The following is a 68372-nucleotide window of genomic DNA, read 5'->3' on the forward strand; positions in this document are numbered from 1 at the left end:
AATGGTTTAGTCGGATATCCAATCGAAATTTGGTATATTGATATCCCTAAATTACATATTTTGATATAATGAGTCGGCATGCTTTGAGGGAGCAGGGGCAGGAGATTACTAGTATTGGATCCTCTCACACAGAAACTAATAAATCTTTTGATCTTTTGCAAATGTGAGATCACAGTTAAATTTTTTGATCTTATTTTTCATGGCCGAATCCAAGTTTGGCTCCAAGTCAAATCAAGAAATATCTGAATATATAGAAGGACATGATTGTCGGATTAATTTGCACTTTTCAAATTTAGAAATAAATTTTGTCTTCAAGTCGAACAAAAAGGTATTCGAATACTAAAATGCTTCCTCGATCGACAGCAATGGGTGCTTCTCCTCCAGCGAACCAAAGTTAACGACTTTTACTGACATTTTGATTTCTTGGCATCAGTAAATGCCTTGTTCTTTGCTCCAGGCAAGAAAAACTGTTGGCGTTTAGGAGACACCTAAAACAAAGGGGGGCTGGGGGGCCTCAAAAAAAAAATTAAAAATGTAATTTTTTTAAAAAAATTCATTTATTATGAAAAAAAGTTTTGAAAAATTATATTAATACTATAATTCGACTTCCTGGTGAAAAATTCTGAAGTCCAACGCTGGCAAGAGTTTAAAGAAAGAACGTCAAATCCACTCACGTTAGAATGTCACATGCACGAAAAAATTGGCAAAGGAGGCACGGTATTGTTTTGAACTCAAACAAACTTCAACCCTCAATCACCAAGACATACAACAAGAGACACAAGTTAGCCCAAGACCATAAAACTCACAACTCTTTAACTTCCATCATAGCAAATACAAGATGGCCACTGCATCCATGCATTATTATTAAAGCAAGACAACAACACAAACAGGAGACCACAAAAGACAGACCCGGTTACCCATGCACAACGGGTAGCCATTACACAACATTGACCGGAACATACATCTTGCCACAAGTTTCAACCATTGATGTTGAGATGGAGCGTTTGCATCACGGTTTACGAATTAGCTTCCTGATGGCGTCAGCTTTTTTCTTGTCAAAACTGTCCACCAGCTGCTCGATCCTCGCCCTGAGGTTATCCGACTCCCTCTCCAAGCTCCTTAAGCGGTTGCGAGTCTCCTGCAACACTGCCGGGGAAGCCTGCACCCATATGCTTCACATTAATATTAATATTGGAGATAAGCCCACAAAATTTACTTTGTTTATGCATAGATAATAACTACATAAAAAGAGGTCCTAACGTCACTAGTGATGTTACTGACGATAAAGTTTCGTCGAGGACGTCAGTAAAATTAGTGTCGTTGATACTTTCCTGATGTCTTCATGGTTTTTAATTATTTTTTTGACATATGATTACGTTTGAACTTTAAAGCATTAGTGCCACTTTGATAAAAATTTCAGGCTCAGCGAAATCAACCAACCTCATTATCAGGAAGCACGATGTTGTGCAGCTGGTTTTGCAAGTTCTGCAGCTCGGCTAGGAGTTCTTGGACCCTCTGGTCGGTCGAGCCTGCAGAACTTCCACTTTTTGATCCCGAGCTAGACATCTTCACTGGAGAGGGAGAAGAGCGAGTGTCTAGTTCTTGGCTTGCTATCAAGTCGCAGCCTGAGTCAAGGAGAAGAGAGAGGAGCAAGGAAGGGCGTGTTCGTGGGGAGGAGGAATGGCCTGAGGTTGGTATTAAATAAGGTTGCGAAGAGAGAATCATATTCAAGAGATGCACCATAAAAAATCCTGACTCCACCTTTTCATGCCAAAGCAGAAAGATTGAAATATTACTGCCATTGATTTTACAATCAACAAGTATCCAAAGGCTTCTGATAAATCTCAAGTCACAGGCTGTTAATTAAATTAAAGAAAAAAATTTAAGATTTTTCTTCCTTATTTATACTTAAGATTTTGCCAAAGCTGTGTTTGGATGGATGAAAATGAAAGGAACGGGAGGGATGGAAAGAACAGGAAAAGGAAGGGAATGAGGAGCCAAATGAGAGGAAAGGAAAAAGACATAAAATATATGATTATAAAGCTTGTTTGAACGAAATGGAAATGCACATCCCTTTTCATTTTAAGAAGGGCAAATTAATCCAATAACCATGTAGAGTCATTCATATATTTCTTGATTGGACTTGAAGCCAAACTTGGATCTGAGTGTGAAAAAAATCCAATTTTAACCATGTAAGACCATTCAAATCTTTCTTAATTTGTCTTGAAGCCAAACTTTGATTTCTATATGAAAGAGGCAAAATCATTTTTACCGTAATTATGCCTTAGTTGTTATAGTGAAAAAGAAACTAACATTACTATACAATCTACACCAAAATATTGGGACATCCTCAAGCCCAAACGATTAAAATGACAGTTCTCTGAGATATACATGAATTAGTAAAATACTTTTGCTTAAAATTGTCAATATTAAAATTTTTTCTATCTGCACAGGATACTGCATACTCCATGAGAACATTTTTAAATACCAGCTTTGCCCATCTACTTTTCTGTACTGAGAAAAAGGATGCTTCTTAGTAGGGCAAGGTTTGAACTAGTAGCAGAGCCACATGGAGGCTGGTGTGGGCAGTTCACAAAGTTTGATTAGGTTTTACATTAAATGCTTTGATATGTTTGATTGTTTATATGTATAGTTTCCCTAAAAGTATTAAAGTTATTGAATTTAACGTCCCTTCAGCCAAAATTTTTAGCTCTGCTAGTGCCTTGAACATTTAATCTCGTGCATATTTGATCTTCTCTAGCTCAGAAATGACTTTCACCAAAAATTATCATGTGCATAATATACTTCCAATTAACTTAACGTAAACACCAAAAGTTTAAAAGTTTTAAAATTTCTCATATCAAGAAAGTCCTGCGCCTAGGCATAAAAAATCTTGATCCGCAATTTTTTTCTTTCTATCCTGGGAAACTCATTTGCATGGTAAGTACCCACATATACCAAATGAAAAACGAGTACTACCGTCAGATATGAAGACTAACATGCATCTACATATTAGACCAAGAACGGATCAAAAGAAACTTTTCAATTTCAAAATGTCAATAGTACCATACAATTTTTAAGAAAATTACGTACAAATTGTTTAAATATGTAATATGAGTATTATTTGGAATCTAGGCAGGTTGTAATTTTTGTACTAATTGATCCAATTATGTCAAAGAAGAACTATTATAAAAAATCATTATAAAGGCATCTCTGGCGCTAAGGATTTCGGCAGAAACAGTCATTTCTGGCGCTCGACAAATGCAACAAATTTTCTTATCGGTGGCGCCATAACTGTGCCAGAATGAACCACAACTCTGGGCACTATACCTATGCCAACGAAAAGCACAGCTTCGGCTCTATGGCGGTTCGACCACTGGCGCTGCTTTGGGTGTTAGTTTAGCGTCAGAGCCGCAGCTTTTTGTTTTCATTGAGAATATAATTGAATGGAGACTCTTAACTTTTTCAGAATTACTTAACCATTTAACTAGAGCCGTCTAATTCAACCCGATGAACGGTTAAAAGAAAAACAAGGAGAAAAAGTTGATGGGTTTTTCTCACCTTGTTTTTTTCTCAATCATCCATTTCCTTCAAATGAACAACATTTGTTAGATGGCTGGGTGACTTTGGATGTACATATATATATATATATATTCATTGTGTATCTTTTTATCTAATAGCTAGATTGGTAAGTTAACAGGTATCTTTTGTATTTTCAGCCTTACCCATGACATATAGCACCAAATACAAATTTCTTATGTATTACCTGCTCCTTATTTATTTTATTTCACAGCAAGCTTATGGTGAAGCAAACCATAATAGTTTATACGAACAAAATGCAATATCCCGACAATTGAAGAACTCTTAGGTTTCTTTAACTTCGAAAGTTCTTGAATTGCAATCCCTTAGCTAGCCATGGGGAAACCTTTTATTCTCCTAGAGCAAGTTTATTTAATATTAAGTTCACTTAACTGATTTTGCTTATAATTGGCTTGAACCGAGTCGGTATACCCGATCCTATCAAATCCAGCTGTGGTCATTTTGGATCACTCACGCGAGTTCAGAACGTCAGTGAAAGCTTCCAGAGTACAACAAGGAGGACTTTGATGCCAGATGTGGGCATCAGTGACAGTGAACACTTATTTCTTACGTTTGCTGCATATTTAGTAAAGTTCATGATATTTCACAATTCAAAAAATGACAAACTGAGGATCCCAGATGTCTCGGCAAACCCTGACTCGTAACCTAAGAAACATACAATCTTAGCTGACACATGCAACTTGCGACTCGGATTGGCGAGTTTGCCAACTATGCTTGTATGGCTGCAATATTAGGAATGCATTTTAAAATTTTGACAAGAGGGACCACCCTTTCACTTCATTCTTCCTAATCTCTCCAATTCAAGGAAATTAAACACTTAAGCTGGAGGCATTTAAGAAGGTGTATAATGCATATTAAGTGCCACTAGAAGCGACAGGATGAAGACTTCAACATTGTTTGACCGAAGCCAGTCGAGGCCTAAGTCTTTGCCTGATTCATGAGCTGACTTGAGCCGCTTTCGATGTTAGTGGTCCTTGTGGGTCAGGTGAAAGTGAGCCAAGTCTGTTTGTGGTCATTGGGTCTGCCTCATTTAAGACTTGTGAGTTCCCCTCATACAGCTGTGATGGGCATATAAGCCATTTTATTAACAAAAGATCTTCACTGCCTTGACTTGGAGAAATGCCTCAATTTTAGGCCTCATTTGTTTCATCACTTGGGAAAGGAACCACCTCTAGTGGTTCGATTTGAACCAGTGGCTGCGATCCCTAGTTTGATTCTCATAGGTGTCAACTCTTTACTTAAGTCTAAATAGGCTTAGGCCTTAGATTCAGGGGTACTAGCTTTGAGGTTTTATATTGCATTAAAGTCTTTTGGCCGGGATGCAGTTTCTTTTGGACCTAAATTAAAGGTGAGCAGGAGGCTAATCCCACTGCCTGAGTGAAAGCCTCTTTCAGACATTAATTACTCGCTAAACATATTTAAGCAAATTAAACAGTTATACTGCAGGCATTTTAAGGTCTTCTTAGCCTGAATGCAGTTTTCCTTGGACCTAAATCAAGGGCGATGAAGTACAGTTGTTGTGTTGTTGTAATGTTCTAAAACTGTCTTTTGTATTTTCAGCCTTACCCACTTGACATAGGCCCAAATACAAGCTTCTTATGTATGACATGTTCGTTATTTATTTTATTTCATAGCGCTGGGAAGAAGCATACAGTATAGTTTATACGAACAAAGATGCATCCAGAGAATTGAACCCTTAGCTTCCTTTTAACTGTAAAAGTGTTCAAGTCAGCCCTTACCTTGGGGGCAAACATCTTATTCTCCTACAGCTATTTTTTTTATAAATACGTCACCACAGAAAAAAGGGGTTTTACTGCCTTGAGAAAAATGTCAATAATAGTGTGCAAACCACCATAGTTAGCAAACTTGTCGAGCTGACTCGGGAATCGCCCGAGGAGTCAGCTCAGATGGCCAACAAATTCAGCCATGAGTCAAGGTTGGCTCAGCTCGTCCCTGACTCGGCTTGACTGTCTGATTCAGTTGCAGTGATTTACATTATGGTTATTTGAATATTCAATCGAGTCGATGAATCAACTTGCTGACCCTGTGATCCGGTCATCTACTGATCTGGGTCCGAGTCATGGGTTTGCCAACTATGCAAACCACCACTTTAAGAATAACTTATTGATGTTTTCAAGGAAATGTCGATGAAGACCTTTAGCGATGTTTTTAGAAAAATGCCATTGAACACCTACAAAACGTAAGATCTTCACTTATGTTTTTATGTAAAAATCTCACTAAAAACCAGCAATAAGAGAAGGTAGTGATGTTCCGTTGGATACGATGACTGAACCTTCATTACGTTTTGAGTTGCACATTAGTAAAAGAAATCTCAGTCATTGAATGACTCACCACTATAGGTCTACAAAGGTGATTGTTTTCAGCGCTGTACCATTTTTCATGTATACAGACAAGTGGGAGGAACTTTGGAACGTTCCACGATATCAAGCTAGGCCCCACCGTTAGCAACGTCAATGAAACATCAGTAATAATTGAACTTTATCGACATTGAAAATGGAACTTCTATAAAGATATATATTTACTGACATGATATTTTCACACGTTAGTAAATACTTGTGGCCTTATAGTGTGTTAAGTTCTAAACCTCATTTTACAGATAATAGGACGACTTATAATTGGCTTGAATTTGAGATGAAGAACTGGCGAGATGCGTTATAGCGTTTGAAATAACGAAAGTGGTATGAAATAATAAAAGGAGATGACCAAACAACAACGGTATGAGATAACGAACTAGGTTGTATAGCATCAGAGATAACGACATAGGTATGAGATAACGAAATGAGACTTATAACATCTGAAATAACGACAAAAGTATGAGATAATGAAACATGTCTTATAGTACCTGAGATAACGACGTGAGTAGGAGATAAGAAAACATATGTTATAATGTATGAGATAACGATAAGAGTATGTAATAACAAAACATGTTATATAGTGTCGGAGATAACAAAAGGGGTGTAAGGTAATGACAAAGGTCTGCGATAAATAAAAGGTGGAGACAAAAACAAACAGAGAAGTATATTGGTCATAATGACATGTATATACAAACTTACACAATTATTCCCGCCTTACACAATTATTCCCGCCTTCGCATCAGGTTCAACAGATCTTCAAACAAATGGGAGATAGAATCTCCCTTGCCAACAAAGAAAGATTCAAGAAGATCCTTCAAATGGCTTTTACTGCAGTTGATAGTGAACTTCATGCAATGTCTGAGCTAACAAAGAAGAACATGTGATTCAGTTAACAATCCCAGTTGACTCTACAAACCCTGACTTGTGACCCAGCAAATACACTATCTTAGCTGACTTGGGCGACTTGGGACTCGGATTGGCGAGTTTGTTAACTATGCTTAGATGACTGCAACATTAGGGATCCCTTTTATAATTTGATAAAGGGACCATTTTTTTTCTTAATTCTTTGTAATCTCTCCAATTCAAGCAAATTAAACACTTAAACACTTAAACTTACTTCAATCAAACATTTCTGGCTCCACGACAGATTGTTGTATTGTGTTCCAACGTGATCAAACATCATAGCTAGAAATTTCTCGCTAATGAAAACTAATATTTTAAATTTTAAATTTGAAGGGCAATCATATATATATTATTAAAAAATAATCGAACATTTATATGGAAATAAGAGAATTTGTATCGACTTGTGTGGGTTGCCCACATCAAGCCACACGTGCCTCCCCCATTGATTCCAGCAAATAAAAAAGACATGGTTGCCTTCTTGGAAGGCAGGCTATCATGGATGCTTACCAACCACAGCTAATGTATTCAATTCCACTTGCCCCATCTTTAGGGTAAATTTCAATGCAAATGGCCCACATGGATTGTGTTGCGACCACTTAGGGTTAATGGGTTAGACCTTTTTAATATGAAAATGACGGTAACAGTCAACAAGAGAGCTTTTTGGAGAACAAATTAAAACAACCATCTATCTTCAATCAAGAATTCATTTTGACTCAAAATTCTCATGAATGCCAAAATAAGCGGAGACCACTCACATGCAAGTTGAAGCATGGCAGAGGCCGCACCTCAAAGCATCGAAAGTCGGTCATTTACTTTAAAAAAAAAAAGGGTTGAGAGAAAGTTTTGGCTTCTGATATACATCTATGTGCGGCTTGCCGATGGCAGACATCACTTTTTGCAGTGAGAGATATCAGCATAAGCCTGCATGTGTACCACATTAATAAGATCACCCAGTGGCCAGAAAACCTTTTCTGACGTAACACTTTATAAGTCATCGGCGAATTTTCGTGTGGACTAGTCATAAGCAAGTCACATAATCATTAAGTTCACTATAATGAATATTATATTAATGGCATACATATGTGTAAAAACTTAAGTTTATTTCTCCAAGATAAATTAAACTGGAGGATGAAAAAGATGTGATGATAAATGGAAAGCAGGAAGAGGCATGCCAAAGTCTCTCCACGAAACCAAAACATTTTGAGCGAAGGAGATGGACGAACTCCCATGATAAGAAACACAAGCTGGGCCTTATCATTTTTTCTATCAGTACGTTGGAATGCTTTCACAAATCGACAAACTTGAAATGTAATCGATTTTCAAGAGAGTTGGCACAATAAACTTGGTGACTTATGGTAGACACGGTTGATCTCCTATAATGTCAATTCTCTAGATTTTTAAGAGGATACTGATATGCAAGTTCAAGCATAACAAAACTATTTTCTAAGCATTGCACTCAAAGAAAGCAGACTTGATAAATCTTTTTTTCACAAATAACTAAATAACAATTTCATACTTTTTAAGAAAGTCTGATTTTCACATTGAATTTTATAAACTCTTTTGACCGGCAATTTCTACTATGTAGGCAGTCATCTATTATTAGTTTATATTTTTTTTCTTAGTTTTCCTTTCTACTATTGGTCTAATTGTTAAACATTTAGATGTTAAATGAATTAAGAACAATTTCAGCATTGATATTTTCTAAATAAACCATTAAGAGAAAAACAAGAAAAAAAAAGTATAATGAAATATTGTTGTCATCTAATATTAGTTCATATTTTTATATATATTGAATATTCTAACCACATTGGTACTGTCAGTTTTAGAAACACCAAGTGGAAACCACCACAGATTCTCTTTCTTGTGCGAGACGTACTTCATTCAATCACTACCAAAAATTAACAGCCGAAATGGACTTTCAAGCTTTCCTTCCGAATCATTCGCTTGTCATCCTTTGTATCCTCCCAACTTTGTTGACTTGTTTTCTGGAAGTCATTTTCATCTTCGTCAATCATAAACAGCATTATCTTGGACAGAAAACACACAAAAAAATCACATCAACAGAACTCTGTCATCTTCTTCATGCGCCTGAGGCGCCATGCACTTTCCTTCAACAATTAGAGAAAAACGAGAGCTCTTTCACTAATTTTGAGCAAAATTTTGCCTTCTGTTACAAAATTTTTGAGCTTACAGTCTGAGAATTTATTTCTTTGCACTTGGTATCAATTTGATAATTCTTTACAAAAGAATAAATATTGGAAAAAATGGCAACAAATAAAGTTAACCTGAAAAAAAAAAAAAAAGATCTGCTCTCTATGATCTTGGGTGTTCACGATCTTCATGTGAACCAGTATCATTGTCAGCACTTGCGGTCCCGAACTTGATCATCTCCGACGGGTAGGCCGGCTGGGCAGCAGGGCGGTGGCGCAGGCCGCCGGCGAAGTGCCTCTCTTGGAGCGCGCAAGGGCGGCTGCCGCCACCGGGAACGGTGGTGGTGCAAGAAGGACCGGAACCAGTGTCGGAGCCCTTGGGGAGGGATTCTAAGAGCAACCCACTTCTTTTCTCCATCATTTCATCGAGTGGCCTGCTTCCTTCGAGAGGCTGAATGCAGAATGTGCAGAAGAGAACACCCACCACGGCCATGGCTGCTGCTAATCTTCTTCTTTGTGAAGGCCCCATTGCAACTCTAACAAAGTGAAGATAAGCGCCCCGGATTTTCTGAAATTGGTGGCGCCTGAAGAGGATCTGCGGTAGAGGAAGGATTGGATTCTGTCTTGGTAGAAAGATAAAACAGAAAACGAACGGTGCTTTTGCCGGCGATCTCTCCCGGTATATATAGGCGAGCCGACGACAGAGGACGGGCAAAAACTTTCAATTCGATGCGAAACTTTTTCTATAATTACAAATGAGGATTACGCTTTTTAGACTTTTCTAGTATGGGGCAGTTTGGGGTTTTGCAATTTTTATTATATGGACCCAAGTCCTTGTATGGATTTGGACTTTCTGGCTTTGATCGATTTGCATTGAAGGGCCGCAGGACCTTGGCTGCATTTTCAATTTCAAGTGGGTTTGGGCACATCGAGTCCACCCATGACTCACTTGATCCAACTCAAGACCCCGAAAACAAAGAGAATGAATCGTGCCTCCTTTTCACTTGAAAGCAGTTCATTCCCTTTTAAGTGTGTTTTATAAGGTCCATAAAGGCATGGGGGAATTTGTAAGGATGCTCTCATAAGAGTCCAAGATCTGAATTCTATTTCCCAATAAAAGAAGACTCTATAGGTTTTGGATCAGACCCGATGTTTACCTAATCTTGAGCAAAATTTGAGATTTAAGGAAATCAAGAGCACGATATGGAATTATCGGGTAATAGATGAGTGAATTCAGGAAGTTCTTTTGCCTTGATTTAAAAAATCGGCGTGCGAGGTTTGACTGTGGACTTTTGTTTTGAATGGGACAGTGAAGAAACCGGGTCAAGAGGAGGCTTGACAGGAGCACGCGGCGTGCTTAGACCGGACCCGTCCCCGACCTTTGAAAATTCCACTGATGGAATGGTTGCTCCAACTAACATGAAATTAATTCTTTAATGGATCACCACTTTTGGATCCATAAAACTCTTATTCCACGTGCTTGAATGCATTGCTACTCAAGCCTCTGTATCGGATCCGGTATCTCCAATCAGGACAAAATCAAATTCGTGTTCAGCTATTTCGATAGATACTCTGTGTTTGGATCTAATAGATGATGACAATATATTCATATTCAGTCAAACTGTTCTGAAAAAAAAACGAACGAAAAGAAGATTTCTCGTCCAACTAAGAAATCGGATCAGATTTGGATTTTTAAAACGACATCTTATCTGATCGAATTCAGATTTGGTTTCAGATAGGCATAAATATCCTATTGGACTTGGATTCAGATTCAGATTCATATCTAATACCCTTACATTTTGAAAATCGGTCGGTTTTTATTTAAAATTCAGGTTTGGATTCGGATGTGAATTTAAAAATTGTACTAGGATTGCAAAATCAAATTTTTATATTTGAATTTGGATATTACTTTACCACGGATTTTAATCCGGTTCCATCACACAGTGGACAATAATTCAGACATTTTAATCCATGCCCATCATAAGTTAGACAAGAATCTTGTCTGCGGACAATTTTCTCTTGGTATTAAATCTATGGATTAAAATCTATGGAATTTTTATCCATGGACTTTTGTTTGTGGTAATTATATATACTTTCTCTTTCTATAAGGCAAGCACGCTTTTGGTGTTCAAATTATTTTACTGGATCCAACTAAACAGATTCAAAATTGAATAAGTAATCTGACATATCCGATAAGTTTACTTTCTTAGTCAAGAGTCAAGAAAAAAGAAGGAAGGAAATATCTGCTGCTACACAGAAGCTGGTTTTTTTCAATGATGATCAACTGCTCATAGATGGACCGTCGGCCGGAAAAATTGAAGGCCCTCTGCCCGCAAGAGATACGGTAGTCCCCAACTTCCACAAGCGTTAATGGAGATACCGCAAGTTTCAAAGGAAGGACCTCCAAAATAGTCTTCTATTCAAAATGTCAAAAACTTGGACTATGAAGAAGTCAATTGGGCAGCCATGGCTGCTCCTCAAGAAACAATTGCTTACTTTTCTCTCTCTCTCTCTCTCTCTCTCTCTATCTATATATATATATATATATATATATATATATATATATATATATATATATATCATCCATCAAACATGTCTGCAGTGTATGCTTTTTCTTAAAGTTGCACTGTTTTTATGAAACCTGTGTTCACTTTCTATCGAGGAATCGTTTGAGTATTCCTAATCTTGGATTCATGCGTACGATGTAGAATTTTTTTGGGGTTGATGTGACTAAAAATACATAAAAAAATTAACGGTTGTCGAACTAAATTCCACAATTGAGATTTTTGATTTGTCTCGAGGGGTCTAGCATGAATTGTCGAACGAAAAATGAGTAGATGGTACATCACCTATTCAAATCCCGTAGGTGTTACTCTTCTTACCCGCAAAGGGTTGATTGGGGAGAGAGGGGTGCACTATTGAGTTGAAAGCGGCGGTTGCGAACATATCTCAAATCTCAAGACCCAGAAGAGAACTGGAGGAAGTGGCTTCAAGTTTCTTCCTAACAATCCTTTGTTAACCTCCTACCCACGTTAAGATCTTCTATTTAGTTTCTTACACTTGCATTGACAAAAAGAATTGATTTAAGATGGGAGGGAGATAAATTGCACAAACCCTTGTCAGACATTGAGGTTGTTTCGGCGAGGTATCCGGGTGGATTGCCTCCTCTTTCAAGAGGGGATGGCTGAGCCGGTGCTGACGATTAACCTTTCGAGTAGCCATATGAAAAATTTAGGCATGGAGAAACTCAATAGTCTTTGAAGATTGTCCCATTTGCCGACAACAAAATATTGACATAATTAATCTTTCGATTGGCCATCAGATCAAAAAGAAAGGAGATTTTTTTTGGGTGAAAACAAACTTCCTTTTTTTGTTTAAATCTCTTTAAACTAAGTCTGGGCATTGGGCCGGGCTGCCGCCGGGTACCCGATACCGAGCCCAACTCGGCCCGGGAGCCTTGCAAATTTGATTTCGGGCCGTTAATTATCGGGCTCGGCCCGGCCGGGTAATTAATGGGTCGGGCTCCGGCCAGCAGCTTTGATCGTCGGTGGTCCGAGAAGTCCGACATTATTATTTTTTTTTTTGAAAAATGAACTTAGGGTTTAATGACGTTGATAATGAATTAATGATACTTCCTATTTCTCCCTGTTTCTGCCCGTCGAGACTGCCTCTTCGTCGACTCGCCCATCGGCTGCCTCTTCGTCGCCCATCGGTAGTGCCTCTTCGTTGTCGGCCTCTTCGTCGACTCGCCCATCGGTAGTGCCTCTTTGTTGCCAGCCTCTTCGTCGACTCGCCCATCGGCAGTGCCTCTTCGTTGCCGGCCTCTTCGTCGACTCGCCTATCGGCAGCCTCTTCATCGCCCATCGGCTGCCTCCTCCTGTCATCCCAGTCGGCCATCGCCCATCTGCTGTCTCCCCATCCGTCCTCTTGCATGTGCGCCACTTTTTCCCTTTCTTCCTGTCCTCTCATTCCCCTGTTTCGCATCATTTTTTTCTTCCTTATACTTCGAGCATACTGTGATTGTTGGGGGTCTTACACCGTTTCCAAGATGCTTCTCACATCCATTTGCATGTGCTTCACAATTATCTGCTGCTTCTCCCTTCCCTTACATGTTTCTGTGGAACGGACATGTGTTCATTATTTAAGCAAATGTCGACCCTCTCAAGGCTGCACCGTGTTCTTTCAACTTTTAGGATGCTAAGAAACAAGGTGTCCAACTCAATTATACTATCAAACACCCACTTAAAATGGCTGAGGGAGCAGCCTGATTCTCACAACACGTCCCTTGGTTTAAGCTTTTATATTGCATGCTTCTCTTATTATCTGATGCTTAATCTATTATTTGCATATGGGCATTGTTTGCCTCCGTAGGTTATGTCTCAACCTAGTCCCATTAAACTGAACCATTTCCATTACTCGAATTAAGCAAACAATTCATCTAGGCTCATAAATGTCCAAGAAATCATATACCCAAGATTGCCCTAGGCTGCTCCAAGTGAACTCCTCTCCTTGCAGAGCCCACCATCTTCCTCATCTAGGCAAGGCTTCGTTCAAAGAAAGAAAATTTATTAGCTAAGGCAATAAAAACTGTAATTTCGTGATGGAGCTAACAATGGAAAAGCATCGCAGCTATCATGCATTCACTTCAAACGTTTATTTGAAGTTATCAAATTGAAAGTGCCACAATTATTAAAAAATGCTGTTATCTATCTAAATATGAGGTTTTGTTATAACTTTTTTTTTTTTGCAATCATTTTTTTAAACATAGTTTATATGTTTTGATGACAACTTAAAACAACATTTTCTGTGAAAATTTTGAGGGGAAATTAGGGTATTCACTGGCTTTTGACAAAACCATTTTAGCAAAATTAGATTTTTCACAAACTTAATTTTGACTATCACGTAAACAGACCTCAAACAAGGTTTGAGAGGTAAATGGATGTTTTTGCCTCCACAACGCCATTTAAGGGTTTCAGCTAAACACAACGAAAACCTTTTTAAAAGACGTATATCACTTTCTGCTGTTCAAAAGATATTGGCATATTGCTGAGTGAACTCAGTGACAATTACTTTGCAATTATAGTGCAAAATGAGTATGACTGTTTGATGGCCAGCACACGTAAAAGTGAAATTGTGTCAGTGCTAGCAGAAGCCACCAAGGACAGATCTATTTTAGAAATTGATATTTGCTTTTTCAACAGGTAAAGAATACTTTGCAAGTTTGCAAGAATTATCAGGCGTAAGTGTTACTGCTTTTGCGCTACTGATGTTCTTTGCAGTTCTCCAGACATAAAAGTTATTTCTTTTGCACTACTAATATTCTGCACTACAAGTTCTCCAGACATAAGAATTATTGATTGATCCCAGCAGAATTGCAAGATGAATATTGATTGACATGTATCATGGGAGTAAGTAGGCAGACCCGCCCCAAGGCCCAGCCCAGCCCGCCTCAAAGCCTGTCCCAACCCGCCCGGCCCGTTAACAATTGGGCCGGGCCAGGCCTCGGGTATAAACTGAAACCCGAGGCCTGATATTACATAAGCCCGGCCCGGCCCATTTAGAAACAGGCCGGGCCTCGGGCCGGCCCGTTTCTAATGCCGGGCTTTGATGGTCGGCCCGGCCCGATGCCCAGCCTTACTTTAAACTAGATTATGAGCTTCTAACCCAAATAGGTACATTAAAATTGAATGACTCTGTTAAAGTTGGGGCATTGATCTCTACGAGAAGACAGATTTGACACAAAGAAGCACTTTGAGGCTTCCTTTTCACGTTCACTTCCCATCCTCTATTCCATGAAACTACTAGTTTGGAACAGCTACTATCCATGTTGCAGATTGAGGGGCAGCGTGTGTGCAGGTTCTTTCTAACAACATGCAATTGATTAAAGTATGTGGCAAGTGATTTGTGGTCAAACTCAACTTCAACCAGACAACATATGCAGGTTGAAGTCGCATCTCAATTTTTGTTATCGTAACCCTTCTAAGGAGCTGAGTATCATTTTGTTTTACTCCTTGCAATCTAATGTTATTTTTTATTGGGACCCCTCTTCTTGTGGATGAAATTTGAACTCGTTGCTTAGCTCTTTACCATAAGTGATACTTGTGTGTTCTTTCTGTGTACATTCCTTCCACTCTTTTGTATCTTTTGTTCATAGCTCTTCAATAATATAATATGGTAATATCCACAGCAGAATTTCCCCAGCAGGATTGCATTGGATTGGAGGGAGTGCATTGGATTGGAGGGAGAGGTGTAATCTTAACTTGATTTATCTCAATTTTTAAAGATCTAAGATAAAGCCAAACGGCCTTAAGTTCTAAGATCCACGCCCATTAAGAGGTTCGAGCACCAATCTGAACATATTCGCGTGCCGTACCTCCAAAGTATCCAGTTACCATGAATTGTTGAATAGATTGAACGTTTTTACAGTGGTTTTGCGAAAAAACAGGGCAAAAACGAACGATACGCCGAAATGCCGCCCATAAGATTTGTATTACAATAGACGGATATTAGAAATATACGATCTTTTAAAATATGTGAGATTAGCCTCTAACTCCAGTCGACCCGCCGCAAGAGCGTGCCAGGAAGGGAGGGAGAGAGGGACCATGGCCGCCACTGCTGCTGCAGCAGTCCAGGGGCTAACGAGGGTTAGGTTCTCTGAGCTTCGGCCCCAACTTTCTGATCAGGTTCTTGGAGTTCTGGAAGAGGAGGGGTTCGAATTTTGTACCCCCGTTCAGGTCGCTACTATCCCCTTGCTCTGCTCGTTCAAGGACGTTTGCGTCGATGCCGCTACCGGTTCCGGGAAGACCCTCGCTTTCGTCGTCCCACTCGTCGAGATCGTCCGCCGAGCCACTGCCCAGCAACCCCTGAAGCCCCACCAGGTTGGTGGTCCACCACCCGCTTGATTTCATCTTTGCTAGTTCTGTGAACAATGTTCTATGGGCATTCAATCTTTTCTCTGTAGTGGAGGTTTTAGTTAACGGCTCAATTTCTGTTATTATTGTTGGCTTTCTGCATTTGTGATTGAGTTCGGTGATTGGTCTCTCTCTCTCTCTCTCTCTCTCTCTCTCTCTCTCTCTAGGAGCCGTCGATAAGCACCTATGATTCAGAAAAATTGGGAAACACTGTGATACGCTGTAGAGTTCAGTTCTCAAGTTTATTAGTAGTTCTGCTTTAGTGAGTGCATCCTGATGCAGAGTTTGGTTGTCTCAGAGGACCATGGCGAAGTGATAAACTCTAGAGACTGATTACATATCATTCAGGACATTATTGAACTGCATTTCAATGTTATTCTCAGTAGTCAGTATTCATAGTTCTTATTTCATCACTGTGCTACTAAGATAGTTTCTGTTTCTTTCTACGCAATTCTATTGTTTTCGTTTAAAATGGAATTAGGTACTAATGATAACACACTCAGGTTTCAGGAATCATTATTTCACCAACAAGAGAATTGTCCACTCAGATATACCATGTCGCGCAGCCATTTACTTCGACTGTCCCTAATTTTAAAACCATGCTTCTTGTTGGAGGGTTGGATATAAAAGTTGATTTAAAGAAAATAGAGGAGGAAGGTGCGAATCTTCTCATAGGCACTCCTGGAAGGCTATACGACATAATGGAACGCGTGGAAAGCTTGGACTTTAGAAGCTTGGAGGTATGTTCATCTCCCCACGTTTCCTGCAGAACTTAATCATCTGAGCCATGAATCTTTACAGTTAAGTCTAGGATTCCTTCATCTGCACTGCATTGTACTTGATAAACATTACATAAATAAGTCATATGAGAATTTGCTAGCAAGTGATGGGTTTGTTCTTTGGGCACTATGTTGAGCTTTCAAGACGTTTCTATAAATAGAGTTATTCTACGACTTTCTGGTTCTTGTACATGAATACTTTTTCTGACTTTTATTCTATGCGAGAAAAAGAAAGGAAGTCTACCAGAACAGTTTGTATTGTCGGAATGAGAGACTTTCTTACAGTATTATGAAGAAAAGGTATTGAGCAGTTTGTATTGCACAATATGTCTCTTAATTTCCTTACACCATCGTGGGAAGCAGGTTTTGATTCTTGATGAGGCAGATAGACTTCTAGATATGGGTTTCCAAAAGCAAATCTCTTCCATAATAACTCGTTTACCAAAGCAACGAAGAACTGGTCTTTTCTCTGCCACTCAAACGGAGGCTGTTGAAGAGCTATCCAGAGCAGGATTGAGAAACCCTACGAAGGTTGAAGTTAGAACTGATGCCCAGTTACCAGCTGACTCTATGGCAGAAAGATCCTCTTCCAAGACACCATTGGGGCTCCATATTGAGGTACTAAAAATTGCATGTAATTAATCTAATCTGATAGATTTAGTACTTTGTTGTGGGTCTTCGTCCTCCAGAAAATGCATCTGGAGAAGAAAAGGGGTCATCACATTTTACTTGTACAGAAGAAAAAATCTCGTTTCAGTAAAATAAAGAATGACATACAAAGAAAAAAAGCTAGAAATGGATAAGCATGCGTTGACTTGTATATCCATTAAAAGCAGTGAGAGCGGTCTGGTGCCTTCTGTTCTGATAGGTGATTAGGTACCAGCTATAAGGTATTGAAAGTGTGCTTCTTAGAATAGAGTGATGATGACTATTTCTATGTATAGGCTTCCCCTATTTTTGCTTCTTGCTCCTGTTATATTATATTATATACTGTGTCATCTTGCAGCCAGAATGTGGAGATAGATTATGTTAGGTCTTGGATAAAAAAGGACATCTGAGTTCCTTTTCCATTTTACATATATCAAAGCAAACATATTCTTAAAAAACTGTTCCTCAATTTCTAATTTCCTTATTACCTCGATATGTAGTATCTCGAATGTGGAGCAGAGGTGAAGCCATCACATCTTGTTGATTTTCTGTACAATAATAAACAAAAGAAAGTCATAGTGTAAGTCTCTTTTTCAATATTTTTATTATATCAGGCATTTCATGGTTAGTACCTTAAAAGGTGACAAGCATTATTTCTTGATTTTCTTTTGGGCGCATTGGCCTGAATTTCCACTTATCCCATTTCTTGCTCTGTTGTTGGCAGCTATTTCATGACCTGTGCTTGTGTTGATTACTGGGGAGTTGTCTTACCTCAGCTTGGACTTCTTAAAGGTTGTTATATTGTTCCACTCCATGGAAAAATGAAGCAGGTAAAAATAAATAAATAAATGAATAGATAAGTATGCAGGACAAATGTGCATTGTGGGGTACACTGATCCTGGGATCATCATATTCCATCATTTTATTTGTCATAGACTCATACAGTTAATTTGAGTTGGTACCATCAGAGCCATTACTGGATGTTGCAACCTTAATTTACTAGTGGATGTCTTTTAGGTGCTAAAATAAAGTTGAAATTTCATGCAGACTGCTAGAGAGAAAGCTTTAGCTTCTTTCATGGAATTGTCAAGTGGTATCCTGTTATGTACTGATGTTGCAGCACGAGGGCTTGACATTCCAGGGGTTGATTGGATAATCCAGGTATGCTGCATTTAAACTTTTATCTTTCCTTTTGCTGTGTTGCATCATGTTTGCTTTCAGAAACTAATGTTCAGAAAGAACATACACATTTTATGAAATTCTCAAAGAGGTATAACCTGTTCAGACATATCATGTCATTTTTACCGTCATATAGTTATGTATGTGTATATATGAGATATGTAAATTGACTACAAACAACAAATTTATAATTAGCAAGCTATGACTCTATCAATGATTCAATGAAAAAGAAAGCAAATTGTTGTTGCCGCATCTGAGCTGCATCTATACCCACATCTGCACCCAGGTCCTGTCCACTTGGGTGTGCAGCTGTTTTCTGGAGTCCATGTAGCTTAGCATTTTACTTGCCCCATCAGAGACATTGCTGGTGTGCTTCATGAAGATAAAGGACCTTTTATTTGGCTACAGTGTGTAAAAGTAGCTAATTTAGGGGGGGAAAAATGCTTTGCGGATGTGCTTTAGCTTTTCCAATACTTCAAACCATGATAGTTGTATGCATATATGGGGCACATAGATCACAAACAGCTATTATTTAATCAAGTTTTCAAATGAACATGTGAAAGGAGGAGTGTTGAAGATTAGCTTCTGGGTAGAATGATCTTTCATACATTTTATGGAGTTCTGGTGCAGAAGTTATTTCTTGTTTTCTAATTGCTAGTTACATGTGATAAAAATCACCTGGAATTTGAGGTCGTTTGTTTTTACTAATTTTTTGTAATGCTAAACGCAATGGACTTGCTTGTGGCTGTTTTGTCTTTTTTTTTGGTGTGATGTGTACAAAGTTGGTTAGGAGTTAGTCCTTTGGATGACAATATGCATGAACTCTATTTAAAGTTGTCTTTTGGAGTTCTGGTGTACATGTAGTTTTGGTGTCTATGCCTGGTTTCATGATTATCTAATGATTCTAATCTGTTTATTATTGGCTTGCTGCTTGTCTCTGTACTTTGCAGTATGACCCGCCTCAAGATCCAAATATGTTTGTGCACCGTGTTGGTCGGACTGCACGCATGGGTAGACCAGGAAGTGCTATCGTATTCCTACTGCCCAAGGTAGTTTATTGGTAGAAAATTCAATAATTCGTATCAAGCAATGATTGTTGTCCAAAAAATTCTCTTGCAAACTCTACAGCTCCTGTGGCAATAGGATACAGAGATTATTACCAGGAGAAGATGTGCTCAATGGATGTATACTGTCTTTCTACTATTTATCCATCTAATTATCTTATTTCTGCATTTAAAGGAGGAAGCGTATGTTGATTTTCTACGTATAAGAAGAGTTCCTCTTGAAGAAAGGAAGTGTTCTGCTGCTGCTTTAGATGTAGTTCCTCAGGTAATTTATTAGTTACTTATTGAAAATTTTCTACGTGTCCAACAATTAGTTTGATTCTTGAAGCATTTATATGGTGAATATCTTCAAATCATTACGAGATGAGGTCTAATTCCAACTTTTCAAATCCATTCTTTGTCCGAGTTCGAGGAAGATTAAACCCTTTTCCATTTATTAGAAAAGATAAACTTCCTCATGCAACAGCCTTTCCATTTTTTTGGCTTCTGTTGCATATGCTGATTATGTTGTGAGATTTTATGTTATTTCCGATTGTCTTGGAAAGTAAAGATTTATTATGAGTATTCATTATTATTTGGAAGTCTGGAACATTAGGTGACATCCTGGAAGAATGTCCAATTACTAATGAATATTGTTTAGCTTCACAATAATCATTCTTAATTGCTAGTTTCCATTGGAATTTCTGCATTTTTTGCTGAGCTGCAAATTTATTCCACTGGTTCCTTCAGGGGGTTAGGATGTCTTTCAAAGGATATAAGAGAGTCAATTTGAATAGAATGCTAATTTCCCAAAGATATTTCTTTTTGCTGAAAAAATTACGTTTTAATCCTGATATGGTGCGGCATTCTTGGGATCTAGTGAAACTTTCTATACATAACAAGTAGTCCTAACTTGAGCTTGGCTCAGGTTCATTTGCTTATCAAGTAAGAACAGACGTGCAAGCTTATTTTATGCATAAACTGAGCTTGAATATCCCTATTAGGTTGATGATGCTTACATAGATTCCGAAGTGTCCTTATGTAGAATATTCATTACATTAGTAAAGCAAAGTTTCCTGGTGGTGAAGTATGTGCCTTTGGGAGAGGCGCACAATCTGAATCCAGCTCCTTTTTAATGGTGATTTTCTTCATTAAGTAATAACTGCCTAAAATCAAAACATGTTTTTTCATTACTGGACAACCTGAAAATGGCAATTGTAAGCAACATATTAAAGAAGTCGGAAGTAGGTTTTCAATTCATATGCTGTTGACATCAAATGGATTCAAATTCTGGTTGTTGGAAGAAGCGTCTTTTTGGTAAGGAACTGAGTTGGAAGATGTACATTTTTTGTGCAAAACAAGTGATGGATTTGACTTTGAGAAACTCCAACGCTATCTGATTCGCTTGAGCAAACTAATAGCCTTATTCATGCAGATACGTGAAGCTGCAAGAAAAGACCGTGATGTTATGGAAAAGGGACTGAAGGCATTTGTATCATATATTCGTGCGTATAAAGAACATCAGTGTTCATATATTTTCAGGTTAGTCATTTTACCCCCTTTCTGTTGTATTGGTTTGATTCTTTCTACTTATATTTCAAATAATTTAGGTGGAAAGAGCTGGAGATAGGGAAGCTAGGAATGGGTTATGGCTTATTGCAGCTTCCTTCAATGGCAGAGTTGAAGCATCATAACTTGTCAACCGATGGTTTTATCCCTGTGGAGAACATCAACTTGTCAGAGATAAAGTACAAGTAAGTTTCATATTTTCAACCATAACCCAAAAGGAACCCTACCAGGGTGTTCATTTTGTCTTCACAAATCTTATTCATGTATCTAATTCAGAGACAAAGCTCGTGAGAAGCAACGCAAGAAGAAAATGTTACGGAAACAAGAACTGGAACATTTGGAGCCAAAACCTGACAAACCAAAGACAAATGTTGACACAAGCAAGACAGTTACAAGGAAGAAAACAGGTAGGCAGCGGCGGGCTGTGCAGAGTATGCAAGACGAAGATGAATTGGAAAGAGAATATCGTTTACTAAAGAAGCTGAAGAAGGGAAAAATCAGTGAAAGTGAGTTTTCAAAACTGATGGGACTTGGTGATTGCTTAAGTGGGGAATCAGAGTTAGAGGAGTCTCAAATTAGCAACCCGGAGATGAGTGAGTCCACAAAAGCAGTGAGAAGGACGGGAAAAAATAGCAAGCAGCACAAAGGAGCTACTAAAATCTCAAGTATGGCATCTAGCAGAAAGGAAAGCCAAGATCTAAGGCGGAGCAAGTTGGGTGGTAGCCATAGGCATGGCAAAAAGGGCAAGGCTCAGAGGCAGAAAAAGTGAACACGACAGCAAGTCGGTAGACACAGTTGTGCACAAGTTCAGTACTGCTATCAAATGACACAACAGGAAATTATCTTCTCATGTTGTTCCAACAGCAACAAAGAAGTCTGGCGGAGCACTGAAATGAATTGGCAGTCCTGAAACGAATGTTCTGGTGCTGTTGTAACCATAGAACATTTAGTTTGGGCCTTGCTTGGTGGGCTACAATTTTGACTCTACTTCGAGAGCTTTATTTGTGGGAAAACCTATTGCCCGATCCCAACTATGCTCTTTTATTCAGTTACTGAGCCGTGTTTATTTGAGATGCTAACGGGCATATTTTCCAGGAAACCCACGTCCGTTTGTATAACTCGTTGCCCGCAACCATGCGTTTCAATATATGAAAAGATCGGGTTTTCTGCATCTGTCCCAAGGATATATATATATATATATATATATATATATATATATATTAGATAGAGAATGATCAACAACCCCATCTCAATGTCACTGAAATAACACTCCTCAGCCTCGCTCTCAATGCCATCAGGAAAAGAGCACAAGACTCAAGATGATGGTGCCCACGAAAATCAAATCGAACGTCTCGATACGTGCCTCCTTCCCAACCACCTACGCTATTCATTCTCATCTCCCCTATTGAGCATTAGAAGAATAGAAAAACGAGTTCAACTCTTGTCCATATCTTGGCAGAGATGACGTGGATTCTTTGACCTGTGTGAACAAATGGGAAAGGAACTGAAGGGTTCAACTCTCTCTATCCGTCTCTCCAAGATTCAAGCATGGAGGCGTACGCACGGTCAATATTCCAGCAAGGTGGGGTTACCTACCACCGCCTCAGCCCTCGATTCATAAATCTCCCAGCCCACCTCTCCATTGCATGCATACTGTATAGCTTCATATAGTTGAGTCCCCAACTCCATATTGCCCATATATAGTTGAATCAGCCCAGAGAGAGAGAGAGAGAGAGATAGAGCGAGAGAGACATGGCGACAACAATCCAAGGGAAGGTTAGAACATCATGTACCCAGGTCATGGTGGTTGCCCTACTCGTCTTCCTCCTTTCTGCCTCCTCCATGGCCGAAGGCTGCAAAGGTAGATACTCTCTCTCTCTCTCTCTCTCTCTCTCTCTCTCTCTTATTTCCTTCCGTTTGTGGCTACTCAAGAGAGAAAGGAAAATAACATTAACAATAACATTAACATAAGTCCAACAAAAAGTTGAACTTGAAAAAGATTACATCTACAAATCAGCTCTCAATTCGTGTATGAGGTTGAAGGTACCAGTAGTTCCCCATAGGTTACGGGAAATTAACCAAACGTCATACAAAATGGAGGAAGCCATCCGTTCAACTGAAACCGCCTCATTTCTATAAATAATGTCATTTCTAGAGTTCCAGATGACCCACCAAAACGTAAAGAGCCAAATTCTCCAAATGGTGCATCATTTCTTTTTGTTTCTCACTCTAGTTGGTCCATGGAGCAGGTCCCAAACCAACAGTTTGAGGCTTTTTAGCTCTAAATTTTAGCATGTCCTTAGGAAACCATATTGAGTTCTTTGCTCTTAAATCTGTCAGCACGTAACATATCACATCGCCACAGAGCCACAAAACAGCCAGTATATCAGACTGCAAGCCTTCTACGTTTATGAACTGAATATTAGAGTTGCATATTGCTACGTTGATCAGATTCTGTATCATGCGTGATCAAGATCCGGGTTTGTTTCTAAAGTTGCACTAAAGCGGAGACTATTGGCAACTATATGTACATAGACTGACAGTTCTTGCTATGACCAACTGCGTTCTTCTTTGAATTGATCGATTTTGTAGGGAAGAATTCATGGCCGGAGCTGGTGGGCAGGGATGGATCGACGGCCGAAGCCATCATCAAAGCCGAGAATCCATATGTGAAGATTGTCGACATAGTGCCGGAAGGCTCTTTCGTTATTCAAGACTTCCGCTGTGACCGGGTCTTCGTCTGGGTTAAGCCCAACAACACCATCTACCTTACCCCGAAAATCGGGTAAAGCACCATGCATTGACCTTCCTCCCAAAGTCTGCTTATTGCTAAATAAATCAGCCACGTGTAGTAGAAATAAGGCTTTTATAATGCAACAGTACAACAAGATGTTTATTAATGAAAAATAAGCCTACATATTGGCATGATTATAATCTTATTCTTGCTGGCAATCTTTTTATGAGTTCCTTTCTTCCTTTAATTTAATACGCGAAAGCATTGAAATTTTAACAAGACGAGCACTTAGGGAAGTTAAAACGAAGGAAGCCAACATGCTTAAGTGGATATGGGTTTGAGTACAGACTAAATCTAGTTTTTTGAATTTAAATCAAGAGTTCAATTGGCTTACTGTCCAATTTCATTTTCACGCATAATGTTAATGGATTGAATTCATATCAGATATATCGTTAATCATATCTTCTTTTTCAGATATTCACATATTCGGATTCAAATTTGAATAAAGAAAAGTCATATCCGAATCCAAATCTAAAATCCGATTTTACAATCAGAATCCGATCCGAATCCAATTTTTATATTTATATCCGAATCTGAATCCAAATTTTGAACCAGATTTTGCCCATTTTCAAAATTTAATAGCATTAGATACATGATATTTGTCTAAATCCGATCAGATATTTATGTATATCCAAATTTGAATCCAAATCCAAATCTGATCGGATGCCATTTATTAAATCCGAATCCGATCCAATTTCTTGATCGGATATTAAATTGTTCTTCATATCCAATCTTTTCAAATTGGTTCGATCGGATATCTGGTTCAAATCTGATATATTGACATCCCTAAACATATTGTGAGGTCTTTGTTGGGTTTAGGGTTCAGATCTGAACGTGCACATATGCAAGGATGCAACTTGATCCGAAGCTAGTTATGTGCACAAACACATAATGACCAAAATACTCTTATTGAACTAAAAAAAAAAGAAACTTTTGATGGAATAAAAAAATTGTGAAAAAGGTTGAAATGTTTAAAATGTTCATTATTTTATTAAAAAAATTCAAAAATACCCCCAACCCCTTTTGTGCATAATCGTTGCGTGTACCGAGGTGGTGTGCACGCAACTCCTCTTGGTGCTTATCTCTGGGTTGGATTTCACCTATATGGCCATCGTTTCTTAAGCCTTGATCTCAACTTGATCTGGGTTCAGCTATCAGTTTTAAGCTTTAATGGTGATCAAGATCATTGATTTTGTCTCTGGTCGGAAAACCAGATTGCCGAGACTGCAAAATTCAATTTACTCAAGATTGGACTTGAGTTCGGACTGAGATTAGATTTTGAAACTAAATTTGGGTCAAGCAGATCTGATTAACCGACATCCGCGTGCAAATGGTTCTGCCTTAGACACAGATTTGTACATGCAATCCGGATTCGATTACTATTAAGAATATGTTGGACCACTTGAGGCATGAACTGATCTTGCTTGTTCCGTTTCGTGGCACGCTATCTCGCTCGTCCTCCTCTTCACCATGCAGCAGCAGGTTGAGAACGGCATTGGCAAAGGGGGCTTGCAAGGGCTATGAGAATTAAGGATGTCAATATATCAGATTTGAATTGGATATCTGACAGAAGGAATTCGAAAAACTGTATGATTACTTCATCTATATATATATATATATATATATATATATATATATATATATATATATATATATATATATATATATATATATATATATATATATATGAAAATACATTAAAAATTGCCCTTTAGACACCTTACTTCATCTATATGATACAATAATACATTAAAAATAGAACATGTTTGGGTTGGTAACTTGAGAGCCAATGCCCTGGACAGTGTACCTGGCCGTTCCACCAGGCTCTGTATGGGCTGCAGACCAGGCTGCTGGTGGCACCAAAATGGTGATGTGGGTGTCGACGGCATGATCATCAACATTGCTAGCATGTTGGCTGACATCGTCACCAACCCCTACAAGAGTGGCCACTTCCAAGGGACACCTACTGTTCCTCTAGAGGCAATGCCGGCCTGTGTAGAAATATACGACAACCGCATAAGCTTGGATAAGCGTTCTTGCCGTGTATCCCTGCACAGGCCGATGCTGCCTCTAGCGAAGCACTAGTCATTCCTTGAAAGTAGGCGCTCTTGTAGGGATTGGTGTCCATACCAGGCAACATGCTAGCAATGTTGATGATCATTCCGTCGACACCCACATCACCATTTTGGCGCCACCAGCAGCCTGGTCTGCAGCCCATGCAGAGGCTAGTGGAATGGCCAGGCGCACTGTCCAGGGAATTGGTTCTCAGAGTTAGCAACCCAAACATGTGCTAACTTTTCACCGTTAGTCAACAGGAGGGCAGAGTCATGGAGGCTGCAACCGCTAATGCAGAATCCCTCCACTGCAACATCCTTGGATGCGAGTGATGTCGTTTTAATCAATAAATTAAAATAGTGTCCTTTCAGTAAAAAGATGACAATGTGGCATACCATGCCTATTTGGATGATGGACCTTGAGCGATGCAAAATATTGATGTCATATCATGATTTAGCTTGCAGATTTTGTTTAATTTGAATGCATGGTAGTAAGGCATTTGTCTGTGAGCATTGGAGTTAGTATTTTCATTGGGAGAACAGCTATTAGAGAAGCATTCGTCAAGCAAAGAAAACAAAGGAAAGAGTGGGACGAAGAGAAATACTTTAACTAGCATTCTAGCTAAATCACAAAAGCAAGGAGAGGAAACTTTGTTGGTTAAAGAAGGCCGATTCTGATCCAATTTATAGTAGAGAAATGGGGTCAGTCTAGAAACTAGAGATACCTTCACAAGGAAGGAAATTGAACCAAATGAAGCAATTGTGGATGTGAAACAATCAATCCATTTTCTTTTTGCAGGTTTATTGCCTTATTATACATTAATTTTGATTCATGCACCATATATAGGATTAGATTGGTAGCTAAGTTGAAGAGATCCTTCCATATATGTCCACGTCCAATATCTATAGAGGAAACAAATAAGATACTTATATGTTGATTTCTCATGGCATTTTCCTTGTAACTCAAACTCAAACTCATTTATAACTTGATTTTAACTCGATCTCGAGCTCAACTCCTGTATTAAACGAGTCGACCTCAGGTGAAGTTTTCACAAACAAGTTCGAGTAGAGCCTCAGTCATTTTACATCTCTAAAATCAGGGTTAAACTTAAAAGACTATCAGGTAGAAGAAGATCAGCGGGTCGATATTCAATGTGTAATGACTCCGAACGACTTAATGGAGGAAGAAGCTGGAAAGTTGATGAAAGAAAAAGAATGTTTGGCAGCTGCCAACAATGTGTAACTTTTATAGTTGTCTAGAACGGCTTGGTGGATCCGATTCCTAATAGCTCGGAAATATGTGAATTCAAATAAAAATAAGTGTTCAAGTAGACACTGGGATCCTATTTAAATTATTGCAACCGTATAAAATTTAGATGTGCATTTTGAGATGGGTATTAAAATAGCAAGTACTTCAGTTGAAATTTACTTATGTTGGATTGTAAACGGTGGTTTAAGTATGCTATGGTTCTAATTTGTAGTTGGTCAACTACACTGAACTCGTGGAGGTCATGGACTACTGCAATTATTTGTGGATGGTATGAAATCATGTTACTTGTTTTTGTATGTCCAGTACTTAGATGCAGTCGATGTTGATAAATGCATAAACTGTGTGTTGCAAGATCAAGTCACGACCATTCTCTTGTTTCTTCTTTTAGTTAACAGATATCTTAGATTGTTGTTTAACTGGATTGGATTGCATTTGGTTTCATGTTTTAATGGAAGAGGTGTTGTAGCTTCATTTTTTTACGTATTGGATGCTTCTTGCTTAGGTTTAAACCTCTGTAGTTTGTTGTTTTTAAAGATCATCTTTCAATTTGTATTCACGTGAAATGGAAGGAGAACGAAAAAAACAACTTCTAACGGTCAGGAAAAAAAGTCATTCATGTATTGTACCATGTGCACAAAAAACAGTTAATTTTACCTTGTAAAAAACTATCATGTGCATCAAACACAGTTAATTTTACCATGTAAAAAACTACTATGTCATTAAACAGGGCCTCAAATTGGAAGAGGGAAAATTTTCATCCTTTATTTTTTTCCAGCATTCTTTTTCATAGTAAATTTATCACGATAAACACTTTCCTATCATCAAACGGGGCTTAGATGACAAGTATTCAACGGACAACACACTCAAAAGGGCACAAACAGGGAAGCTGGCTGCCAAGGCCGCCACCATTAACGGCATCACACTTGTGCTCACTGGTAGCTCTGAGAACCAATGCCCTAAACAATGCGCCGGGCTGTTCCACCAGCCTCTGTATGGGCTGCAGACCAGGCTGCTGGTGGCGCCAAAATGGTGATGTGGGTGTCGACGGAATGATCATCAACATTGCTAGCATGTTGGCTGACATCGTCACAAACCCCTACAAAAGCGGCCACTTCCAAGGGACAACTATTGTTCCTCTAGAGGCAATGCCGGCCTGTGTAGAGATATACGACAACTACCCCGCATAAGCTTGGATAAGTGTTCTTTCCGTGTATCCCTGCACAGGCCGATGCTGCCTCTAGAGAAACACTAGTCATTCCTTGGATGTTGGCGCTCTTGTAGGGATTGGTGGCGATACCAGGCAACATGCTAGCAATGTTGATGATCATTCAGTCGACACCCACATCACCATTTTGGCGCCACCAGCAGCCTGGTCTGCAGCCCATACAGAGGCTGGTGGAATGGCCAGGCGCACTGTCCAGGGCATTGGTTCTCAGAGTTAGCAACCCAAACATGTGCTAACTTTTCACCATTAGTCAACAGGGGAGCAGAGTCATGGACGCTGCAACTGCTAATGCAGAATCCGTCCACTGCAACATTCTTGAATGTGAGCACAAAGAGTGATGGTCGTTCTAATCAATAAATTGAACAAGTGTCCTTTTAGTAAAAAGATGACAATGTGGCAAAATATGTGAATTTAGATGGTGGGTGTTGATGGATGAAAATATTGATGCCATAACATGATTTAGCTTGCAGATTTTGTTTGATTTAAATGCATAAGGTATATGGCTATGAGCGTTGGAGTTTAGAATTTTCATTGGGAGGTAAGGTGTCAGAGAAGCATTAGTCAAGCAAAGAAAACAAAAGAAAGAGTGGGACAAAGAGAAATACTTAACTAGCATTCTACCTAAATCACAAAAGCATGAAGAGGAAACTTTGTTGGGTAAAGAAGGCCGATTGTGATCCAATTTATAGTAGAGAAATGGGGTCAATCTAGAAACTAGAGGTACCTTCACAAAGAAGGAAATTGAACCAAATGAAGCAATTGTGGATGTGAAACAATCAATCCATTTTCTTTTTGCAGGTTTATTGCCTTATTATACATTAATTTTGATTCATGCACCATATATAGGATAAGATTGGTGGCTAAGTTGAAGAGATCCTTCCATATATGTCGACGTCCAATATCTACTGAGGAAACAAATAAGATACTTATATGTTGATTTCTCATGGCATCTTCCTTCTAAAGAAGATTTAAGTGCACAACCAAGGATTTATGAAGTTCAGAGAAGGCCTTAACATGCAGGCAGCTGGTCAATGGCTTCAAATCCAACTGTAACCCCTTTCAAAGTAGAGCCTCATCTTGCTTGCCTAGGTACTTCACACTTAGGTAGCGCTTGGCAGCACTTGGAATAAGCATAAATGCCTTCTCCAAAATGTGAGGGGGTACCATGGCCCCTGCTAGCCTCCCCTTCTGTCAGCCAATGTAGAGAGAGAGAGAGAGAGAGAGAGAGAGAGAGAGAGCATGATGCTGGGTTTGCACTTAATAAGGACAGAGAATCTAAGGTGGTCTTGCACCCGAATGTCTTCAGCTTTTTCATTGAATCCGGCGCTCATAAATTAGCTTGAAACTGGGTTTTATGTAATAATATAACGCTAATACTTAATGAATAAATGAGCCTTAGTGGCATGATTATGCTTTATTAGATCAGCAAAATCAGAAAATCAATAAAATTTAGCAGAAACAAATAATTAACAAAGGAGGACAATAATTGAAGCAAAGAAAAAGAATTATTGATTGAAGGTGCTGATCTTCTTAAGAAATGATATTATCTGAATTAAGATATAGTTGAGATCCCAGTTCAGGGAAAAAGGAAATTAAAAAAGAAAAAAAGAAAAAGAAGATTGAACATTGTCACATGTCCCATGATGAAAGGATGACAGCAACCTGCAAATTATTGTCAAGAAAAATAAAAGCATAAAGAAGAGGTGCTGAATTAGGAAAGGAAAACACCTAAGTCCAGTTGAGATACATGAGGGCTGATGTGGACTTGGGCGGAGTCAAGTTAGGGCCCGTATGGGCTGTGGTTTCACCTCAATTTTTTTTAAAAAAAATTACATATAAATTTTAAAAATATTCATTTGTTTTATATAAAAATTTTGAAGAACGATATTTCGGTTCTAGTCAAAATTTAAAAACTTTAATTCAGTTCGCCTCCTGAAAAATTTCTCACTCTGCCCCTGGATGTGGACGACTGCCCTCGCAGGCGACTCCAGTGCCCCTTAGCTAAAAAAATCTTTGCTCCACCATTGCCAAAGTCCTATCTAGCAAGTCCCTGTGAAGACTGAAAAAAAAGGAGGAGGTGGGAGGAAATACTAAATTAACCACTGTGAGTTTCTATCATGAAGAATAAGTGGATGCCTTCTAAAACAAGTTCCTGAATGGATCCGGCCACATGATGCCGTGCTGATACCCAACATTTTACTTTTAAATCTGAAACAAATTGAGCCCAATCCTAAATCAGTTAATGTTTAATTTAAGATTCAAGTTGTTATTGACTTCAATAATATTTCACCGTTACAAAAAAAAAAAAAAAATGTTAACGAAATATAGATATATGTGGATCTGTCTTTTCTGTTTCATTGACAAGATTAAATCTCGGTATTTTTTGTTCATAATGACACAAACTATCACAGAAAGTAAATGGTTGGCACAATAGATGTGGTTCATATTTTGGGTGAGCAAGAGGGAATCCCACTATCCCAGCGAGAGGCCAAAGTCCTCTCTCCATTCCCCTTTCTCCTGCTTTATCTAGAGTTGTTTCAAGACTTGGGTGGACTTACGATACACTCTTCCACTCGATTGTTGTGCATGTCATATAGTTTGATGTCTAAATGAGTCAAGCATCCATAAGCATCCATGAGAATCGAGTTGATGACACATTAACAGCACAACGCTCAAGCCAACCATTTATGCTATGCCCCTGTGGGTTCATATTTAACATGTCATGGTTCAAACAAAACATGAATGATCTGAGTTCCTTAGACATATATATATATAGAGAGAGAGAGAGAAAGAGAGAGAGAGATATGAAACGAACTGAATTAAATGAAACCAATGTACAAAAAGTGTATAAAGATACCACCAACTCAAGTGGAGACACTATAAGGCAGCAACACATTCATCAAATCATGATAAGTGGTTATCCCTTATGATGAAATAAACATCAGTGAAAACCATGTATTCAAGTATTGAATGATTGCATGCTGCATTCCAAAAAAAAAAATATCATTTCTAACAGTCCAAATCCACAACCAAAGTCCAAACAGCCAGACCTTCTAGAGACGTCTCCACCATTTAGATTTTAAGAATATGCTTTGGCGGAAATGTCTCCACCTTTTAGATTTACAAATATGCTTTGGACCAAATAATAAATTTCTAGCCAACGACCAAGTACATACTGTTGGTGGAGAGAGACAAAAAGAGAGAGAATAAATTTCTAGCGAAGGTCCAAGTACACAATGTCGGTGGAGAGAGAGAGAGAGTAGCATTGAGACATTAAATCCAACAAAATGTTGAAAAGAAGAACACTTACATCTAAGACTTAACTGTTGCAAAGACAGACTACCATTACTCCATAAGTTACTAGAAATCAACCAGACCATATAAAATGGGTGATGCAATATACAACCCCGTTCGTATAGCAACTAATCCACTTAAAAAGTAAAGTAAACAACTAAATTCTCCAAATGATACTGTCACATTTAGAACAACTAACAACTTTATAATGAAATGAAAGGGAAAAAACGAAAAAGGTTCATCACTTATCAATAAGTTTGGAGATAAGGTTGAGGGAAAAGTTCAGAGGCGGCCGACAAGACAGGGAGGTATGGAGGCAGAGTAGGGCGGCGGCCAACGTGACAGAGTGGTTAGTGCCTTCGCCGCTGTGAAGGGAGAGGAAATCTCAAGGTTCATCTCTCTCTCTCCCTCAGTAACATTCAAACACGGAGGCTGATGTACAGTCAATATTGCAGCAAGGCGGGGAGCTGCTTGCCAGGTACTCAGCTGCCCTCCATCTATAAATCAACCAACCCACCACTCCATTGCTGCATTGCCTGTAGTTGAATCGAAACCCCCAACTCCATTGTTGTAGCTCCGATCGCCCACAGAGACAGGGAAAGAGAAAGCGATGGCAGCCACAATCCAAACCCGAGTCATGGGGATTGCCCTGCTCTTCTTCTTCCTCCTTTCTGCCACTTCCATTGCCCAGGCCGCCACCTGCAAAGGTATTGTACTCTCTCTCTTGCAACCTTATTTTCTTCAGCCGGTCGGCCTACAGAAGAAAACCAACAGTTTGGGCCTTTTGGACTTGTCTAAAAAACTTAATCTGCACTTTAAGAAACCATCATGAATTCTTTGCTCTTTAAGTTTCTTAGGAGAGAACAGTGAGCATATTAGAATACCGCATCGCTTCGAATGTGACATTTATGAACTATTCATGAATTCATAGTTGCATCTTCGTCGTCTGCAAGATCATGTCCAAAGTTGCAGTAGAGAGAGAGACGTATTGGCAACTATGAATTATTTAAGTCACTATTATGATCAACTTCTTCTTTGAATTGAATTGATGGGTTTTGTAGGGAAGAGCGCATGGCCGGAGCTGGTGGGCAAGGATGGGTCGACTGCGGAAGCCATCATCAAAGCGGAGAACCCTCGTGTGAACTTTGTCTTCCCCGTCACAGAAGGCTCTACTGTAAGGAAGAATTTCGACTGTCGACGAGTGTTTGTCTGGATTAAGCCCAACGGCAAGATTTACCTTGTTCCGAGACTCGGATAGATCACCCGTTAGCCTTGCTCTCAGGATCTGCTTATTGTCAAATATGTCAGCCTCCTGTACTAGTAATTAAGGCTCTTGCAATGTAATATAATAAAGCTCGATGCTAATGAGAAATAAGCCTACATATTGCCAATATGATGAAGTACAATCTTGTTCTTGCTGGCAAAGTTTGTAGTTTTCCTTTTTCCTTTTTCATTCCTTACCTGAAGGCAATGGAATTTCATGATCAAGAGCAGCAACTTAAATGAAATGGGACGATAATGGAGTCCTGTGGGTTAACTTTCAATCCAGATACAGATTCAAGTTGCCCAACTACAGATTACAGTCCTCTAGAACGATCGGATTCACGGTGATCAATTAAGATGGTTGGTTTCGAATCTGATCTCAGGAAAACAAAATTGACAAGGCCGCAAATTACAAGTCAGGTTTCTGACTACCCATAAGTCGTGGCCCAATGTCCACTTTTACTTTTATGTCAAGTTCCTCCATGAATTCCTGGATGAATCCAGAACCTGCCATTATATACACGATATTTTGCTGATTTCATACAGAAATCAAGTTGAGTCAAATACCGATTCGGTTAACGTTCTAAGCTCAAGTTGTTATTTTCATCGTTATAAAACAAGGTCAGGCTATTTATTAAACAAATATATTACGTTTGGATCTATATGCTTTGTTTTCGCTCAAAAATGAACTCGTGCTGTTAATTTGTTGTTCATGTTTATACATTACATGGTTCACATGCAAGATGTTGGCATAATGCTACTCATATTTTACAAGAAAGCATGGACCCGATACCCAGCGCGAGTAGGGCTCGGGCCTGGAAAAAAGACACCAGGCTGACTCGGGTGGACTTCATAATTTTTTTAATATTTATGTAATTAATTTTTATATCTAATTACAATATTTTATTATAATTAATTATATTTATATAATATTTTATATTAAAAATATATTTTTTAATTTAAGTGGACCGAACCCCATCCCATGTTTCGAGTATCGGCCAGCCTGATGTCCAGGCGTAATTGTTTAATTGTGAGAATATGATGTTTTCTTTCTTCGTCAAATGTCACATTGCCAAAATGGTCTAAGGATTACGTTTCCTTTAGAAGTAATCTATTTGACCTTAATAAAGTTTCTGGTCCGGCGCTTCTGCAACAAGGTAAGGTGATTAAGCTTTCCCTTTCAATCCGGTGTTCAACGTCGTTGTAACTCAAGTGAGTTGATTCTGTTCAACGTCGTTGTAACTCTTATCTTGTAATAATTTGTATAGAAGGTAACCAAGACCATGACATTTACTCAGATTTATATATTTAAGCTCTATCCTTGATATATATATATATATAAGAGAGAAAAAGTTAAGCTCTTAAGAATGTGACATTTAAAACAAGTCATAACTTTAAGGACGGTCACATCCAGAACAAGTCAAGACTTTATAATGAAAGTCATAACATTTAAATGAAAAGAAAAAAAAAAGAAAGGTTCACCTCTGATCCATAGGTCTGGAGATAAAGTTAACGGACAAATTTGAGGGGATGCCAGGATGATGTGAGAGAGCCGATAAAATGGAAATATAAAACAAAATTTGGGGACAAGAGGTCTTTAATTACAAAAACAATCCGCAAAGAACAAAATTACGCAAAAAACACAAGCAGAGGAACAAATATACAATACAATGCACAGAAAAATAAGAGAAAAGAGGAAAGGCGAAACGGCACAGTCACCCAACCACAGTCAGGCGGCGGCGCTTTAACCGAATGGCGAACTGGATATCTCTTTGCACAAGACGAGCCACAAAATCTGGTGAAGAGAAGGTGCCCCTGAAGACCATGTTGTTGTGCTCCATCCAAATGCGCCACATTGAAAAAAACGGAATTGTGGGGGCGTCACATTGAGAGAGAGAGAGAGAGATTTATAATGAAAAAAACAAAAGCGTCACATTGAAGATAAAATTGTGGGGGCGGCGACAGGGAGGTGCGGGAGGCCAAGTATGGAGCGACCCACATGACAGAGAGGTTGGAGGCCTTCGCCGGTGTGAACGTAGAGGAAATCTCAAAATTCATATCTCTCTCTCTCAAAAGAGCATTCAAACATGGAGGATGAGGTACGGTCAATGTTGCAGCAAGGCGGTGGCTGGTTGCCAGGGACTCAGCTGCCCTCCATCTATAAATCAACCAACGCACCACTCCATTGCCACATTGCCTGTTGTTGAATCGAAACCCCTCAACTCCATTGCTGTAGTTCCGATCGCCCACAGAGACAGGGAGAGTGAAAGCGATGGCAACCACAATCCAAGCCCGAGTCATGGGGACTGCCCTGCTCTTCTTCTTCCTCCTTTCTGCCTCTTCCATTGCCCAAGCCGCCACCTGCAAAGGTATGTAGACTCTCTCTCTCTTGAAAACTTATTTCCTTCAGCCGGTCGGCCTACAGAAGAAAACCAACTGTTTGGGCCTTCTGGTCTTCTCCCAAAAAACTTAACATGCACACTAACAAACCATCATGAATTCGTTGCTCTTATGTTTCCTAAGATAGAAGAACAGTGAGCATATTAGAGTACTGCATCGCTTCGAACGTGACATTTACTTGCATCTTCCTCGTCTGCAATATCATGTCCAAAGTTGCGGCAGAGCGAAGACGTGTTGGCAACTATGAACTATTCTAGTTACTGTTATGACCAACCAACTGTGTTCTTCTTTGAATTGAATTGATGGGTTTTGTAGGGAAGAGTGCATGGCCGGAGCTGGTAGGCAAGGATGGATCGACTGCAGAAGCCATCATAAAAGCTGAGAACCACCGTGTGAACTTTGTCTTCACCGTCCAAGAAGGATCCTCTGTAATCCAGAATTTTGACTGCCGACGGGTGTTTGTCTGGGTTAACACACACGGCAAGATTTACCTTGTTCAGAGACTGGGGTAGATCACTCTTTACTCTTCCTCTCAAGATGTGCTTATAGTTAAAATAAGTGAGCCCGTTGTACTGGTAATTAAGTCTCTTGCAATGTAATAATAAAGCTTGATGCTAAATATGAGAAATAAGCCTACACACTGGCAATATTATTGATTATAATCTTAAGATTCTTGCTGGCAAAATTTATAGTTTTTCTTTTACTTTTTAATTTATTACCTCAAGGCAGTGGGATTTCATGATCAAGTGCCGCAACTTAATCGGACGAGGTTTCAGTCCTGTGAAATTAATCTGCGCCCTCATGATTTCATGGCTTAAGATCCAACATTTTCATGCAACGTTGCTCAGATATTTCTCGTCGGGTTCAGTTCTGGATTCAGATCTGAACGGATGCAGATGCAAAGCTGCAACTGCTATCAAATTGACAAGGCGCGCTCTTTCATCATTAATTAACCGTTCATGCATATTGATCAATTAAGCTTAGTAAACAGAGATTAATTCGTTTTGATTTTCAACAGAGATTAATAAATTAAGTGGGATTACTAATTGGCGGAGGGTGGTCTGAAAAAATCTTGAAATGAGGAGACACACTCTAGATGGTCGGAGCTGCATTCAGCAAATGTGCTCGGAAAAAAATGTAAAGTGAATTCGAGGGTGACGATTCAATGTGCATTTTTTTTTTTGGCGCAGAGGGAAACGCACATATAACCGGCTTCTGATCAACTACGGAATTCACTGTCCATGTAGAAATGGCTTGACTCAGACCGTGTTGTGCATTAATCCAGTTTTCAACTACTTCCTGAGCTCTCTTAGCTACCAGGAGAAGAGCCCTTCGGTGCCCTCTTAGAGGTAGAAGGTCGTATGCTTAGGCAAGGCCGGCCAGGATCCGCCATGGCGGTGCTGCGAAAGCATAACTAGATGACAAGTACTCACCGGACAACTCACTCAAACGGGCACAAATGGGGAAGCTGGCTACCAAGGCCGCCACCGTCTCTTCTGCTCATTTCTAAGGATGTGTCAATGGAGGGATTCGGTATGAGCACCTGCGGCCTCCATGACTCTGCTCCCCTGCTACCTATTGCAGAAAGATTCGCATATGTTTGGGTTGCTAACTCTGAGAGGCAATGCCCTGGACAGTGCGCCTGACCGTTCCACCAGCCTCTGTATGGGCTGCAGACCAGGCTGCAGGTGGTGCCAAAATGGTGATGTGGGTGTCGACGGAATGATCATCAATATTGCTAGCATGTTGCCTGGTATCGTCACCAATCCCTACAAGAGCGTCCACTTCCAAGGAATGACTAGTGCTTCTCTAGAGGCAGCATCGGCCTGTGCAGGGATACACGGCAAGAACGCTTATGCCGGGTAGTTGTCGTATATCCAAACAAATTCTTGAATCATGTTCCCTTTCAATTTAATCATACTTGCGACAAGTTGCCAATGCCATTCACCAGTGAAGGACCACCTTCTATACGACGGTTAAATTTTTTTAGCATGGAATACATGGCCATTAAATGTTGTGGAGCACTCAAGGTTAGTTTCTCTGCCAAGTTCGCTTGTGAGGAGCTTCTTGGAACTATCCTAGAAAGCCTTGTGGTTTTATGTACCCCAACTGAATATACGATCCGAGTCTAATGTTTGATCTTATCCAGAATCTACCCATATCTTTCTTAAATATGAAGTCTTTCATACTATTTATCTTGAATTTTTTGCAATACAATGAAATTGACATAACTTTATACGTTCAAATACGACTGTGAACTATTCTCTTAAACGAATACGACTGTGAACTATTCTCTTAAACAAGTGAAAGACATTTTTACAGTCGTATTTGAACGATGATGACATTATCTGCAGGCTTGTGGACCATCGCTTTGCTTCTCGATTACCAGAGCAAGGCAGACAGAGAGTTTTGCCATGACAAGAAGTGTCTGCTCAAAATCGGTGCATTTCTCGGCCTCATCTTCCCCAATAAACTCGGGGCCGATCTTGAACTCATGTTGGCATATAAATCTCCTTTGCTGATACAATTTTCAAAGGAACGCCCGTAATGTCTCGAAGCCTCACCAACAACAAAATATTAATTATTTCAGTGCTGACCATTTGCCGGGAAAATCTTAACAAACATATTTTATGACTATAGCAGATTGAATTATTTGCTTATAGGACAGTTCAAATCTGCGGAATGCTGAATGTTGCGGGATAATTAACGCTATGTTTGGATGAGGCCGACAAATGCACCGATTTTGAGCAAACACTTCTTGTCATGGCAAAACTCTCTGTCTGCCTTGCTCTGGTAATCGAGAAGCAAAGCGATGGACCACAAGCCTGCAGAAAATGTCATCATCGTTCAAATACGACTGTAAAAATGTCTTTCACTTGTTTAAGAGAATAGTTCACAGTCGTATTCGTTTAAGAGAACAGTTCACAGTCGCATTTGAACGTATAAAGTTATGTCAATTTCATTGTATTGCAAAAAAATCATGATAAATAGTATGGAAGACTTCATATTTAACAAAGATATGGGTAGATTCTGGATAAGATCAAACATTAGACTCGGATCGTATATTCAGTTGGGGTACATAAAACCACAGGGCTTTCCAGGACAGTTCAAAGAAGCTCCTCACAAGCGAACTTGGCAGAGAAACTAACCTTGAGTGCTCCACAACATTTAATGGCCATGTGTTCCATGCTAAAAAAATTTAACCGTTGTATAGAAGGTGGTCCTTCACTGGCGAATGGCAACTTGTCGCAAGTATGATTAAATTGAAAGGGAACAGGATTCAAGAATTTGTTTGGATATACGACAACTACATTGAAAGGGAACAGGATTCAAGAATTTGTTTGGATATACGACAACTACCCCGCATAAGCATTCTTGCCGTGTATGCCGGCTGCCTCTAGAGAAGCACTAGTCATTCCTTGGAAGTAGGCGCTCTTGTAGGGATTGGTGACGATACCAGGCAACATGCTAGCAATATTGATGATCATTCTGTCGACACCCACATCACCATTTTGGCGCCAGCAGCAGCCCGGTCTGCAGCCCATACAGAGGCTGGTGGAATGGCCAGGCACACTATCCAGGGCATTGCCTCTCAGAGTCAAGCAACCCAAACATGTGCTATTCTTAATGTATTCTTATATCATATAGATGAAGTAAGGTATCTAAAGGCTATTTTTTTAATGTATTCTTATTGCAACCGAGTAGGGCGATTTAAGGCGAGTCAAGATCGAGATTCACAGAGTCGGGCCGAGTTAGGAGAGAGTCAGGTTTTACGTCACCCAAACCGGCAATTGACGTACCTCTTTCACTTAAAATACTGTTTGAGGAAGAAGATTTGCATTTGTTTGCACAGAGAGTTGAGGCCCATGAAAAATCCAATTGGGCAAAACAGAGTTGCCGCCACGGTTAACGGCATGAGGCTTCACCCTTGTGCCCACATCTAAGGACGTCGCAGTCGAGGGATTCTGCATGAGCAGCTGCGGCCTCCATGACTCCGCTCCCCTGCTGCCTATTGCTGAAAGATTCGCATATGTTTGGGTTGCTAATCCCGAGAGCCAGTGCCCTGGACAGTGTGCCTGGCCATTCCACCAGCCTCTGCATCGGCTGCAGACCAGGCTGCTGGTGGCACCAAATGGTGATGTGGGTGTCGATGGAATGATCAACATTGCCAGCAAGTTGCTTGACATCGTCACCAACCCCGACCAGAGCGGCTACTTCCAAGGGATGGCCACTGCTCCTCTAGAGGCAATGTCGGCCTGTCTTATCTCCCTGCACAGGCCGACGTTGCCTCTAGAGGAGCAATAGACGTCCCTTGGAAGTAGCCGCTCTCGTCGGCATTGGTGACGGTGCCGGCCAACGTGCTAGCCATGTTGATGACCATTCCATCAATACCCACATCAACATTTGGCGCCACCAGGGTCTGCGGCCCATACAGAGGCTGGTGGAATGGCCAGGCGCACTGTCCAGGGCATTGGTTCTCAGAGCTAGCAGCCCAAACATGTGCTAACTTTTCACCATTAGTCAACAGGAGGGCAGAGTCATGGAGGCTGCAACCGCTAATGCAGAATCCCTCGACTGCCACATCCTTGATGCGGGCACAAGAGTGACGTCTTTTTAATCAATAAATTAAAATAGTGTCCTTTCAGTAAAAAGAAGACAATTGTGGCACACCATGTTAATTTGGAGAGGATGGGCCTTGAGAGATGCAAAATATTGATGTCATATCATGATTTAGCTTGCAGATTTTGTTTAATTTGAATGCATGGTAGTAAGGCATATGTCTATGAGCATTGGAGTTAGAATTTTCATTGGGAGAACAGGTATTAGAGAAGCATTCGTCAAGCAAAGAAAATAAAAGAAAGAGTGGGACATAGAGAAATACTTAACATTCTAGCTAAGTCATAAAAGCGAGAAGAGGAAACTTTGTTGGGTAAAGAAGGCCGATTATGATCTAATTTATAGTAGAGAAATTTGCTCAATCTAGAAACTATAGATACCCTCGCAAGGAAGGAAACTGAACCAAATGAAGCAATTGTGGATGTCAAACAATCAATTCATTTTCTTTTTGCAGGTTTATTGCCTTATTATACATTAATTTTGATTCCTGCACCATATATAGGATAAGGATTGGTAGCTAAGTTGAACAGATCCTTCTATATATGTCCTCCTCCAATATTTATAGTGGAAACAAATAAAATACTAGTAATGTTTTAATTCCATTTATATGTTGGTTTCTCATGGCATCTTTCTTTTAGAAGAAGACTGAAGTACACAACCAAGGATTTATGAAGTTCAGAAAAGGCCTTAACAAGCAGGCAGCTGGTCAATGGTTTCAAATCCAACTGTAACCCCTTTCAAAGCAAAACCTTTGCTTGCCTAGGCAAGGCTTGACACTACTTAGGTAGTGTTTGGCAGCACCAGGATTAAAATCCTAAGATCAAAATCTCAAGATTTTAATCCAGGATGTGTTTGCTTTCCTAGACTTTGTTATAATGGATGTCTATCTAGTGTCTGTTAAATGTTTGGAAAAAAAATTAAAACGTTATATAAGTTTGATTCTTTGTCGGTCATAAAAGTCTATTCTCCAAATCTCTCTTTCATTGTTTTGGGATCTAACACATGAAGGCAACCTTTCCTTTCCTCCAGTTTATCACCGAACCCGTTATGTGCACCTCATTGTGGACTAGAATTTGTGCACAGGAGAGTACGATGACGAAAATACCTCCAGTGAAAGGGGAAAAAAAAAACTTTTATGTAAAAAAGAATTGTGAAAAAGTAAAAAAAAAAAAGTCTAAATACCTATTATCTGTATAAAAAATTTCACTACACCCTCCACCCACTTTGGTGTATACTTATATTTATCACCGGGCAGGGCTCTCTCTCTCTCTCCCCATCTCTCTCCCTCTAATTTATGAGCTCTCACTGATATGTGAGAGAAAGTAGGAGAGCCACCCCTTCATCATCTGCAACCTTATCATCAGCGGCCAGTCGTCACCGGTATGAACATAAAGAAATTAGACAAAAAAAGCACCAAAAGGAACTGATGAAAAACGACGATGCGAACTACCAAGAAAGTCGCACGAAAGAAATTAATTAATGGGCCCAAATCTCTCTCTTCCCTTCAGTTCAAGCATGGAGGCGCGCGCACGGTCAACATTCAAAAGTGGTCGGCGAAAGGTAGGCAAGTTAAGCAGCTGGTTCGAGTTATAAATCCCCTTAACCAGGAAGCCCTTGCTCTACGTAGCTGAATGCAGGAGGCGGAGAGGGAGAGAGAAATGGCAACAAGCAAAGTTGTCTTATCAGGTGTCCAAGTCATGGCGGTACTGGCCGTACTCTTCTTCCTACTTTCAGGATCATCCATGGCTGCCGACTTTTGCCAAGGTATACATATAGTTCAACTACTCAATAGATGGTATCAATTGCTCACGCCAATGTACATCTGGTTCCGCCAATATATATACTTATATATATATAGTGATGGTAAGCCATAAAATGCATCTCTTTGCATGCTGTGATTCATCTATCACCATCAATATTATCCATATACATAAGGATTTTGTAAAATATATATATATATATATATATATATATATATATATATATATATATTGATAGTAAGCCATAAACTGTATCTCTTTGCATGCTGTGATTCATCTATCACCATCAATATTATCTGTATACATAAGGATTTTGGAAAAAGAACTTGCAGCGTAAGATTACTGATCTCAATTGTAGCATGTTGCTCCTGTTCTTCTTACTAAGAGTATGCTCCTATCGCAGGCAAGCAGTCATGGCCGGAGCTGGTTGGACAGGCCGGAGAAGTTGCTGAGCCCGTGATCAAAGGGCAAAACCCTTTTGTGAAGGATGTTATTATTGTCCGGAACGACACAAAGCTAATTGAAAATTTCCGCTGCGATCGGGTCTGGATCTTTACTAACCCTGACGGCACCATTAGCAGGATCCCAACGGTTGGTTAGATCCAGTCAAGAGAAGAAACTTGTAATAAGGGTTATATATATATGTAATGACATATATAGTGATGATAATTAATGAATAAATGAGCCTTTAATTAATGGCATGATTACTTTACTTTTCATTTTTGTAGTAATGTTAGCCATCATCCATTTTGGGGCTCTTTTTGCCTTTTATTTGTCACATGGGACATGTATTTATGCGACCGATACTTTGAATACTCACCATGAGACACAGAATTTTTTGACTTAGGGCCTGTTTGGTTGGAGGGAATGGGAAGGAAAGGGAGGGATTGAGCAATCCCTCCTTTGTTTGGTTGGCTAATTAAAAAGGAGGGAAAGGGAGGGAAAGAGACAAAGTATGTTTGGCTGCAAGGGAAGGGAAAGGAAAGGGAGGGAAAGGAAAGGATAGATTAGTGTAAATCCAATCCCTCCCAAATCGGACGGATTGGGAGGGAAAGGAAAGGAAATGAAGAAGAAAAGTTTTTTTGCCCATAATACCCATGAGGACCCACGTCTAAAAAGAAAAACGGAAGAAGATTTTAGTCTTTTCTTTCCTTTCCTTTCCTTTCTATCCAAACAAGTTTTTTAATCACCTCTTTCCTTTCCTTTCCATTCCATTCTTTTCCCTTCCTTTCCTCTTCCCTTCCCTTTCCTTTCCCTTCCTTTCTGTCCCTTCCTTTCCCTTCCTTTCTGTCCCTTCCTTTCCCTCCCTTTCCCTCCAACCAAACAGGGCGTTAAACGGACCAAACCGTTCAGAGACCAATTGTGAGAGAAGCCAATATAATATATTTTCTGAAAAATCTTACCTGAGCCAAAATAAAATATTCGAAAATTTTAACGACATATAATTTTTATAAGAAAAGGTAGGTGGATTCAGTTTTGCAGCACTGAAGGATTAATCTCAGGCCTGGTGAGGATGTTATATGCTGGAGGCCTAATCGAACGCCGATTAAAGAAAGGCATCAAATATGGAAGCACATTCGAGTGAACTGTGATGAAATGAAAGAAATGGATGCGGAATTTTGAACCACCTGCTGGTTTATTTACATTGGCAGTCATGGGAGATTGCTTACAAATGCCAGACTGCAAAGATCAGGATGTTCGTTAGCCTCTGTCTGTCGTCTTCAACAACATGTATTGCTTACATGCTCATATTCTCTGAAGAATTGGAGTTGCAAATTTGGAGTCTTTACTGCTAGAAGTGATTTATGCTTCACATTAATATGATGGTTCAGAAAAAAAAACTATCGTGCAGAGAGTTTAAGCTTTCCTGGAACCTATGTTTCAGTATAATTGTGTGGAAAATCTGGAGATCCAAAAATTTTTACTCCCACAAAGAGATTTACAAACCTGTTGATGAAGCTAAAAAAGAGGTATGACAGGCTTGTTTTGACATTACTCTGAAACAAAGCTGACATATCTAATCACGCAGCTTGCCATTAACTTTGGCTATGAACTGAGGTGTTCTGTCCTTTTTGGCAGATTCCTATGGGGAGTGGATATATGATAGAAATTGGTTTTGGAAAAATTGTGGCAGTTGTTTTCTGTTCTGGCATTCCATGGCACAATGATGAACTAGTAGTTAATCTTTCATTACTGGATTCTAAACCTGGGGAGTTTACAGAGTCCATCATTCGTGAGTCTTTACCACGACATGTTCCCAATTGTCATTAGAACCGAGATGGAAATCTTGGTTACATGGATTGCATTGTCTATATAGAAATCTCTGTAGGACTGGTGAATATTATGAGCTTGATCTTTCTTGTGATGTAATAACCTTGCTACTGTGCAAGGGATGCCATGACTTGATGGTCTGGTTTTGTTGACTTGTACTATTATTTATTATTGTTTATTCTTTCTTTAATGGAATGGGTACACCTTAGCCCACTTTCTTGGAAATACAATACATGGACAGTCATATTCAATCTGACTTGATGACAATGACAATGGTCTGATCTCTCTCTCTCTCTCTCTCTCTCTCTCTCTCTCTCTCTCTATAGCTATATATATAGATAAACAAAATTATCTTTTGGTGAATCTATGAACAAAAAAAACCTAATTATAGACCGCCAGCTTTAGGACTTTAATTGGATAATTTGACACTGAAAAGTCAGTTTCATTGTTACCATAAAACTAGATAACTTGCCCTTTTCTTTACTTGCATGGCAAACCCATATCTTTTTTCGAGTACAAATACAGTAGAGACAGAGAGTTGGTGGTGAGTCACTGGCTTTCATGGCAGCACTAGATAGATTTTCACCCCTCTCTCTCTCTCTCTTATATATATATATATATATATATATATATATATATATATATATATATATATATATATATATATATATATATATATATAGAGAGAGAGAGAGAGAGTTGGTGAGTCACTGGCTTTCATGGCAGCACTAGATAGATTTTCACCTCTTTTTCTCTCTCTCTCTCTTTCTCTCTCTCTCTCTCTATATATATATATATATATATATATATATATATATATATATATATATATATATATATATATATATATATATATATATATAGAGAGAGAGAGAGAGAGAGAGAGAGAGAGAGAGAGAGAGAGAGAGAGAGAGAGAGAGAAAAGATTAAAGTACAAGAGAAGTACTTCAAAGATTCAACTCTCTCGGGTTGAATTAGTCAAGCATGGAGGAGTTCAGTCAATATTCAAAGAAGGGAAGGATGCAGCCCTCGCGCTGTTATAAAGCACTCCAAACAGCATGCCGGCCTCGCTGCGTTTATTGTACGGTTGAATCCCTTCATTAGCTGAACCCCTCACTGAGATATCAGAGAGAGAGATGGCAACAAGAATGCAAGGGAAGGTGAGGCCGCCATCATGTGCCCTGCTCATGGGGGTGGCCCTGCTTTTCTTCTTCCTCCTTTCCGCCTCCACCATGGCCACCGACTGCAAAGGTATATTTTAATGTGTCTTCTTTGTTCGAACTTTAGGCCGTGTTTGTTTGCCTCGGATTTCATGGGGGAGATCCAAAGTAAAACAAAGGACTGATCTCAGCAAACCCACGAGAGGGCAGCAATCCACGAATTAGAGATCAGACACCCCTGCGTCTGATCTCTGTCGTGGATCTCACATCCCCACGAGTCGTTAAGCTTGGGCTCTCCTGCCATGCTTGTCGACCAACCTCCTGTCGGTGGCTCTCTCTCCACCAAATAACCAGTGATAGAAAAACGATCTGCGGGTTTAAAAAAGAAAAAATTGGAGCCCTTGGCACTGCAAGGGTTTGAGAAAACATGTTTTAGAAGAGAGAAAGGAAGAGACGTCGATTCTCAGACTGCCGGAAACACACCTGAGAGCTCCGAACCTCACCCTTTTTTAAAAAAAAAAATGATTACTGCCAAGGGTTTCAAAAAAATAAAATACCTCGGTGTAACCCTCAACACTGCTGAGTGTTTCAGAAATTTCAAGGATAGCGCAGAGACGGATGGAGATGACGGCTGGCTGGAAGATCTACCCTCCTCCCCTGCCGGAGAAAAGTACCTGCGACTTTATCTTTCTTGATCTGCACGCCTAGGAGGCGGGAAAAACAAGAAACAACAACCTTGACTACCATGGCGGTCAAGGTCAAGATAGATAGAAAAAGGGGACGGGAGAGAGAGAAAAAGAGTCCGCAGTCGACCATGAACTTGCAGTCGAGTATCAAGCTACGGTCAACAAAAGCTTGGCTTTTAAGACCCTCCGATTTTAGATCAATCCTGGATCTAATATCCATGGGCATCAAATCCGACCTTTGTGTTTGATGATTTGCAATTCCGATTCAACAATAAAAATTTCAAAATCGTAGTACCTCTTCAAACTGTAGTGGAATCAAAATTCCTGATTTTAGTTTCTTTAATTCCAGAAACAAAATAGATCGTTTGTTTTATAATTCTAATTTCTTAAAAATTCAACATTTTGACTCTCAAAATTCTGTATATCAAACACCCCCAATGCCCAGACATGCATCGGCACATGCATGTAAAATCTTGACTTGTTGTGGAACCTGTCAATTTTGATTATGAGCACTAGTTATATAATTTTAAATTTTTAGAGGCACTGTACAGAAATGAAAAAAAGGGTTCATGAAATTTCAATATGAAAATAAACACTTTTTGTGGGTTTGTGTGGCCAATTGCCCACACCTTCCTCCGCCCCTGCCCTTAAACATTTTTCCCTGTATCTTCACCAAACATGCTTGACATTTTCATGCATTGCATGTCCTTAATGCATTAATTCATTGGCCTTATGTACATGGCTATATTCTCCTCACGCATTTTATATTAATAGAGCTACTTGTTGTTTTCTGCTTATAGATTAACTGTGTCTTAACACAGGGAAGGAGTCATGGCCGGAACTGGCGGGCATGGATGGACAGGTCGCTCCCCCCATTATCAAAGCTCAGAATCCTTATGTTACGGATGTTCCCATTGTGAAAGAAGGCACCGTGGTTATTTTGAACTTCCTCTGCAACCGTGTTCGCGTCTGGGTTAAGCCCAACGGCACCATCTACGAGCCACCCACCATTGGCTAGACGTTCCCGTTCATGTTTACAGGTCTCCAGCTGCTTACGATCTTCATAAGTTGGCCTGAATATGAGGCTTTTATGCAATAACGTATTGCCGCTTAACTGATAATGAATAAATGTGCCTCAGTGTCGTGCTTATGCTTTACTTCCCATGAGAATCGAACTAGTGGCTGGTCTTATAGTAACTGCTTATAGTACCGAGCCCCCAAAAGTTTACAAGACTACTTCATCGAGAGTTCAAGATTTGGTTCCAAGACTTGTTTGAAAATAAACTAACGACCAATACGCACTAAATTATATAGAATATACCTTTCTAGAAAAACCTATCCAATTAATTACTTTATTATTGTTAAACGTTGAGTACAGAAACGATTTCCAAATTAATTGATTTTTCCTTTTACTTACAAGTAGGCGTATTCTCAAATTTGAAGGCTAATTTCTCACAAATAGTCAAGGAAGGCACTTTTGACATTCGGCGTCTAAGGCATGAAAGCATGATGTAAATTACACTTACATGAATAGAAAACTACCGCATGAGGAAGAAGCAGGTGTGCTCAAGATCATTTTGAGGAGGACCAATCAATCTAGTGTTCAAATGCATCAAAACTTTGAGAAACGGAGCAACAAACAGGGGAGATTATAGATAAACCATTGCAAGTTTTAGTCAAGAACTATTATTTTCTCAATCCCCACATTGGTTGTTAGGTAGATTGTTCTCCAATATGTAAACTATGAGATTTTGTACGGCCAGTAAACAACCCAAATAACACAAAGAAAATTTTACGTGGTTCAGCTTTACGCCTACATCCACGGTCTCTGCAATAAACTCTCATGATACACGAGAGTTGCAGGTTCCACTATGTAAAGTCATGTTGCTACAACAGGATTGATTTCCTTGCCTCTCTGGTGATAGATTTTTAAGATCAAATGAGGCAACATAATCACCAATTGTTACATTAAATAAGGTAAAAATATTTCTGTGCCGATACTTTTGGGTGAGTATGAGGGTCCTTGTGGCACAAGCACATGAACTGGATCTCTCAAACAACCATGCTCTTCACAGCCATAAGGTTACCGTGGGAGAAAGCCATGAAATAGCTATGGACCACAATCAAGACTCGGATATCAATGTTGGGCAGGAGTTGGTCAGTGTGCATCAGCAATTGCAGCCGCCTGTGACTAGTCGGGCACTTGTTGCACCCATTCGTCAGAGCCGAGCACTCGTTGCTGACCCAGATCATGAGCTGACGGTAGGGCAGGAGTTTCCTGATGTGAAGAGTTGCCGAAGAGCCTTGAGAGAGACTGCTATAGCGTTGCATTTTGAGATTCAGACCGTGAAGTCAGACAAAACAAGATTCACAGCTAAATGTGCTACTGAAGGTTGCCCTTGGCGAATTCATGCTGCAAAGCTTCCTAGTGTTCCTACTTTTACAATAAGAACCATTCATGCCCAACATGCTTGTGGAGGCATTACACACTTGGGGCACCGGCAGGCTTCAGCTCCATGGAAGATCGGCTTCGAGAAAATCCGTCTTATAAACCAAAAGACATACTTGAAGACATACATAGACTTCATGGGATCACCCTAACATATAAACAAGCATGGCGTGGAAAGGAACGTATAATGGCTGCTGTTCGTGGTTCATTTGAGGAAGGCTATCGTCTTCTACCACAGTATTGTGAGCAAATCAAGCGGACTAATCCTGGTAGTATTGCTTCAGTGTACGGTATAGGTCCTGACAATTGCTTTCAGCGCTTATTTATCTCATTTTATGCTTCCATCTATGGTTTCGTAAATGCTTGCCGTCCACTCCTTGGGCTCGACCGGACAGTGTTAAAGAGCAAATATCTAGGGACCTTGCTCTTTGCTACAGGATTTGATGGTGATGGTGCATTGTTTCCACTGGCATTTGGAGTTGTTGATGAGGAAAATGAAGAGAGCTGGATGTGGTTTTTGTCTGAACTCCATAATCTGCTTGAAATGAATACTGAAAACATGCCTAGGCTAACCATCTTGTCTGATCGGCAGAAAGGCATTGTAGATGGTGTTGAAGCAAACTTTCCCACTGCATTTCATGGGTTCTGCATGCGACACCTCAGCGAAAGCTTCCGCAAAGAGTTCAACAATCCCATGCTGGTGAACCTTCTGTGGGAGGCTGCCTATGCCCTCACTGTTATTGAGTTTGAGGCCAAAATATTAGAAATAGAAGAAATATCACAAGATGCAGCCTATTGGATCCGACGTGTTCCACCTCGTCTTTGGGCTACTGCTTATTTTGAGGGCACAAGGTTTGGACACCTAACAGCAAACATTGTGGAGTCGTTAAATACATGGATGCTTGAGGCATCTGGATTACCAATTGTTCAGATGATGGAATCCATCCGAAGACAGTTAATGACATGGTTCAATGAAAGGAGAGAAACTAGTATGCAATGGAATTCTATCCTTGTACCATCCGCCGAAAGGCGTGTAGCTGATGCAATTGACCAGGCTCGCAATTATCAAGTTCTGCGTGCAAACGAGGCAGAATTTGAAGTTATATCTCATGAAGGAACCAATATTGTAGATATCCGAAACCGTTGCTGCCTTTGCCGTGGCTGGCAGTTGTATGGCTTGCCATGTTCACATGCTGTTGCAGCACTCATCTCTTGTAGACAGAATGTTAATCGATTTACTGAGAGTTGTTTCACTGTCACAAATTATCGCAAGACCTACTCTCAGACAATTCACCCTGTTCCTGATAAAACATTGTGGAAGGAATTGTCTGAGAATGCACAAAATGGTGGCGATAAAGTTGATATTGTAATAGCCCCACCCAAGTCTCTCCGGCCACCAGGACGCCCAAGGAAGAAAAGAGTACGTGCAGAGGATCGTGATCGTGTAAAGCGAGTTGTCCACTGTAGCTCGTATTGACTATCAGTTGATTGTCATCTCTGAAGATGGTTTTGTGAGTCTTCTGACTGACAGGGAAAACCATAAAGATGATTTTTGACTTCCAACTGATGAAAATATGGCTTTGTGGGTCTTTTGACTGACAGTGGATGCAACAAAGATGATCTACAACATTCCACCGATGAAAATCAGTTTGCTCAGGTGATATTGTCCCATCTTCCTACCGTAATGATGTTCCCTGTGTTACTCATTCTGATTGTCAATTGATTGACATCTTTGAAGATGGTTTTGTGAGTCTTTTAACTGATAGTTGAAGCATGAAATAGTGACTGCACTGGTCAAACTCAAGTGGGATAAGTAGTGCTGAGAAGACAAAGCCATCTTACTCCAGCCACTTGGGTGACTGATTTGGTCTTGTCTCTTTCTTCCATGTCCATTGCTAAGTATTGGTTATTTTCAGTTGTCATTCACCAAATACAGAAGGATATAGTGACATTGTCCACTGAGCCCGCCAAACTCTGTTCATAAAGTTCTTACAATTAGTCAAATTGAATTGTTCAAGCTTTCCAAATCTAAATGAAACATTGTCCATATAATAAACGTTGGAGGTAAATAAGTTCATCAAGATTGGATAATAGTTGGACAATTTAGATGTTTAATGCATATTTGAATATTTTGACACTCATTTGCTTTTCTTTTAATGTGTAATATGCTTTTGACTTCTATTGGAAATGACTTATGTATGTAGATGAAGCAAAGACATTTAGAATTTTTTTCTTGTTCATATATACAAAGGGTGATTCAAATCTGTCAAATGTTTGATTTTCTAGATGGCTATAAATTAAAAATCCATCTCTAAAAATATCATGAACCATTGATAAAAGCATGATGAACCACTGTCACACTACAAACCACCGTTAATACTCTTGTGATGACTTCTGGTAACAATTTTTTTCTTTTAGCCATGCAACAACATTCAATAGATTTGAACTCTCTTATGTATGTACTATTTCACTTAATGTATAACATAAACACATATTCTTGGAGTAGAGCAGGGGCCTTAGTTGCCATGATTCATCTAAAATTGAGGCTTAGACCAAGGTATGCTTCATCCATATATTTAGTCAAAGACCAGTTTCTCTACCCAGGTCCTCCAACCCCCCTACCCCCTTTGTATGCAGCAAGGGCCTGTTAGCCACAACGCATATACGAAGAAGGGTCTGTTAGACATAGCTCAAAGACGAAGGAATGGAGTGATTATGTACCTCAAGTTTATATGTTTGAGTGGTGAAAAAATTCAATAAGAAAGCTACAATTTTGAAAATAAAAAATAGCTCATCGTTTTAATCAAACAATGGCAACTTTCAGTAAGAATATGACAATTTGGCAAAAGATGATGGGCCTTGAGGGATGCAACTATTGATATTATATCATGTTTTAGATTGTAGAGATTGCATGCATTGTGTAAAAGCACATATCCAAGAGAGTTCCGTTTGAGCTTTTCATTGGGAGAAAAAGTGCAAGCGAAGCATTCATCATGCGATAATTCCAATTACCAAGAGTACAATTGAAACGAAACAAAAGAAAAAATGAAGCGAATAGAAATACCTCACTAGCTTTATGAATAACAGATCCTGAACAGATGCTTCTCCATATCATATAATAAGAGGAAACTTTGTTGTGTAAAGAAGGGTTATGCCATATTCTGCAGTGGTGGAGCCAAGAATTTTTGCCAAGAGACACTCCTTTAAAAGACACATTCATTTAGGTGCACCTTATATGTGAATAGGCAAATAATTGCAAGGCACCAATATAAAATTAAAGAAAAATTTAATTTGGGGCTGGCGTGGGCAACTGCCCACGCCACCTATATGTAACTCTACTACTGGATATCCAATTTATAGTGGAGAAATTGACTCAATCTAGAAACTATGGGTACGATATGATTGCAAGGAAATCAAACCAAATGAAGCAATTATGGATACAAAACAATCGATTCTCATTTTTTTGTAGGTTTATTCCCTTTTATACATTAATTAATTGGTTGTTTACAGTATGTTATACAAGGGTTGTATCTAAGATGAAAAATCCTTCTCTATTTGTTTGTCTTCAACATCTATAGTTGAGAAAAATGGATACTAATGATATTGTGATTCCATATATATATATATATATATATATATATAGATAGATAGATAGATAGATAGATTTTTCATGGGGCATCTTCCTTTTAGAGAAGATTCAAGAGCACAACCAAGGATTTAGTGAGTTCAGATAAGGCCTACAAGCAGGCAGCTGGTCATGGGTTCAAATCCAATCGTAGCCCTTTTAAGTAGATCCTCACCTTGCTTGCCTAGGGAAGGCTTCATGCTCCAAGAAACTCTTGTTACTTAGTTTTACATTAGGATAAGACAAGTGACCATAGGCATGGCAGAATAAACTAGCTAGGGATAACAAAGAATTAAATCTTTTTATTGTGAATGGGAACTTTCATTCACAACAATCAAAAGCACATTTCTTGGTATTGTTAAAAGTGTATCTTATAAGCTTCACACTGTTACTAAAAAAGGAAACTTTTTCCTACAAAGGTCAAGGCTCTCTAATTTAAGTAGGTTTAATGACCTCAAACGATTAAAATACTTGTATGATAAACAAATTTCATGTTGATTAGTTTTAGTAAGGTCTTTAATTATACCGAATATTATTATTATTTCATGTCTAACTCTGTTTTTCATTACTATGAAAATAGTTAGGTCAATTGTTTTTTATCAATACCAGAAAGTCATGCATAGAAAACTTGACATAAACATGCTTATCGATATTTTTTTAGCCGACAAAAATGTAGTTTGGGTGAGCAGACGAGCACCCCACTACTTGAATGGCTGCTTTGAGACATAGGTGAACTTATACTTATGTCCTTCAACTTGGGAGCGCTTTAAGACATATGTGAACTTACAATTATGCCCTTCAACTTCACATGCCACCATTTGCAGTCCAGAAAAATAATACAAAATAGCATGACGGCAGCCACAGGGATTCAAAACTCAAACCCTTTTTTTGTGAGTACTGTTGCTGCCGGTTGCTACGGGGCTGAAAAAAGGTAGTTCAATTTTAACACCATATAAAAGTTAGGTGGGCCTTTATTGACTGTTTCTTGGTGATTTTGAAAATTTGCTAAAAAATTCTATGAAAAAGAAAAGTAATTTTAAGTGGTAGAGTCACATATGGTGCAAGGTCTTCTCTGTTATCTCGAAAGTTAATGTGAAAACTGGTTTTATTTAATTGGTATTTATATTGACGATATTCAGGCGTCAGTAAAAACTTTTTCTGTTTTTTGGTAGTGTGGGGGGGAGGGGGGAGGGCAGGCTTGTTTTGGAGAAAGAGAGATCTACTTGCCAGTCTGCTACTAGATCTTTCTAGATCTGCACACTTAGGGGAAAAAACAAAGAAACAACAACCTTGGCCATCCAGGTGGGCTTGTTTTGGAGAAAGAGAGATCTGCCTGCTACTTGATCTTTTTTTATCTACACACCTAGGTGAAAAAAAACAAGAAACAACAACCTTGGCGGTCAAGGTCAAGACAGACAGAAGAGGGGGATGAGAGAGGAAAGTCTGCAGTCGACTATATATATATATATATATATATATATATATATATTTATATATATATATATATATATTTATTTATTTATTTATTTATTTATTTATTTATTGTTCAGTTTTTTCACTTATATGTTTGAATTAGGTGGCCACATAAAAGAATTGGAGGCTTTGACCTGTGGAAGCTGGTTATATACGCCACCTCCATGTATATAATTTAACGCATTATGTTAACTATGATAAAAAAAAAAATCATGATTAATACAAAAAGAAACTTTTTGTAAGGATAAAAAAGTAACTACAAAAAAATGAGAATTTAGATAAAGATAAAATTTGTCAAACCATATATGCATATCTTTATAACCAATATACTCCTTTAAGTGGTAAAAAAATGTTTTCTTTTTTTTTCTCTCGCTTATAGCAATGTCTCATTATCTTATAAATATTTTATTATCTCATAAACATTATCTCATACTTATGTTTAGCGTTATCTCATTCTTTTGTTCGTTATCTTATTATCTCATAAATTTATTGTTATCTCATAGACATTATCTCATACTTATGTTTGGTGTTATCTTATATATTCGTCTGTCTATTATCTCATTATCTCATAAACATCATCTCATATTTATGTTTAGTATTATCCCATGCATCTGTTTGTTATCTCATATGTCATAAAATTTTTGTTATCTTATAAACATTATCTCATGCTTATGTTTGGCATTATCTCATATATTTGTCTATTCATTATCTTATAAATCTTTTGGTATCTCATAAACATTATCCCATACTTATTATTTCATACATATTTGATACCTGAGACATATACAATGTTTGTTAGATGACACATATGTATATACAATGTTTGAACATAAAAGTAAATATACATGTTGTTAGTAGGATTCACCCGTAAACATATGCTGGGGTGGCGCACGTAACTCGGTCTCTTGACCGGTGTAAACATATCCAAAAAAAATAGAAAACAGCAAGGTTGAAGGACTCAACTCTCTTTTTCTATGATCTCTAGAAGATTCAAAAATGGCGGCGTACGTACTGTCAATATTCCAAAAAGGCGGGGAAGCTTACCACTGAAGCAGCCATCTCTAACTATAAATCTGCCAGCCCACCTCTCCGTTGCATGCATACCCTTGAATTCCCCAACTCCATTGCTAACGGTATTGCCCATACATAGTTGAATCAACCCACATAGAGAAAAAGAGAGATGGCGACAACAATCCAAGGGAAGGTGAGGCCTGCCCAGATCATGGCGGTTGCCCTACTCTTTTTCCTCCTTTCTGCCTCCTCCATGGCCCAAGACTGCAAAGGCATTCTCTCTCTCTCTCTCTCTCTCTTTTTGTGAATCCTTTTCCTTATTTCTGTGACTGTATATTCGTGCTTTTGTTGGCATGCATGATCTTCTTGCTTTTCTCTTTTCTTCTTGGTTCCATCGTTTAGTTTCAGCAGGGGCAGAGGTGGGGTGGGCATGTGCCGTGGACCTCCTTCAAATCTTAATAACTTTAAAAATTATATGTAAATTTTAAAAACTATAATTTAACCCTCGTGATGAAAAATTCCCCACTCTGAACGGCGTTGGATAAATAAAAAGGACAAAGGAAAAGCTCCCGGATCCAAACTATTATGTACTTCGATGGTCAGATTCTAATGTCATTGTGAAAGGTTCTTTTTCACGTCTTTCATGGTCATGCATATCTTGTCCATATATATGTGTGATGTAGATTTCTATGTCCGAGATTGCGCTACCAATTAATTTCTTCTTATTAATACAGGAAAGAGCTCATGGCCGGAATTAGTGGGACTGTATGGACAGATCGCTCCTCTCATCATCAAAGCTGAGAATCCTTATGTGAAGGAATCTTTCGTTATTAAAGAAGGCACCGTCGTTCCTTTGGACTTCCGCTGTGACCGTGTCCGCGTCTGGGTTAAGCCCAACGGCATCATCTACAAGCCCCCCACCATTGGCTAAACCATTAATGTCTTTCATGTGAAGATCTTGGCTTGTTCTTAATAAGGTGGCCTGCATGTAAGGCTCTTATGCAATAACATATGTACTTGTCATTCATAAATAAATAAATATGTCATAGTTTAAGTATTCCTGGGGATCTTCTGGTCGCTAGTAATGGCTCATGGCAGGTATTACATATACAATGAATGTGTAAGTTTTCCTTTTTTTCTTGAAAAAGCTGAAAAAAACGTGAACCTAACGCTTCCGGCGAGGACCTGTCGGTGCCACAGCCTATTAATCACAACCATGTAACAGAAGTCACCATGAACCATTTGATTTTCATGAATTGGAGAAAAATAATCATGCAAATGAAGCACGATGTTCAAACAAGAACCACTCTTCTTATACCAAATTTTCATCCCATTAACTAGTTAGGTTAATCAAGTACTTAATGAGTAGGTGAATATGTTGCACTGATAAGTAGGACTTCCATAAAATTGCATTAACATCTAAGTTCATTGTTTTACCCAATAATCTTAGCTTCCCATAGGCACAAAAACATTCTACGCTCGTTAGAAGAAAATGTTTTCATGTGCTTAGATTGTAACTGATTGTTATTGTTGATAAATCAGCTCTAAGAGGTCGTTTGGTAAATAAAATACTTTGTATTTTGAGTATGTTATAAATCTATTCTAAAAATTAGAGCAGATTCATTGTGTTATATGAATTTGTTTCAATCTTTGAGGTAGATTCATAAATTATGAAACACTCACATAATGTTCCAACTACCAAACAAACCTTTATGAAATGTTTGGAACAAGTAACAGCATATTACCGTTCCAAGCATCTATCTTAAAAAGTGGAGTAAATTTGTGAAATATTTTTTACAGTTTTTAATGAAATCTAACAAATTTCTTAAATTAGATGAATGAGACAACATAACTGTTAATGCTTCCAAATAGCCCCTAAGGAATGCCAAGTATTTAACACACACCTGCCAAGACCATAATTTTCTTCCTCGATTTATTTGTATCAAGTGCTCCGTCAAAATCAGTAATCCCACTCTGCTAGAGTTGCTTCCATTGTAGAATTTGATGCTGCCACTATGATTTGCTAATTAAAAATGAAGTGTCACACATTTCAGTTTAATTTTAAAGAATCGAATTTCCTAACTCTTCATTAGAACCATGTCATCCAGTAACCAAAAATATGATGATTTATCTTGTAAAAATTCTTGCCATTTTTTTAGTTCAGAATTAATACTATCATCATGTTTTTAATTATGAAGAACAAACCCCACAAGGAGAACCTTGACAAAACTCCGAAGAAAAACCAAAAGAGATCAACGAAGATGCTAAAGCACCCAGACCTGTGAGCAAAACAAAACCAATCAAACAAAAAACACCTTAAAGGGGCACAGCTGTTGGAATGAGGTTATCTTCTTACCCACGGCTGTTGAATGAGGTTATGTGTGTGTATGTGTGTGTGTGAACTGGTGTAAAAAAATCACAAGGGACATTCATTTGCTTTCAGATGAATACAAATCATTATATTATATATGTTTGAATTGAGGGCTGAGATGAAAGGCTCTGGTTTTATACACAAACACTTTCAAGAATTTGGTGGATATGCTGTCAGCTCTTATCTAAATGTTTGAATTGGGGGGCCGCATAACATAAATGAATTGGAAGCTTTGACCTGTGTGAACATATTCAAAAAAGAAAAAGCTGCACGGAAAGGACCTGAAGGATTCAACTCTCTCTTTCTGTGATCTCTCGAAGATTCAAGAATGGGGGCGTACGTACGGTCAAATTCCGGCAAGGCGGGAGAGCTTACCACCGCCGACGCAGCCCTTGAGCTATAAATCTACCAACCCACCTCTCCAATGCATGCATACCCTCTAGTTGAATCCCCCAACTCCATTCCTAGGTGTATAGCCATAGTTGAATCAGACCCACACAGAAAGGAAGAGAGATGGCAACAACAATTCAAGGGACGGTGAGGCCATCATGTGCCCAGTTCATGGGGGTTGCCCTACTCTTCTTCTTCCTCCTTTCTGCCTCCTCCATGGCCCAAGACTGCAAAGGTATATTCTCTCTCTCTCTCTCTCTCTCTCTCTCTCTCTCTGTATGAATCCTATTCCTGATCTCTGTCACCGTACATTTCGTGCTTTTGTTGGCATGCATGATTTGTTCGCTTTCCCTTTTCTTTCGTTGGAGAGGGACGAGAACTCTGTGTTATATTTATTTATTTATTTATATGTATATACGTGTGCAGGGAAGAGCTCATGGCCGGAACTGGTGGGCATGCAGGGACAGGTCGCTCCCCCGATCATCCAAGCAGAGAATCCTGATGTGAAGGAAGTTGACATTGTGAAAGAAGGAACCTTCGTTATTACGGACTTCCGCTGCGACCGTGTTCGTGTCTGGATTAAACCGAATGGCACCATTTACGAGGCCCCCACCATTGGCTAGACAATTAATGTCTTTCATGCAAAGATTTCTGCTTATTCCTAATAAGTTCGCCTGCATGCAAGGCTTTTATGTAATGACATATACATTTGCTGTTCATAAATAAATAAATAAGCCTCGGTTTCCGGCCCGCTTGCAGATTGTCATGTGCATGTAAAATTAATTTCGACTTGCTATCTATCAGCCTAGCTTCTTTGTAATATTTGATTTGACATTTGAGCTTTTCTTTGTACACGTGAACTTTGTCTTAAATCTTCATAATTTTCTCTCATATCTTCACCAACATTGGCATGTCCATGCATTAATTCTGTAGCTATACTCACATGGTTACTATCATCATGTGCGTATATGCAACATATCTATACATGCAAGCGTAAGGAACTTACTACTGACGATCCACTGAGGCATTTGGCTCAATCTCCCAAAGTTAATGCAGCTATATGTTCTCTCTTGGTGTGCTCGTTTCCCGCAGAGAAGAGTTCATGGCCCTGAACTGGTGGACCTGATGTATGGTCATATCGCTCCCCCCATAAGCAAAGCGCAGTATCCTTATGTGAAGAAAGTTCCCATCCTGAAAGAAGGCTTAGATGAGGGCCCCAACCATTGGCTAGACCAATGCCTGTCATGCCAAATCTCTGCTTACGCCTTACTCTTAATAAATTGAGCTCGATATAAGGCTTTAACGTGGTGGTGGTTAACAAATAAAGTTATACACTGGCCTTCATGCCATGATTATGTTTTACTTCTGTATTCTTATTATTAATGGCTCATAGAAATCCCCTTTATCTTTCTGGGGTATGTTTCTTCATAAAAGGAACAGCACATCTTGAATATATACAATGAAAACTTGTATAGATGGACCTCGACTCTCGAATTATGATCAAATGGTTCACAAATAAAATGTACTTTGAAGTAACTTATTAGATTGGTAACTTCTTTACAACAAATCTGTTAGATTGGTATGCAGGTTTATTCAAGGACTTGTAACTTCAGGAACAAGCAAATTAGAGGTAGTCAATGGACACTCTTGGCTTGTGAAGGAGTGCAGATATAATTGCAGTCGGTTGGTCCTAGCAGGCAGCTCCTAGAAGAAGTGCACATAACCAAAGAAGTGAAGTGAGAATATCCTTTGGATTATAACTTTCAACAGAGTATAAATATGCTCCTAACAGATTTGTCAATGTACTGATGATGGTAAACTGAAAAGAAACAAATGGCTCCCGTAATATTTCACATTACTGAGCAAAAGCACCATACAGCTGATCTGCACTCCAAAGGAGGCGTCCGTCCATGAGTTTGGGCAACAAGAAATATCTTAAACATCCAAATATCTTTCAGAGGCATGATGTCAGAAGGTCATGAATGCATAATAGACAGGTGCATCAAAAGCAAAGATAAACCATTAACTGTTACATCTAACAATTATACATAAATAAAGGGCCACTTGGACTACACTCTCGTCAGTACATGAAAATCAATGATTAATAATCAGGGAAAAGCTTACACTGTTTACAATTCGAGCACTCTTGGGGACAATATCAGAAGACAAACTCTTAACAAATTCCTAGTGACAAGTGCATAACCAAGCAGACACATCCAAAGCCAAAAAAACAAGAGGATGCTGTGGTCAGATTGTGTATATACACACACTGTTACAGGCGAGCAACCAAAGCTTCATTTTTGTTGATGTATTTGCTGATATGGGCGGTAAAACTTGAATTTCATCAAGTCCATTGGTCTTGGATATTTCACCTTCCACGGTATGATTCTCTACCTGCACAAACAGTAGATCCCGAGTAAACATAATGGGAACTTTTCCAATGATTAACAGTGCATGTTCAAAGACCAACCATGCACATTTATCCTCTGCCCCAGTCAAGAATAACCATCAACCAGTAGGCCCATGGTGTGTACAAAGATGTACATGAAGTTCTTATCAGTCCTGGACTTATTACAGCCTCACTTGACTCCAGGTGCGGATGCACCATTTTCAAAAAAACATAAGTGTAAGTTTGGCAAGGATGTGCATGCGCATGTACATGTGGGTGTGTCTACAGAAGCTTGTATAGACAGAAGCTTGTATGTAGACGTAAATATTCATTTGAGCTAGAGCAAAAAGCATAATAACTGTCACACTACCCATGCCTCGCCTGCACCCAGTACACAATCAACTTGGGTGCAACAGCCTATTAGCCACACCCATGCGGCAGAGGTCACAGCAACCATGAATCATCTAATTGGCATGAAATTGGAGAAGAAATAATTCTGCAAACCAAGCATGATGTTCAAACAAGAACCACTCTTCTTATTCCAATTTTCCCTCCCATTACTAACTTAATCAAGTACTTAAATGAGTGGGTTTAGATGTTGCACTGATAGGTAGGAATTCCATAAAATTGCATTAACATCTGTGTTCATTGCCTTAGCCTCCACAAAGAATAAGTAGCAACAGGCACAAAAACAACAATCCTGCATCATTCTGTGCTCATTAGAAGAAAATGCTCGCATGTGCCTAGATTGGTCAAAACATTATTGAAATGCAGGAATCTGGAGTTGTTACTTTTCTTGTCCTTCATTTCTCTTTTCGCTTTTTTGTATTTTAAGGGATCTATGCTAAACCTATTGATGGGAGGGGTGAATTCACATCCCTAATTACAAAGTTCCGTCACCCTTCAACCACACTACTAATGTCCTGTTTTCCTTCCCAAGAAAATGCACTCAAGTGACAGTTCAGTACCAAGGCCATGTCAGTTCAGAAAGACAAAAAGAGCTTCTAACATTTCCAATCTAAGTTGCAGATATTCGCAAGTAGAGATATGCTACAATAGCATGGTTATCACTCAAAAAAACTAAAAAAGAACATAGATTAGTGAATTAGATTAAGAATAATGACAAAGGTTATCTAACTCTGAGGCAAGATCCACCTACAAAACCTATTCAGGTTGAATTTATGCAGAATGTAGACAAGGAATTTCTCCACCCAACAAATACTCATATTAGCAAACCCAACCGATAGACAAAGCATGTTAACAACATTTAGTTCGACACACACACAAACACAGCTGTATCCCCAGATATGCAGGGACAACCATGTGATGTGGACTGTAAGTATCTAACAAGTTAACAGTGTCATTCAATTAATAATACTTAAGTCACTGATTATCTTGAATTAGTTCAGATATGGAAGGCATGAAAAATAAAATAACATCCAGATAGCACAATAAATAATACTAGACACACCTGAACTAGCTGCACAACCATCTTCCATGGAGATTATAAAACCTTATAAAATTTGAAAAAGAAATAAAAATAGAGAAACACATAAGATGCTTGCAAGAAGATATCACTCCAAGAGGAAGCAGTTACATGCTTCTGCAGAAGCAGCTACTTACAAAGTCTCAAATACAAAAACACGGTGTGGCTATTCTCCAACAAAAGTATGAATTTCTCCATGCACTTACTCTGAGTCGACATGATCACCACCCATAATCAAGAACAGCATGTTCCTGCTGCTCCGCTCCACACTCTCCTCATTTCTCTCAGATGATGTGCTATTTCCTGGACAAGCTTCAATCCTTCACTTCCACTGCTTAGGGAATTAAGTGTGTGTTCTAAAAAATCTTTGTCTGCCTCGAGTGCCACTAACCTCTCATTTAAGTGCAGAATTTCATTTTCAATAGTAGACAAGTAATTTCCTCTGTAGTTCTCCAGACTAGGATCACAATTCACAAGTGAATGATCACTAACAGTAAATCCATTTGTGCCATGTGAACCTTCAGATGTGCCTCTTTCTGAAAATCTGTCAGGAATTGGAAAATCCTCCTCTGTTTTAATGTTGCATCTTTGTGCCACTTCTCCTTGTTCTGTAGCTCTAACATCAGTCTGAGTAAGTCTCTTCTCCAACTTTTTCAGACAACTTGAAATGTAACCTCGTTCATCTTCAAGATCAAGCAAATATTCCTTTTCAATATTTTTTTCTCTGCCATTCATATCATTAACGATCTTACCTAGATCTTTTTCAAGGTTTTGCAATGACAAGTTTTTGTGATTAAGTGCTTGATCATAAGAAAATTTTCTCCCTTCAAAGTTCTCGACATTATCGTGTTGCCATAAAGGTAAACCTCCAACCATTTTATCAGGACAAGTTGCATTCTCAGATTTCTGATCCAACATAGGTTCATCTTGGAATCTTTTCCTGAAGGATTCTAGCTCCATCTCCAAGTCTTGTATTTCTTTCTCTCTTTCTGCAAGAAGCTCACTTGCTTTTTGCAGAGCTTCTTGGTCGTACTCTGATTGTTCTTCCATCAATCTAAGGTACTGTAAAGCTTCCATGTGCAACGATGCCTTCTCCTCCTGTAGCCTAGTAATCATGGCCATTGCTTGGTTTGCAGAAATAGCTGCAGCATTTCTTTCCTCTTCAAGCTCCTTATACAATGCATACATGGCTTTCCTATCATATTCAACTTGGCGTTTCAGACGATCGACTGCACTTTCTCCTTCAATTTCACTCACAATACTCCCATCCAATGAGTCCACACCTGATTCATATCTCTCTATCGAGAGTTTTTTGTGAAGAGCCTGCAGTGATATGGGTGTGGATGCATCAGGGACTTTGAGATCACCACTACCAAGTTGAATTTTGGGGCTCATAGCTATGTCACTCATTCCTCTTAAAGATGAAATCTGTGATATCAGTGATTTCAGGTCTTCAGGAACTTTGCTGGGCTCTTTACCACCATTATCCACAAGTGACTCGCTTGGGTTACCTCCTTTACTACCCACAGCCAGCTTGTATGCATCATTTAAATCCAGAGAACCAGACATAAGAAGACTAGGGTCATCAGTAGTCAAGGAACTAGGTCTAAGCAATTTCAATCTAGATAAGCCTTCAGGTCTGGTCATTCCTAGGAGCTCAGATGCAGAATCTGAGGGCATTTCAGATTGATAGTTATCTGTTACAGCGGCCTCAGCATCACCTGCAACATGAAATCAGTGACATTAAAAAGTTAGAGACTTTGCATTCAAGAGGTAAGAACAGAAGACTTCGAACTTACATTTTGATGTAAATACTTCTGCAAGAGATTCTGTGGGCTTCTCTGATGAGGCAGCAGTAGACAGTGTGGATGACTTGGAGATACTAGAAGAACAAGCTCCTCCTGAGACGTGGTCATCAACCTTAACTGAAGAAGGAACTGTTTGTGGCACAAAAGTGTCACATGCTGGGGTTACATAACCTGCTTCTGAAAGAACTTTCAAAGCCTTACCTGATGATGAAGCTGCACGTGGCGTGAAAAATTCAGGTACTGTGGAAGGAAATGTTGTTCCTGATAGAAATTCTGCACCCTTGTTTGATGATGGAAATGCACGAGGAGTGAAAAATTCAGGCCTTGCAGAAGAAAATAATGATCCCGACAGACCTTCCAGACTCTTCCGTGATGATGGAACTGCACGTGGGGTGAAAAATATGTCAAGCATAGGACGAGCAGTTTCAGAAGACTCTTTTACAGTCTTGTCTGAAGCAATTTGTGTGACATTCTCAAGAAGAGATGGGAATGTTGATTCTGTGAATCTCTTTGTGGGCTTGTTTAATGATGGAACTGCACGTGGGGTGAAAAATTCCATTACTGCAGGGTGGAGTGGTTCTGAGGTCTGCCAATTCAGCTCTTCTAGCCCATATCCTGATGTCCTAGAAGGTGCCGAGGTGGACCCATTTCCACTTTGATATAGTTCTGTAACATTTTCCTGTTTCTTGTCAGTGTCTCCAGCTGCAACAGCAGGGAAGCCATTTGTGAGCGAGTGGCCACAAGTCATACATCTTGGTTGCTCATCAGAAACGACAACTGAAGGAACAGATGTCATGGATGGACTGTCCAGCTTATGGAGGCTCAAACGGCCTGTTGCAACTGCTGCAGCTAAGTTTGCTTTTATGCTGTCAGGTTTTTCCAAAGAAGAGGAAATTGGATCCTTGTTGTAGGCAAAAGTCCTTTGAATAGCAGAATGTGCATCATCCTCATCTGACAGTGGAACTTCAGACTCAGAATCAGAAGTGATCTTGAGCTCAGAGTAACCAATATGATCCAGCGGATCCTGACTACGCTTACCTATAGAGAAGGTCTGCGAGGAACCAGATGATCTTGCTATTTTCTTATTCAGGAAATCATGGTGCTCACAAGTTATGGAACAAGAAGAAGAACCTTCAAGCATTCCAGCCTTGTTAACAATCAAACTAGCATTGAATAATCTAGTTGACTTCAGATTGCTTACTATTGGTACACCACAACATATGCAGCATTTCATGTCATTCAAATCTGATTCAGGAGCTTGTCTTGAAGTATCATCTGGTGGTTTCTTAACATGGATATCAGTCTCATGATTCGAGCGAATATGCAATTGCTTGTCAAGATGGAAACTGTGGTCATCTCCAGCAACACATTCAAAATCAGTTCCCAGTTTCCCAACCAACAACCTATATGTTTCTGGGTTTGTTTTCTTCTCTGTCGCAAAAGAAACAAGACATTCCTCGCACATCCTATGAACGTCTGAAAGCTTCATGTGAATTTGACAATACGCCAATGAGGAGATTTCCAGCTTATGGGCATGACATATCAATTCTCTGTAGAAATCAGGTGTCTTATTCCCTATCACGTGATCAAGCCTCGAACATAACAAACATGGTATCTCCAACCCAAAGAAACTGGCAATTTTCGTTATGGCATAGGAAAGCAAAGCATTCAAAAACAATAGAAACATCACTAGCCACTCGGTTGCTGCATATACTAATGCAGAAGTTAGTCTACGACAATCTTCTCCTACTGTTATAGCGGACTTTCTGGTTGCCATGTTTATTGGAATTCAGACAGCTGGATGAGGATCTGCACCTGACAAATATATAAAATCTTTGCCCTTCTCTCAGAGAAGGTAACTACGATCATAAAGTAGAACTCCTCAATTGGGACGCAAGCTCATAACACCTGGCAGAAACACAAACCCAATTTATATGTTACAACAACTCTCTAAGTCGAAATATTCAAAGAAAACAAAATCCTGGATACCACAAAAAATCGAGCAGATACTGATCGTGGTTCCTTCAGAAAAACAAATGACAGCTGGAAATTTATTGTTGAAAATTACATGAATTGTGATTTTGAAACCTGAAAAAGATCCAATATCTTGTATATGCACAAGATGCTGGAAAGTTAAACAACCAAAATTAGAAATAAGCAATGGATTAATCATAATCCCCAAGGTCAAAATTCAAATAAAAAACAAAATCGCAATGAATGCATCTAAAGATAAAAATCTGAATCTCGAAATCAACAATTATGGCAGAAATAAATACCATCAAATCGGAAACAATAGAAGACACAATCGAACCCAACTTACCAAGGAATTAGCGCAACAAACACGCTGCCCACGTCAGAAATCTGAAGGTGACCTGATTCCGGAATGAAACAATACCAGTGACAAAGCAGGGCAACCCAAATCGAAATTCTAACACCTGATCTAGATGGGTACAATTGCAGATATCAGAGACTTCGTTTCTGTCCCTCCGAGGACTCCAAGTTCATAGAAGTTCACAAAAAGGAAGGACGGGCAGGAGGAGGAAATGACAAATTTCACAATTGGATCATAACAAAGACAAAACTGCTTCCTATAAGATCAGGAACATGGATTGGTAAAAGAGAAAAACGACGAGAAAAACCGAAAGGTATAAAGAGGGGAGGCAGAAAAGAAGAAAAAGAACAAGGAATGACCTCCCCTCTTGAAAACGATGGACGAACGGGACAAGTGGACACTTAGAAGGTTCCAAGATGAACAGGAGGGGCAATTCGGAGTTGGGTTTTTGCCTTTTTATATGGAATCCTCTCTGGCACCATGCTGTGAATCAGGAGATCGAATGGAGATGTAGAAATTGTTATTCTGATATTAACAAAATTTTGCAAGCATTATATATCACATGATGATTTCTAATTAAATTTTTTCAATAAGCTTTGTTCTTGTCGCAGAACATGCCGATCTGGTCACAGAAAAAGGACACAACGTATATTTACACAAAAGAAATTACTTATTTTTAGTCCTGAACATAAATTTTATTTAAAGGTCTGTCCTCTACCTTTGATTCCAAAAACTCATCTCTCTAAAGTCGCTACTCGCTAATGTAAGCTGTAACTTCTCTAACAAATGCTCAATAAACGACTTCCCTTCAGCATTTATTAAACTCAACCTGCAAGCTTCAAAGCCCATGAGACGATCATCTTTTCCTTCTAAATCCAATTATTACTTTATTAGTTTTTTAAAATTAATATGACAAAATTCCAATAAGTCGCCATCCCCAAAATAGCAGATTAAGACTCTGAAAATATTAAAAATGTGGGAATTTTTGCAGTGCTAAAGATAGAGAGCTGACTGAAATCTGAATAAAATTTTCTTTTTCTAAAAAAAGATCTTTAGAATAAAAAACAAACCTACCAACTGGCCAACCCCTTGGTGGGATCCCACTTTGCTTGTCATGAGGTGGTCTTAAGAATTCCAAACTGTCAACTGGTCTCCTTGCCCCCACCTGCCCACTGCAAGATATAGTCATCGGTGCAGTTTCTTGTGTCCAAAAGATACAGTTCCAAATCTAATTTCTACAATGAATCCATGATTTTTTGAATTGCTAATATGGATAACTGTATTGACTGATGCATATGGGCGAAATACGGTTCAATTTAGATAAATTTAGTTGGATATAGTAACAAAAAATATAGATCCAATTCAGTGGGGGAGCCACATGTGAGCTTGTGTGGGCAGTTGCCCACACGATCCCACAAAAACATTTCATTTTTCATGTTGATGGCGGCAACAATTTGGTTCTTTCTATATGTTGGTTGATGTCCTTAAGAATCTGAGACTTTTTTAACTAAAGCCCCACAGCCTCAGAATTTCTGGCTTTCCCACTGATCCAATTACTAATCAAATTTGGATTTGTTATTCGGATTTGACTTTGACTGCAATATCTGACTGCCTACTAACCCAACTACATATGTTAATCGGGTCTGAGTTCAGTTAGAAAAAATTAAGATCTGAAACTGGATCCGATTAAGTCGAGTTTGATAAAGGCTGGACCTTTAAACCATTTACTACATGACGTATCTACTTGTTTCCCATCTTTATTTTAACAGAAACAAAAACTCAAAATAATGAAAACCACTAAAAAAATATTTTCTCATTTTTTGGCATGTATATAAGGTAGCATTTGTCAGTGTTTTGATTATTATAAAATATTTTTTAATGAAAATAATAATAAAAAAAAAGATAGAAACATGGTGATGATTGAATTTAAAAACTATACCTGTAATCATACCACAGTTTCTTGAACAAAATGTATAGTGTTCCTTCTATCAATTGTATTCTTATTGTCTTCTTATCGACAGCGGTAAAACAATATTAAACTAATTCTTCAAAGTAGATGACGCCAGTATCTGAATTTGAAATCTGATTTTACAACATGAATCTGTTTTGTACATCTGAATTTTGAACCAACTATGATCAATTTTTAAAACGTAAGAGTATTTGGATATAGAATATTTATGAAAACTAAATTCAATTCGGATCTGAATTTGATTGAATGTCATTTGTTAAATTGAAATCCGATCTAATTTTTTACTCTCATATTAAACTTTTTTCCTATCTAATTTTCTCAAAAAAGTTTCTTGGGGTGTACAATCCAAATTGAGTATATTGACATCCTCAACACAATTTTCCTCATCTGCATTTATAATTTGTATTTTCAATGAAATCATCTAAAACACAACCAAAGATTTGACAGAAATCAAAATCGTATTTAATTAATTTTTCATAATGTTAAATACATGTTCTTCGTGGGTTCGAAAGCCCTGGACGAGCAAGTGCCGTTGGACCATCGAGGGTTCCAGGCTGCCGAAGTTGCAGACCCGAAACCCACAATCCGAAGAGAGAGACAGAGAATTCAGAGGAAGTAAAACAAGAACAAAACACCCACCACCATGGTGCTCAAGGCTGGAGAGAGAGAGAGAGAGAGACTCACCATTCTCACCTTTTCGACCGCCCGCCATGGCTGTTGAGCTTAAGGCTGGGCATCAGACTGGGTACTCGGCTCAATCGAAGCTATTGAGCCTTCTCGGCATCAAACCGGGTACCTGACCCGATCGGGCTTAGGTTGGGGTCCAAAAAGACCATATCAAGAGAGAGAGAGAGTCACCATTCTTAGGTTCTCTACTACTCGCCATGCCTATCGAGCATAAGGTTGGGCATCGGACCGAGTACCCGGCTCAATGGGGCCCAAGTTCAAGCCCAAAAGAATCATATTGTACGGGCCCAGGTTGACCCAACAGGCTCGATTTGGCCCGACATGTGTTTTAGTATTATTTTTATTTTAATAATGATATATATTTTATTACGATTAATTATATTTATGTATTACTTTATATTTAAAAATATATTTTTTTTCATTTTATCCAA

At 39.1% G+C, this 68372-nt stretch overlaps 10 protein-coding genes and 1 pseudogene across 14 annotated transcripts; 10 read left to right on the forward strand and 1 right to left on the reverse strand.

The window, feature by feature from the left end:
• Nucleotides 1–15562: 15562 nt before the first annotated feature.
• Nucleotides 15563–22330, forward strand: LOC116245812 (DEAD-box ATP-dependent RNA helicase 18). The gene is made up of 11 exons (XM_031617380.2): nucleotides 15563–15906; nucleotides 16443–16679; nucleotides 17082–17336; nucleotides 17867–17946; nucleotides 18091–18196; nucleotides 18414–18527; nucleotides 19496–19594; nucleotides 19785–19874; nucleotides 21024–21130; nucleotides 21199–21342; nucleotides 21434–22330. Exons 1-11 carry the CDS (start codon nucleotides 15631–15633, stop codon nucleotides 21924–21926), a joined length of 2001 nt encoding a protein of 666 aa, XP_031473240.1. The 5' UTR covers nucleotides 15563–15630; the 3' UTR covers nucleotides 21927–22330.
• A 490-nt stretch (nucleotides 22331–22820) lies between these two features.
• LOC116245813 (glu S.griseus protease inhibitor-like) lies at nucleotides 22821–24090 on the forward strand. The gene is made up of 2 exons (XM_031617381.2): nucleotides 22821–23018; nucleotides 23750–24090. Exons 1-2 carry the CDS (start codon nucleotides 22910–22912, stop codon nucleotides 23944–23946), a joined length of 306 nt encoding a protein of 101 aa, XP_031473241.1. The 5' UTR covers nucleotides 22821–22909; the 3' UTR covers nucleotides 23947–24090.
• Nucleotides 24091–32081: 7991 nt separating this feature from the next.
• Nucleotides 32082–33258, forward strand: LOC116266112 (inhibitor of trypsin and hageman factor-like). Of its 2 annotated transcripts, XR_007574777.1 has the most exons (3): nucleotides 32082–32272; nucleotides 32369–32501; nucleotides 32856–32994. XR_007574777.1 is itself a non-coding variant. In XM_031647210.2 (2 exons), exons 1-2 carry the CDS (start codon nucleotides 32405–32407, stop codon nucleotides 33050–33052), a joined length of 294 nt encoding a protein of 97 aa, XP_031503070.1. In that variant the 5' UTR covers nucleotides 32369–32404; the 3' UTR covers nucleotides 33053–33258. The 2 variants fall into 2 exon arrangements, 1 of the variants encoding a protein (XP_031503070.1); XM_031647210.2 differs by lacking the exon at nucleotides 32082–32272 and having other exon boundaries at nucleotides 32856–33258.
• A 1918-nt stretch (nucleotides 33259–35176) lies between these two features.
• Nucleotides 35177–36064, forward strand: LOC116246197 (inhibitor of trypsin and hageman factor-like). Its single transcript, XM_031617936.2, has 2 exons — nucleotides 35177–35426; nucleotides 35773–36064. The coding sequence occupies exons 1-2, from the start codon at nucleotides 35330–35332 to the stop codon at nucleotides 35967–35969; spliced, it is 294 nt and encodes a 97-aa protein (XP_031473796.1). The 5' UTR covers nucleotides 35177–35329; the 3' UTR covers nucleotides 35970–36064.
• Nucleotides 36065–37011: 947 nt separating this feature from the next.
• Nucleotides 37012–39762, forward strand: LOC116260757 (protein EXORDIUM-like 7). Its single transcript, XM_031639263.1, has 3 exons — nucleotides 37012–37319; nucleotides 38918–39110; nucleotides 39403–39762. The coding sequence occupies exons 1-3, from the start codon at nucleotides 37012–37014 to the stop codon at nucleotides 39760–39762; spliced, it is 861 nt and encodes a 286-aa protein (XP_031495123.1).
• A 1746-nt stretch (nucleotides 39763–41508) lies between these two features.
• Nucleotides 41509–42551, forward strand: LOC116245956 (glu S.griseus protease inhibitor-like). 2 transcript variants are annotated; one of them, XM_050075589.1, is made up of 3 exons: nucleotides 41509–41634; nucleotides 41702–41838; nucleotides 42238–42373. In XM_050075589.1, exons 1-3 carry the CDS (start codon nucleotides 41514–41516, stop codon nucleotides 42292–42294), a joined length of 315 nt encoding a protein of 104 aa, XP_049931546.1. In that variant the 5' UTR covers nucleotides 41509–41513; the 3' UTR covers nucleotides 42295–42373. The 2 variants fall into 2 exon arrangements, with proteins under 2 accessions (XP_049931546.1, XP_031473454.2); XM_031617594.2 differs by lacking the exon at nucleotides 41509–41634 and having other exon boundaries at nucleotides 42238–42551.
• A 2645-nt stretch (nucleotides 42552–45196) lies between these two features.
• On the forward strand, nucleotides 45197–47089 carry LOC116246020 (inhibitor of trypsin and hageman factor-like). The gene is made up of 2 exons (XM_031617692.2): nucleotides 45197–45356; nucleotides 46773–47089. The coding sequence occupies exons 1-2, from the start codon at nucleotides 45242–45244 to the stop codon at nucleotides 46967–46969; spliced, it is 312 nt and encodes a 103-aa protein (XP_031473552.1). The 5' UTR covers nucleotides 45197–45241; the 3' UTR covers nucleotides 46970–47089.
• Nucleotides 47090–47964: 875 nt separating this feature from the next.
• On the forward strand, nucleotides 47965–49877 carry LOC116260830 (uncharacterized; annotated as a pseudogene).
• A 4723-nt stretch (nucleotides 49878–54600) lies between these two features.
• LOC116245661 (inhibitor of trypsin and hageman factor-like) lies at nucleotides 54601–55591 on the forward strand. Its single transcript, XM_031617157.2, has 2 exons — nucleotides 54601–54781; nucleotides 55244–55591. The coding sequence occupies exons 1-2, from the start codon at nucleotides 54679–54681 to the stop codon at nucleotides 55438–55440; spliced, it is 300 nt and encodes a 99-aa protein (XP_031473017.1). The 5' UTR covers nucleotides 54601–54678; the 3' UTR covers nucleotides 55441–55591.
• A 1590-nt stretch (nucleotides 55592–57181) lies between these two features.
• On the forward strand, nucleotides 57182–58095 carry LOC116245668 (inhibitor of trypsin and hageman factor-like). Its single transcript, XM_031617164.2, has 2 exons — nucleotides 57182–57505; nucleotides 57697–58095. The coding sequence occupies exons 1-2, from the start codon at nucleotides 57394–57396 to the stop codon at nucleotides 57891–57893; spliced, it is 309 nt and encodes a 102-aa protein (XP_031473024.1). The 5' UTR covers nucleotides 57182–57393; the 3' UTR covers nucleotides 57894–58095.
• Nucleotides 58096–59350: 1255 nt separating this feature from the next.
• Nucleotides 59351–65786, reverse strand: LOC116257464 (myosin-binding protein 1-like). Of its 3 annotated transcripts, none has more exons than XR_004173409.2 (5): nucleotides 65274–65785; nucleotides 63155–64861; nucleotides 62945–63082; nucleotides 61283–62866; nucleotides 59351–59664 (listed from the first exon to the last, which is right to left on the reverse strand). XR_004173409.2 is itself a non-coding variant. In XM_031634253.2 (5 exons), the coding sequence occupies exons 2-4, from the start codon at nucleotides 64728–64730 to the stop codon at nucleotides 61380–61382; spliced, it is 3165 nt and encodes a 1054-aa protein (XP_031490113.1). In that variant the 5' UTR covers nucleotides 64731–64861; nucleotides 65274–65786; the 3' UTR covers nucleotides 59351–59664; nucleotides 61352–61379. The 3 variants fall into 3 exon arrangements, 2 of the variants coding, with proteins under 2 accessions (XP_031490113.1, XP_031490101.1); XM_031634253.2 differs by having other exon boundaries at nucleotides 61352–62866; nucleotides 62945–63046; nucleotides 65274–65786; XM_031634241.2 differs by having other exon boundaries at nucleotides 61352–62866.
• Nucleotides 65787–68372: the final 2586 nt, after the last annotated feature.

The sequence above is a fragment of the Nymphaea colorata genome, chromosome 1, assembly GCF_008831285.2.
Source record: "Nymphaea colorata isolate Beijing-Zhang1983 chromosome 1, ASM883128v2, whole genome shotgun sequence".
Taxonomy (NCBI): Eukaryota; Viridiplantae; Streptophyta; class Magnoliopsida; order Nymphaeales; family Nymphaeaceae; genus Nymphaea; species Nymphaea colorata.

What these genes read in the sequence shown, in the direction of transcription:
- LOC116245668 (XM_031617164.2), top strand. Translation starts at nt 57,394, where the DNA reads ATGGCAACAACAATTCAAGGGACGGTGAGGCCATCATGTGCCCAGTTC. An exon ending in CATGGCCCAAGACTGCAAAG is followed by an intron (nt 57,506 to 57,696) that starts GTATATTCTCTC and finishes ATACGTGTGCAG; the next exon opens with GGAAGAGCTCATGGCCGGAA.
- LOC116245956 (XM_031617594.2), top strand. Translation starts at nt 41,706, where the DNA reads ATGCAGGAGGCGGAGAGGGAGAGAGAAATGGCAACAAGCAAAGTTGTC. An exon ending in GGCTGCCGACTTTTGCCAAG is followed by an intron (nt 41,839 to 42,237) that starts GTATACATATAG and finishes CTCCTATCGCAG; the next exon opens with GCAAGCAGTCATGGCCGGAG.
- LOC116245812 (XM_031617380.2), top strand. Translation starts at nt 15,631, where the DNA reads ATGGCCGCCACTGCTGCTGCAGCAGTCCAGGGGCTAACGAGGGTTAGG. An exon ending in AACCCCTGAAGCCCCACCAG is followed by an intron (nt 15,907 to 16,442) that starts GTTGGTGGTCCA and finishes TAACACACTCAG; the next exon opens with GTTTCAGGAATCATTATTTC. An exon ending in AAACAAAAGAAAGTCATAGT is followed by an intron (nt 17,947 to 18,090) that starts GTAAGTCTCTTT and finishes TGTTGTTGGCAG; the next exon opens with CTATTTCATGACCTGTGCTT.
- LOC116266112 (XM_031647210.2), top strand. Translation starts at nt 32,405, where the DNA reads ATGGCAGCCACAATCCAAACCCGAGTCATGGGGATTGCCCTGCTCTTC. An exon ending in CCAGGCCGCCACCTGCAAAG is followed by an intron (nt 32,502 to 32,855) that starts GTATTGTACTCT and finishes TGGGTTTTGTAG; the next exon opens with GGAAGAGCGCATGGCCGGAG.
- LOC116245813 (XM_031617381.2), top strand. Translation starts at nt 22,910, where the DNA reads ATGGCGACAACAATCCAAGGGAAGGTTAGAACATCATGTACCCAGGTC. An exon ending in CATGGCCGAAGGCTGCAAAG is followed by an intron (nt 23,019 to 23,749) that starts GTAGATACTCTC and finishes TCGATTTTGTAG; the next exon opens with GGAAGAATTCATGGCCGGAG.
- LOC116246197 (XM_031617936.2), top strand. Translation starts at nt 35,330, where the DNA reads ATGGCAACCACAATCCAAGCCCGAGTCATGGGGACTGCCCTGCTCTTC. An exon ending in CCAAGCCGCCACCTGCAAAG is followed by an intron (nt 35,427 to 35,772) that starts GTATGTAGACTC and finishes TGGGTTTTGTAG; the next exon opens with GGAAGAGTGCATGGCCGGAG.
- LOC116257464 (XM_031634241.2), bottom strand. Translation starts at nt 64,730, where the DNA reads ATGGCAACCAGAAAGTCCGCTATAACAGTAGGAGAAGATTGTCGTAGA. An exon ending in ACGTGCAGCTTCATCATCAG is followed by an intron (nt 63,083 to 63,154) that starts GTAAGGCTTTGA and finishes TGCCACAAACAG; the next exon opens with TTCCTTCTTCAGTTAAGGTT. An exon ending in AGAAGTATTTACATCAAAAT is followed by an intron (nt 62,867 to 62,944) that starts GTAAGTTCGAAG and finishes TTCATGTTGCAG; the next exon opens with GTGATGCTGAGGCCGCTGTA.
- LOC116246020 (XM_031617692.2), top strand. Translation starts at nt 45,242, where the DNA reads ATGGCAACAAGAATGCAAGGGAAGGTGAGGCCGCCATCATGTGCCCTG. An exon ending in CATGGCCACCGACTGCAAAG is followed by an intron (nt 45,357 to 46,772) that starts GTATATTTTAAT and finishes GTCTTAACACAG; the next exon opens with GGAAGGAGTCATGGCCGGAA.
- LOC116260757 (XM_031639263.1), top strand. Translation starts at nt 37,012, where the DNA reads ATGACTCTGCTCCCCTGCTACCTATTGCAGAAAGATTCGCATATGTTT. An exon ending in GGCAAGAACGCTTATGCCGG is followed by an intron (nt 37,320 to 38,917) that starts GTAGTTGTCGTA and finishes TGACGATACCAG; the next exon opens with GCAACATGCTAGCAATATTG. An exon ending in TCTTATATCATATAGATGAA is followed by an intron (nt 39,111 to 39,402) that starts GTAAGGTATCTA and finishes CCCACATCTAAG; the next exon opens with GACGTCGCAGTCGAGGGATT.
- LOC116245661 (XM_031617157.2), top strand. Translation starts at nt 54,679, where the DNA reads ATGGCGACAACAATCCAAGGGAAGGTGAGGCCTGCCCAGATCATGGCG. An exon ending in CATGGCCCAAGACTGCAAAG is followed by an intron (nt 54,782 to 55,243) that starts GCATTCTCTCTC and finishes TTATTAATACAG; the next exon opens with GAAAGAGCTCATGGCCGGAA.